This window comes from Balaenoptera acutorostrata, chromosome 2 (genome assembly GCF_949987535.1).
Source record: "Balaenoptera acutorostrata chromosome 2, mBalAcu1.1, whole genome shotgun sequence".
Taxonomy (NCBI): domain Eukaryota; kingdom Metazoa; phylum Chordata; class Mammalia; order Artiodactyla; family Balaenopteridae; genus Balaenoptera; species Balaenoptera acutorostrata.
The window spans coordinates 170,408,991-170,481,079 of record NC_080065.1 but is presented as its reverse complement, the minus strand read 5'-3'; the positions used below and the strand labels follow the sequence as shown (position 1 = coordinate 170,481,079).

At 41.7% G+C, this 72,089-nt stretch overlaps 1 long non-coding RNA gene across 1 annotated transcript; it reads left to right on the top strand.

Annotated features, from left to right (window-relative positions):
- Positions 1 to 32,652: 32,652 nt before the first annotated feature.
- Positions 32,653 to 56,283, top strand: LOC130707276 (uncharacterized). The gene is made up of 3 exons (XR_009007174.1): positions 32,653 to 32,805; positions 44,405 to 44,577; positions 55,092 to 56,283. It is a non-coding gene; the product is annotated as an uncharacterized LOC130707276 (long non-coding RNA).
- Positions 56,284 to 72,089: the final 15,806 nt, after the last annotated feature.

The following is a 72,089-nucleotide window of genomic DNA, read 5'->3' as shown; positions in this document are numbered from 1 at the left end:
AAACAACAGTGAGATGGACTTCTGGTTTAGAGACTCACTCGGACCTCCATGTGGAAAGCACTTGATTGGGTGCAGGGTGAATTGTAATCTATGTGTCCCACTTAAGTTGTAAAAGGTTGGACTGGATTTCGGAGATCCGAGAGGGAATGGGTGGGGCCTGGTGACCAGTTAGAAAAGGGAGGGCAGCAAGCGTGGGTGACAGTTTACAGCTGCATCTTTTTGTGAGATACAGAGCACAGTAGGAAGGGATTGGGGCTGGGGAGAGGATCTTACTTCATCTTCAGTGCTTTCGAGGGGCCTGGTAGACAGGTCTGGGCCCAAGGTACAGATCTGGGCTTTTTGGGAGGACAGGTGTTTGAAGGCATGGGAGAGACTTAGGTTATCCACAAGAAGATCCAAAGAGTCATAGGTCTGAGAGCTTTTTCAGTGGGTATATTGGGGATGCTTATAAGCTGAAAGAAAGTAGCCAGCAGAGGAAGGGTGTGAAGATCTAGGAGAGGAAATGATTGTTCATTTGTTTTCAAAAAGCTGAATACTTATTGTGTGCCTGGCCCTTTTCTAGGATCTGGGGTTCACACCGTGTGTTATCTCTTCTGCAAGGACAGTTCAACTCATCCCCTGGTGAAGAGAAGTCAGATTATTCTTTGCATCCTATTCAGGTGTACGAACTGTTCTGTAGCTCTGAAGGGACTTTACTTAACCAGAGTAATAAGTTAGAAATCAAAAGAAATTAGAGCTGGAAGGGACCTTAAAGGCCACTGTACTTAATGTTGCCTAATATTTTACCTTGATTGTAAGAAAAATTTATTGCAGAGCCCATTCTCTGCAGAGTTCCTTCACTGAACTTTCTTTGTGTTTTTCATCCAGTGGGTCTAGCTTGTAGATTTTGGCCTCCTCGTAAATTTGCTTCTTCATCCACATTACATTTTGCCCGGACTATGGCAGAAGCTCCTGGGTGGTTTCGCGGCCCCTGGACTCAGTTCCTCTAAGTTCATCTGCCTACTCGGGTTGAGTGATCTTCTAACATGAAAAGATACGCCTAAAATAATGCTGCTAATGACTTGCCCACACAGAGTTAGTGCGTACTAGCCGCCCAGCGTGTGCTCTGCCCAGAGGCGTATAGTCTGAACTGTGTTCGGCCAAGCCTCCTGGGGCTCTTTGGCCGTGAGGAAGGGGAGCTTTTTGGGATCACTCCCTTTATCTAATCGGTCCTTCAGCAGCGGGGCGCCTTTTTTCTAATCAGCGGAGGCACCCTTACTCAGCCAGTGGTAGCCCCAGGGCTCATCACCTGTGGGATACAAGCCATGCTCTCTCCCAGGCTTGCTTCGACCAACATCTCTATTTTCTGTCCCTTCTCACACTTGGACCCCTGGCCTTAAGTCATCCCCACCTGCAGTGTTTACAGTGCCCAGCAGGTGTCAGACTTGAGTGTCTTTGCGCAGATGCTCCCTCTGCAGTTACTGCACCTCCTCCTCCAACCCTGCAGACCCTCAGCTTTCTCGATTGTACTTCAGGGTTATCATGAAGCGGTCACTTAGATATAAGTTTTTGCCTCCATAGGAACCTCTGTGCATAAAGGTTATGGTTCTTTATCTCATGTGATTGAAATTTTGAGTTTATACATGTCCCTCCTTAATGAGGCTTTAAGGGCAGGAGTCGTTTCTAATCCTTAGCACAGAGCAGATGCTTTTTTTTCTTTTTAGATGCTTTTTAATGATGATAAAATGTACGGTTTAAATCACTCATTTTACAATAATTTTGCTTTAGGTTGTGACAGAAATAAAGTTTCCAGAAGTTGTGTTCCTGCAATAAGAAATAAAGATGTGACCTTCCAGTTGTGTAAAGCTCATGAATGCTGTGTAAGTGCGTCGGGTGCAATAAGGAACCTGGAGCTAAATGGGCTAGTTCTGAGAGAGGGAGACCTAACTACGTTAACAAAGGTAAGCTTTCATTGTGTGCTGCTAACATTTGATAGTTGCTTTTGGGGCAAACTAAACGGGTAAAATTTTAAACTGTTCCTCCCCATTAAAGGGATTGCATAAATAGGCCACTTTGGTGCACCTGTGTCTTGCGAATTGTCCAATTGGAGATGGAGGTTTAGAAAGTGAGTTTCAGTCTTGTTTAAGTCTCTTCCCATCAGACTGGTCTCGTGATTTCCTACACACCATGTTACTTCCTGTCTACCTTTTCTTGGTGTTGTTCATGCCTGGATTGTCTCCTGTACCTGCTCAAACCTTGGTCCATTCTCATTTGTACCATGGAAGTTTGTCATGCTGGATGCTGTCAGAACTAATTTTACTTAAGTTTGTGTTAAGCCGCAAAGCACACATTTTGTATATTTTCTGTTTTTTGCGTTTGTTTATATTTTTATGGTTTCTCTTCAAGAAATATTATGAGAAGGGAAATAGCAAGATGTAAAGAGCAAAAAAGTCATCATTCTCTTTAAATTGTTAGAACACCTATCTGCAATCACAATTATAATGCACTGTGGTATGTGTTAAAATAGGAAATGTATGTAATGTCCCGTAGGAGCAGCAAAGTCAGTGGTGTTAGTGGGGATGTGTCAGGGAAGTAATCACAAAGCAGGTGACTGTTGGTTGGGGTCCTGAAACATTAGTGTGTGTTCCCTGTGTCCAGTAGTGGTCTGGAGGGGTCAGGAAGCCTGCCTTTCAATTTGAGGGAACAGAGGGTTTGAGGTCCTCTCTCTTCTATTGCTCCAGTATACTGCATAGCACCTCATAACATACTGGGTTTATAGTTGACATTTAAATCACTGATTGATCATCAAGATTGGGATGTATCATTGGAAATGAAAATAGGAAGAGTCTTATGCTTTTTAGGTTTTTCTTTTTTTTCCTATGTCTCAGAAGGCTCTTTGACGGGAGACTTTTTATTCTCCCATACAATTCCATGAATACTTTTACCCTGGCACTTATTTTAATGGCATTTTCAATTTATAAATGTCTTTGAAACACATATTGTAAACTATTTGAGGGTAATGACCATGGCCATTGGTGGCTCATGTTAAATGTGCATCGTGTTAAGTTTTTTTTTTTAAATTTTATTTATTTATTTATTTATTTATGGCTGTGTTGGATCTTCCTTTCTCTGCGAGGGCTTTCTCTAGTTGTGGCAAGCGGGGGCCACATGTATACAATATATACACACAAATATATAGGCTTGTATGTATACTGTATATAGTACTTACACATATACTACAAACGCACGCACATATAAACATGTGTATACATATATATAATATCTATACACACATATACAAATTAATAGGCTTGTATATATTCAGTATTTTTGCATATATAGTTTTGTTTTAAGGAGTTGACTCATGTGACCATGAGGCAGGCAAGTCAGGGCAGGACTCTGGGCTGGAGACACAGGCAAGAGCTGATGTCCCAAGGCCATTGGAGGAACAGTTCCCTCTTTCTACAGAACCTCATTTTTCTCTCCAGTCCTTCAACTGATGGATGAGGCCCACCCACGCCGCGGCATTGACAATCTCCTTTACTCAAAGTGGACCAATTTCAGTGTTCATCTGTTCTGAAAAATACCTTCCTGGTCACATCTGGAATAATGTTTGTGGTTGCCGGGGCCCCACGCAGTGCACACGTGAGATTAACCATCCCCGTGGCGATGATGACACTTTATTTTCTCCCTTGACCATTGTCACTACTATTCCAATTAAAATGGCAGCGCCATGAGGGCAGGGCATTTCCTTTTTTGCCAGTACTGAGCGTCCAGGGTCTGGTGCCTAGCATAGGCTAAATACATGGCATTTTTGTGAACAGAAGCCGGGATTCCGGCTGTCATATTTAATGAGGAATTATAGTCTTATTATTGGGGGCGGGGGGGGAGGTGTCACGGTACATCAAGGGCGGGAGTCGAACCCGCCACCCCAGGCCCCGAGGTGTCTCCCCGGGTCCCCACTTCGGGCCGGTGGGGGTGGCCGGGGACAGCCGAAGACGTGCGTGCGTGCGTGGGAGGGGGCGTGTCCACGGGGTGGGCGGTGCTCGCCACGAGTGAGTGGTTCAGCCCGGCCCCGGCTCATTGTGCTCCCTTCACACCGGCCGGAGTTGGCAGCAGCGCTGGAGGCCCCGGACCGGTGACCACAAAGAGGGAGCCGGGGGCCGGACGGGAGCGCGGCGGCGGCGGCGGCGGCGCCGGCTGAGCCCAGGCCAGGCCCCTCCCCTCAGCCGCCCGCCCGCCTGCCCCGCCCCCGCCGGCGGCGCCCCGCCCCTCCCCTAACCGCCAGACTAGCCTGGTGGGGGGGGGCCGCGCGCGAAGACATGGGGGAGAAGTTGGAGCTGAGGCTGGAGTCGCCCGTGGGGGCCGAGCCCGCCGTCTACCCGTGGCCGCTGCCGGTCTACGTGAGTGCCGCCCGCCCCCTCTTCCCGGACCCCCGCCCCTCTTCCCCCACGGCGCGCGCTGAGCCCACCGAGAAACGGAGCGACTCGAGTCGCCAGACCCTCTTTGGAGCCCCCCTTCCCGCCCCGCCGTGGTTCTCCGCGGCCGTTCCAGCCCCCGCGCGCAGGGTGGGCAGAGGGGAGCCGGGGCCGGCCGGGGGTGCAGACTCGGCCGCGGGGACCCCGTGCTTCCGAGGGGCGCCCGAGCCGGGCTGCCGTTGGCTCTGTAGGGCTGGGGAACCCGGTCCTCCCGGGCCTGGACTGCCGGCGGGCTTGCCCTTCCGTACTTCATGATCTGACACGTCGGGTTTCTTTTTCCTGACCAGCTTTACCAGACTTTACCTGACCAGCTTTACCAGCGTCCCCTGATAATGTGTTAGATATTCAAGTTTTAGGGCCCGGTCCCAGCCCTATGGAATCAGCAACTCTGGTGGGGCTCAGTGATCTCTGTTATAACAGGCCCTCCAGATGATTTTTATTCACCTTAAAGTTTGAAAGTATCTGCATTGTCAGCTGGCCAAAACGTCCACCAGCAGTTGAAGGGGAGTGGCGCCTGGAAAAGATAGGGACTGGCCAAGGCAAGTACAGGAGCATTTGCCGTGGTAGTAATGGAGAATGCCTTTTCTCCACTGGTTGGCACAGACTAGTATCTGGGAGCAGTGGCAGCGTTATTTAGGATGCTTTACATTTCAGTGTAGAGTGACCGCTGTCCTGGTTTGCCAGGGACTTCCCCTGTGTGAGCACTTAAAATCTCATCCTGGCAAACCCCTTAGCCCTGGGTTTGAAAAATTTAGGGAATAACATGAAATTTAGGGGAAACATGATGTAGGTTTTGGGCAAGTCACAAGTGCTAATTAAAGCTAAGCAAGTATGGACAACATCTAGCCTTCTTTACCCCTTTACGGGGAGGTAAATCTGATTGGGTGAAAGGACTTCTTGTTAAGAGATCTTTGTAGAAACATCCCCTTCTGCTTAGTCCGCTGGTTCTCAGTTCTGGCTAGACATTGGCATCGTCTGAGGAGATTTAAAATGATTTTATTGGTCTAGGATGACCAACCGTCGGTGTGAGGGTTTTTAAAAAGTGCTTCAGATGATTCTAATGTGCAGCCAAATTTAGGTGCCACTGCTTAAGCTTTTGAACCGCTGCTACATATTTTCACCTCATCTTCCTATGAGAACATCCAACTGTAGTTGAGGTTTGTTATTTTTCTTTTTCTTTTTTTCACTGTCTTATTATAAGATTTACTGTCTTAAATAAGAATTGAATGTACAGAGAATCCTGCTAGTCCATCTGGTGTAGCTGGATACCCAGAATAATATCGTTAAGATATGTACCATTTAAGTATTGTGACTGGCCTTTTAAAAATTAACATATACATTAAATTAGTATTGATAGTATAGATCTCTTTCGAAGTTGTCATGTTGGGGAGCTATACCTCTAATCTGCTGCCATTGCTAAATATCTGGACACCTCTTTATTAGGAATTGCTTTTAAAACTCTTTAGGGATTAAAACCAAGATTGCTGTATTATTTGTACTGGGACCACAAAAACCTCACAAAGTTCCCCCGCTGTACCTTCTACCCCCATCTCTAACCCTTGGCAACTTCTAATCGGTTCTCCATCTCCACAGTTTTGTTGTTTTAAGAATAATATGTAAACATAATCATGAATTACTTCATCTTCGGAGATTGGCTTTTTAAAATTTTTCCCTCGGCATCATTCCCTTGAAGTTCATTTCAATTTTTGCATATGTTAATAATTTGTTCCTTGTTGTTGCTCGGTAGTATTCTATCATAAGATTTTATCACAGTTTGTTTCAACATTCACCCATTGAAAGACATTTGGGTAGTTGCCAGTTTTGGGCTATTATAAATAAAACTGCTATGAACATTTATGTGTAAGTTTCTGTGGGAACTTCATTAAGTTTTTGTTTCCTTTGGATAAATGCTCAAGAGTACAATTACTGCATTGTAGGGTGAATCTACTTTTAGGACTAAAAGAGACTGTCAAGCTGTTTCTCAGAGTGGCTAAACCATTTTATTTTCCCGCCAGTGATGTGATATAATTCTTCTACGTACTCGCCAGCATTTGATGCTGTCACTATACTTTAATTTTAGTTATTCTCTGATATCTCATTATGGTCTTAATTTGCATTTCCCTAATGGCTAACGATGTTGAACATCTTTTCATGTGCTTCTTTGCCATGTGTATATTCTCTTCCATGAAATGTCTGTTCCTGTCTTCTGCTTATTTTCTAGTTGGATTTTTTAAAGTTGTTTGGAGAGTTCTTTGTATATTATAGATACAAGTCATTTGTCTCATCTGGGATTTTCAAATATGTTTTCCCACTGTGTAATTTGAGTTTTCATCCACTTAAAAGGATCTTCTATGAAGCATTTTTAACTCGTTTTGATGAGATCCAATTTATCAGTTTTTGCTTTTATTGATCATACTTTCGGTGTCAAGTCTAAGAATTATCCACCTAGTTGTAGATGCCAATGATTTTCTCCTATTTTTTTTTTCCTAAAAATGTCCTGCTTTTACATTTAAGATTATGATCCACTTTGATTTAATTTTTGTGTAAGGTGTGTAAGGTTTAGGTTAAGGTTCATTTGTTGTTTGTTTGTTTTTGTCGAGGGATGTCCAACTGTTTCAGTACCATTTTTTGAAAAGTCTATTCTTCCTTGATAGCTTTTGCACTGCTGTCAAAAACAAGTTAAATGTATTTATGTCAGTCTCTTTCTGGGTTCTCTGTTCCATTCCATTGATCTATGTATCTAGCCTCCATCATTACTGCAAAATCTTGAAATTGGGTAGATTAATTCCTCCCATTTTAATCTTCCTTTACAAATTGTTTTAGCTATTCTTCAGCCTCTTCTTACCATATAAATCTTAGAAGAAGCTTGTCTATATCCACAAAAACCTTGAGGGCATTTTAAGAGTAATTGTGTTAAGCCTCTTAACTTGGGGAGAATTGACATCTTTATTACGTTGTGTTTACTGATCCATGAACAAGGTATGTCTCCCTATTTGTTCGGGACTTTTAAAATTTTCTTCATCAGCATTTTGTAATTTTCGGTATAGAGGTCCTATAAATGTCTTATTGGGCTTATATTTAAGTATTTATTTAGGTCAGTTGTAAATGGCGTCACATATTTTTATTTAAGCTTCTACACATTTGTTATATATAATTTGATAAAATTGTGTTGATCTTGTACTCTAAAACATTTACAAACTAATATTATTTCTCAAGCTTTTTGTGGATTCCTTGGTATTGTCTCCATTTAGATTATCATCTCATCTTCAGATGTAGACAGTTTTACTTTTCCCTATTCAATATAATAGGATATATTACTATTCAACATTCAGTAGGATATATTCCTTCCTATTCAACATAGTAGGAATAGTCCTTTTATCTTTTAAATAAACTTTTTAAAAACTTAAATTTTAAATTTATGTATTTCTTTATTTTTGCTTTATTTTCTTACTAGAACCTCCAGTAATATATTTAATAAAAGTGGTGAGAGCAGATATCGGTGCCTTGTTTCTGATCTTACAGAGAAAGCATTCAGTCTTTCACAGTTAGATATAATGTCGGTATAGGTTGTTTGTAGATCATCTTTATGAGTTTCAGTATGTTCCTTTTCTATTCCTAGTTTGCTTGGAGTTTTCTTTCTTCTTTTTTTAAAATCATGAATGGGATTGGATTTTGTCAAATGCTTTCTCTGCATTAATGGATAGGATTACATGACTTTTCCCCCTTAATCTATTGGATATGGTGGATTACATTGTTTGATTTTCAAATATTTAACCAACTTTGCATAACTGGAATAAAAACCACTTGGTCATGGTATATTATTCTTTTTATATATTTCTGGATTTAATTTGCTAATATTTGGCTGATGATTTTTACAGGCAATTTCATAAAAAATATTGGTCTGTAGTTTTCTTCTTTCTATACTATCCCTGTCTGGTTTTGGTATCAAGGTAATACTGGCTTCATAAAATTAATTAGGAACTGTTCCCTCTACTTCTATTTCTTACCAAGTCATGTAAAATTGGTGTTAATTCTTTAAGTCTTGGGTAAAAGTGAAACATCTAAGCCTGAATATTTCTTTTGGGAGTTTTTAAATGAAAAGTCAGTGTTTCTAATGGTTACAGGAAAATTGAGATTATCTATTTCATCTTGGCTGAGTTTTGGTAGTTTTGGGTGTAGAAGCATGGGTCCATTTCATCTACATTTTTGAATTTATAGTGTAGACTTGTTCGTAATAACTTGTCCCTTATTAACCTGCAGGATATGTCATGGTATCCCTGGTTGCATTTCTGATATCTGTGATTTGTGCCATCTCTCTTTTTATCTTGATCAGTCTTGCTATATCTTTATTGATTAGATTGTTTATTTCAAAGAACCAGCCTTTTGTTTCATTGATTTTTTTCCCCCCTATTTTCCTGTTTTCAGTTTCATGGATTTTTGTTTCATCTTTATTATTTCCTTCTTTCTGCTTGTTTATAGTGTTTTTTCCTCTTCCGTTTTTACTATTTTAATATAGAAAATTAGATTATTGCTTTGTAATATTTACTTTCCCAATTTAGTGCTATAAACTTCCTTTTCACTTCATTCCACAAACTTTGATCTGTTACAGCTCCATTTTCTTTTATTCTATGCATTTAAAATTTTTTCCTTGACTTTTTACTCATGAGTTATTTGGAATTGTGATGTTTAGTTTTCATGTGATTGAAGAATTTCCTGTTGTCTTTCTATTATTCATTTCTCGTCTGATTCCATTATGGCTGGAGAACATACTCTCTATGATTTTAATTCTTTTAAATCTGCTAATGTTTTTTTATCGCCCAGTATATGGTATATGAGTGAATGTTCCATGGACACTTGAATATGTATTCTGCTTTTATTGCGTGTGTTCTTTAAATGTCAGTTCTATGCTGTTGACTGATGATGTTTTCAGTTCTTCCATATCCTTGCTGATTTTTCTCTCTGGTAGTTCTATAAATTGCTGTGATGAAGTCTCAAATAATAATTGTGGATTTAAAAGTTTCTCCTTTTACCTTTTTCAGTGTTTGCTTCATGTGTTTTGAAGTTCTGTTGTTTGGTGCGCACACATTTAGTATCACTAGGTCATCTAGGTGGATTATTCCTGTTATCTTTATGTAATGACCCTCTTTGCCCCTAATAATTTCCTTTGCTCTGAAATCTACTTTATCTGGTATTAATATAGCCATTCCTGCTTTTTCTGATTAATGTTCATATGATATATCTTTTTCATCCTTTTACTTTGAACTACCTATATCATGATGTTTAAAGTAAGCTTCTTATAGACAGTATATAGTTGGATCATGCTTGTGATTTTTTCATCTACTCTTCCAATCTCGGTCTTTGACTTGGTTATTTAGATCATTTACAGTTAATGTAATTATTGCTATGTTAAAGATTAGATCTACCATTTTATTTTTTGTTTTGTCTTTTACCTTAGTTTCTCACTCCTGTGTTTCTCTTATTTTGTCTTCTTGTGGGTTACTTAAACATTTTTTAATAAGTCCATTTTAATCTAATTTACTTATAATCATTTGTGTATACTGTTTGTATAGTTTTCTTAGTGGTTGCTTTTGGCATTACACTATACATATGTAACTTATCATAGCCTACTGGAATCAGTGTTTTATTATTTCAAGTGAAGTTTCAAAATGTTACTTCCATTTAGGTCTCTTAGTATTCCCCAGTTTTAAAGTATGATTTTCTGTAGTATTTCCTTTAGATACATTGAGAACCACATCAGATGGTGTCATAATTTTTGCTTTGACCATCATATAGAATTTAAGAAACTCATGAGGCTAATGATAGTCTCTTATATTTACCCCATTTGTTTTCACCCATTCCATTGTTCCCCTTTTCTTTCTGAAGTTCCCAGTCTTCTGTTATTGTTTTTTTATGTTTTCATAACAGTAGGTGATATCTGGGCTTTCCAGTGCCATTGGATATGCGTTTCAGGAAACACTGAGCCTGGCTCACTTAATGCTGCTGAGTTGGAGGGTTTGTATATGTTGGGCCTGTTGGCACAGCAGATGCTAGCAGATTAGACTAATGTTGATGGGACTAGTGCCCCAGGAGGATGCATTCCCATTCAGGCTATGCTGCTGCTACAGTAGATCAAATCCCCCTCTACCCCAGGTGTGGGGCAGTGAGCTGCTGCTGTCACTGCTTCTTTATTAGGCTGCTTTTGCCTCAGGTGTGTGGTGGGATCCCTTGGAAGCTGCTGCTGCTGTCAATCACAAGGTTAAATTCATTTTAGAAATACTTAAGTATAAATATATAGCCTGGCTCTTGTAGAACCTCTGTATTTGTTTTTTATTGCTTTCATATGAATTACCACAAATTGAGTGACTCAAAACAACCGAAATTTATTACCTTACAAGTCTGACATTGGTCTCAATTGAGTCAAGTAAAAGTGTTGGCAGGATCGACAGGTGAATGGATAAAGATGTGGCACATATATACAATGGGATATTAGTCAGCCGGAAATGAAATTGAGTTATTTGTAGTGAGGTGGATTGACCTAGAGACTGTCATACAGAGTGAAGTAAGTCAGAAAGAGAAAAACAAATACCGTATGCTAGCACATATCTATGGAATCTAAAAAAAAAGAAAAAACGGTTATGAAGAACCTAGGGGCAGGACAGGAATAAAGACTCAGCCATAGAGAATGGACTTGAGGACACAGGGAGGGGGAAGGGTAATCTGGGATGAAGTGAGAGAGTGGCATGGACATATATACACTACCAAATGTAAAATAGATAGCTAGTGGGAAGCAGCCACAAAGCACAGGGAGATGAGCTCTGTGCTTTTTGTCCACCTAGAGGGGTGGGATAGGGAAGGAAGGGTGGTAGGGAGACGCAAGAGGGAGAAGATATGGGGATATATGAATATGTATAGCTGATTCACTTTGTTATGAAGCAGAAAGTAACACACCATTGTAAAGCAATTATACTCCAATAAAGATGGTTTAAATAAAAAAAAGTGTTGGCAGAGCTACATTCTTTTCTGGAGGCTCTTAGGGGTGTTTCTGCTCCCTGGACTTTATCAGCTTCCAGCGGTCACTTGTAGTCCTTGACTCAGAGTCCCCTTTCTCCACCTACAAAACCCAACATGTTGCATCTCTCTGATTCTGCTTCTATTAGGACATCTCTCTCTTTCTCTTTCTACAGTTGGGAATGGTTTTCTGCTTTTACGGACTCATGCAATTAGATTTGTTCCATGAGGTAATCCAGGATAATCTTTCTCTCTCAAGGTCTATAACTTCAGTCATATCTGCAAAGTCCTCTTTACCATGTAAGGTAACACATTAATAGGTTCTAGGGATTAGGGTGAGGGCATTTTTAGGAGCCATTATGCTGCCTACCACACCCTTAACAAGTGACCTTGAGAAAATTACTGAGATTTTTAAAGCCTTACTTTCCTCAAACATAAAACGGAAAGAAAGATATCTAGTTAATATCATGAAAGTGAAACAGTATATATGAAGTCAACTAATTCAGAAAGTAAGATTTCTTCTTTTTCTTTATGATTTACATGATTCTCAGAGTTCAGGTACTTGAAGAGTTACTTTTTTTTTTAAACAGAACTAAGGAATTTCAGGGTTCAGGTGCTGTAAGATTGTCTGAATTATCTGAGTAACAATTAGCTAAGCACAGGTGTAAAGCATTTGATTTACTCCCTGGTGTTCTTTATCTTCTCATCCCACTAAATCCATATCCCTTGTCTAGCTCCAGCCAGTAGAGTCAGAGCTTGTTTTACTGTTAAACTAAAGTTCAATTTAAATTCTCTCTACATCTCCAGATTCTCAGCCCTGGTTGCATATTACAATCCCCTGGGAAGATTTCAAAAACTACTGATGCCACATTTCTACCTATCATGGATATTTGAGGAGGGACCTGGCATGAAATGCTCTATCTTATGGTTTGTGGAGCCAAATCATAGTCTACACTGAGCCAAATCATTTGTGATATCACCTGTAAAAAGGAGTTTATCTGTGGTGACTAATGCTCTTCCTTTGTCAGTATGCTTGATTTGTCCCTCTTTGGGGGAAAAAAAGAGGGGGAAAAAAACCCCAGCAGTTTGGCTCCCTGAATTACAACCTGATGCTGTGGAATTAGTGTTGGCTCAGAGCGCACATCTTCGGATACCCATTCTCTCTCCTGCTCCCTTGCGTGAACTTATATCCTTGGGCAGTTTCTCATCCACCACCCTCTTTTGCTTCTAATCTTAGCAAGTAAAGTCTCCACTTAATGAAACAGCATTTCATGAGACTTGCTGGGAGCATAGGTCTGTTCCAGACCTATCATATGTTAGCTAAAGCAGATATAAGTGATGTGTTTTTGGCATTCATCCTTGTGGGTTGGAGAGAGAAGACAGCATTTTATCCTTTTAGGTGTCATCTGACTGGGCAAATGGGCTCTTTCCCTCTGCTGCCTACCATGTCAAAAACTGAGGGTGTTACCTCTAGAAGGTATCTTCTAGGTATCAAAATAGTTCAGATAAGTCAAATTTCTCAGTAAAAGATGGCAAAACTATGGCTTAGGTGGTTAATTTTACATGTCAATTTGTCTGGGCCACCATGCCCAGTTATTTGGTGAAATATTTTTTCTGGATATTTCTGTGATGGTGTTTTTGTGTTTTTAAAAATTTTGATTTTTATTTATTGATTTATGCTTTTGGCTGCGTTGGGTCTTTGTTGCTGCACGTGGGCTTTCTCTATTTGCAGCAAGCGAGGGCTACTCTTTGTTGCGGTGTGCGGGCTTCTCATTGCGGTGGCTTCTCTTGTTGCGGAGCATGGGCTCTAGGTGCACGGGCTCACTAGTTGTGGTGCACGGGCTTAGTTGCTCCACGGCATGTGGAATCTTCCCAGACCAGGGCTCGAACCCATGTCCCCTGTATTAGCAGGCAGACTCTCAACCTCTGCGCTACCAGGGAAGCCCAGGTTACTTTTGAACTGCAATCCCCACACTTGTAAAATGACATGAAAAACCACTCTTTCTGTGGGTTCTTAGAATTAATTAAGCAGGTTATGTGTGTAAAGTATCTTGGCACTTGAATGAGTTGTCAGAACCAAGGGCTGCTGGAGACGATGCTTATGCCCTAGGTCATCTCCCCTTCTACTGGGCGGCAAGTAAACACAAGCACAGTAGTCAGTGCTCTGGAAGAAGTGAGTTCTGGTGCTGCAGAGCACAGAATCTTTGTTTTTTTAATTTAATTTTTTTTTATATTGGAGTATACTTGATTTACAATATTGTGTTAGTTTTACGTGTACAGCACAGTTATTCAGTTATACATGTATCCATTCTTTTTCAGATTCTTTTCCCGTGCAGGTTATTGCAGGATATGGAGTAGAGTTCCCTGTGCTATGCATTAGGTCCTTGTTGATTACCTATTTTATATATAGTCGTGTGTATATGTTAATCCCAAACTCCTAATTTATCCCTCCCCCCCCCTTCCCCTTTGCAGAGCACAGAATCTTGGAAGGGAGAGTTCAGACTTCTTGGAGGAGGTGCTATCCTTTCTCAGGATATATAGAAGCTCCTGGGGGTGGCAGGAGGGAGCAGTGTGTGTCAAAGTTTGAGAAATATAAGAAAATATGGCAAAACTAAGGTACACGAGTGGAACTCAGGTTTTGGGAAAGAAATGAGAGTTGATACTGGAAACCTACTGGGGCCAAACAGAAAAGGGCCTTCTTTGTCCTGTCAGAAGTTTGGATGTTTATCCTGAAGGCTGTGGGAAACGCTAAACAACAGTGAGATGGACTTCTGGTTTAGAGACTCACTCGGACCTCCATGTGGAAAGCACTTGATTGGGTGCAGGGTGAATTGTAATCTATGTGTCCCACTTAAGTTGTAAAAGGTTGGACTGGATTTCGGAGATCCGAGAGGGAATGGGTGGGGCCTGGTGACCAGTTAGAAAAGGGAGGGCAGCAAGCGTGGGTGACAGTTTACAGCTGCATCTTTTTGTGAGATACAGAGCACAGTAGGAAGGGATTGGGGCTGGGGAGAGGATCTTACTTCATCTTCAGTGCTTTCGAGGGGCCTGGTAGACAGGTCTGGGCCCAAGGTACAGATCTGGGCTTTTTGGGAGGACAGGTGTTTGAAGGCATGGGAGAGACTTAGGTTATCCACAAGAAGATCCAAAGAGTCATAGGTCTGAGAGCTTTTTCAGTGGGTATATTGGGGATGCTTATAAGCTGAAAGAAAGTAGCCAGCAGAGGAAGGGTGTGAAGATCTAGGAGAGGAAATGATTGTTCATTTGTTTTCAAAAAGCTGAATACTTATTGTGTGCCTGGCCCTTTTCTAGGATCTGGGGTTCACACCGTGTGTTATCTCTTCTGCAAGGACAGTTCAACTCATCCCCTGGTGAAGAGAAGTCAGATTATTCTTTGCATCCTATTCAGGTGTACGAACTGTTCTGTAGCTCTGAAGGGACTTTACTTAACCAGAGTAATAAGTTAGAAATCAAAAGAAATTAGAGCTGGAAGGGACCTTAAAGGCCACTGTACTTAATGTTGCCTAATATTTTACCTTGATTGTAAGAAAAATTTATTGCAGAGCCCATTCTCTGCAGAGTTCCTTCACTGAACTTTCTTTGTGTTTTTCATCCAGTGGGTCTAGCTTGTAGATTTTGGCCTCCTCGTAAATTTGCTTCTTCATCCACATTACATTTTGCCCGGACTATGGCAGAAGCTCCTGGGTGGTTTCGCGGCCCCTGGACTCAGTTCCTCTAAGTTCATCTGCCTACTCGGGTTGAGTGATCTTCTAACATGAAAAGATACGCCTAAAATAATGCTGCTAATGACTTGCCCACACAGAGTTAGTGCGTACTAGCCGCCCAGCGTGTGCTCTGCCCAGAGGCGTATAGTCTGAACTGTGTTCGGCCAAGCCTCCTGGGGCTCTTTGGCCGTGAGGAAGGGGAGCTTTTTGGGATCACTCCCTTTATCTAATCGGTCCTTCAGCAGCGGGGCGCCTTTTTTCTAATCAGCGGAGGCACCCTTACTCAGCCAGTGGTAGCCCCAGGGCTCATCACCTGTGGGATACAAGCCATGCTCTCTCCCAGGCTTGCTTCGACCAACATCTCTATTTTCTGTCCCTTCTCACACTTGGACCCCTGGCCTTAAGTCATCCCCACCTGCAGTGTTTACAGTGCCCAGCAGGTGTCAGACTTGAGTGTCTTTGCGCAGATGCTCCCTCTGCAGTTACTGCACCTCCTCCTCCAACCCTGCAGACCCTCAGCTTTCTCGATTGTACTTCAGGGTTATCATGAAGCGGTCACTTAGATATAAGTTTTTGCCTCCATAGGAACCTCTGTGCATAAAGGTTATGGTTCTTTATCTCATGTGATTGAAATTTTGAGTTTATACATGTCCCTCCTTAATGAGGCTTTAAGGGCAGGAGTCGTTTCTAATCCTTAGCACAGAGCAGATGCTTTTTTTTCTTTTTAGATGCTTTTTAATGATGATAAAATGTACGGTTTAAATCACTCATTTTACAATAATTTTGCTTTAGGTTGTGACAGAAATAAAGTTTCCAGAAGTTGTGTTCCTGCAATAAGAAATAAAGATGTGACCTTCCAGTTGTGTAAAGCTCATGAATGCTGTGTAAGTGCGTCGGGTGCAATAAGGAACCTGGAGCTAAATGGGCTAGTTCTGAGAGAGGGAGACCTAACTACGTTAACAAAGGTAAGCTTTCATTGTGTGCTGCTAACATTTGATAGTTGCTTTTGGGGCAAACTAAACGGGTAAAATTTTAAACTGTTCCTCCCCATTAAAGGGATTGCATAAATAGGCCACTTTGGTGCACCTGTGTCTTGCGAATTGTCCAATTGGAGATGGAGGTTTAGAAAGTGAGTTTCAGTCTTGTTTAAGTCTCTTCCCATCAGACTGGTCTCGTGATTTCCTACACACCATGTTACTTCCTGTCTACCTTTTCTTGGTGTTGTTCATGCCTGGATTGTCTCCTGTACCTGCTCAAACCTTGGTCCATTCTCATTTGTACCATGGAAGTTTGTCATGCTGGATGCTGTCAGAACTAATTTTACTTAAGTTTGTGTTAAGCCGCAAAGCACACATTTTGTATATTTTCTGTTTTTTGCGTTTGTTTATATTTTTATGGTTTCTCTTCAAGAAATATTATGAGAAGGGAAATAGCAAGATGTAAAGAGCAAAAAAGTCATCATTCTCTTTAAATTGTTAGAACACCTATCTGCAATCACAATTATAATGCACTGTGGTATGTGTTAAAATAGGAAATGTATGTAATGTCCCGTAGGAGCAGCAAAGTCAGTGGTGTTAGTGGGGATGTGTCAGGGAAGTAATCACAAAGCAGGTGACTGTTGGTTGGGGTCCTGAAACATTAGTGTGTGTTCCCTGTGTCCAGTAGTGGTCTGGAGGGGTCAGGAAGCCTGCCTTTCAATTTGAGGGAACAGAGGGTTTGAGGTCCTCTCTCTTCTATTGCTCCAGTATACTGCATAGCACCTCATAACATACTGGGTTTATAGTTGACATTTAAATCACTGATTGATCATCAAGATTGGGATGTATCATTGGAAATGAAAATAGGAAGAGTCTTATGCTTTTTAGGTTTTTCTTTTTTTTCCTATGTCTCAGAAGGCTCTTTGACGGGAGACTTTTTATTCTCCCATACAATTCCATGAATACTTTTACCCTGGCACTTATTTTAATGGCATTTTCAATTTATAAATGTCTTTGAAACACATATTGTAAACTATTTGAGGGTAATGACCATGGCCATTGGTGGCTCATGTTAAATGTGCATCGTGTTAAGTTTTTTTTTTTAAATTTTATTTATTTATTTATTTATTTATGGCTGTGTTGGATCTTCCTTTCTCTGCGAGGGCTTTCTCTAGTTGTGGCAAGCGGGGGCCACATGTATACAATATATACACACAAATATATAGGCTTGTATGTATACTGTATATAGTACTTACACATATACTACAAACGCACGCACATATAAACATGTGTATACATATATATAATATCTATACACACATATACAAATTAATAGGCTTGTATATATTCAGTATTTTTGCATATATAGTTTTGTTTTAAGGAGTTGACTCATGTGACCATGAGGCAGGCAAGTCAGGGCAGGACTCTGGGCTGGAGACACAGGCAAGAGCTGATGTCCCAAGGCCATTGGAGGAACAGTTCCCTCTTTCTACAGAACCTCATTTTTCTCTCCAGTCCTTCAACTGATGGATGAGGCCCACCCACGCCGCGGCATTGACAATCTCCTTTACTCAAAGTGGACCAATTTCAGTGTTCATCTGTTCTGAAAAATACCTTCCTGGTCACATCTGGAATAATGTTTGTGGTTGCCGGGGCCCCACGCAGTGCACACGTGAGATTAACCATCCCCGTGGCGATGATGACACTTTATTTTCTCCCTTGACCATTGTCACTACTATTCCAATTAAAATGGCAGCGCCATGAGGGCAGGGCATTTCCTTTTTTGCCAGTACTGAGCGTCCAGGGTCTGGTGCCTAGCATAGGCTAAATACATGGCATTTTTGTGAACAGAAGCCGGGATTCCGGCTGTCATATTTAATGAGGAATTATAGTCTTATTATTGGGGGGGGGGGTGTCACGGTACGTCAAGGGCGGGAGTCGAACCCGCCACCCCAGGCCCCGAGGTGTCTCCCCGGGTCCCCACTTCGGGCCGGTGGGGGTGGCCGGGGACAGCCGAAGACGTGCGTGCGTGCGTGGGAGGGGGCGTGTCCACGGGGTGGGCGGTGCTCGCCACGAGTGAGTGGTTCAGCCCGGCCCCGGCTCATTGTGCTCCCTTCACACCGGCCGGAGTTGGCAGCAGCGCTGGAGGCCCCGGACCGGTGACCACAAAGAGGGAGCCGGGGGCCGGACGGGAGCGCGGCGGCGGCGGCGGCGGCGCCGGCTGAGCCCAGGCCAGGCCCCTCCCCTCAGCCGCCCGCCCGCCTGCCCCGCCCCCGCCGGCGGCGCCCCGCCCCTCCCCTAACCGCCAGACTAGCCTGGTGGGGGGGGGGCCGCGCGCGAAGACATGGGGGAGAAGTTGGAGCTGAGGCTGGAGTCGCCCGTGGGGGCCGAGCCCGCCGTCTACCCGTGGCCGCTGCCGGTCTACGTGAGTGCCGCCCGCCCCCTCTTCCCGGACCCCCGCCCCTCTTCCCCCACGGCGCGCGCTGAGCCCACCGAGAAACGGAGCGACTCGAGTCGCCAGACCCTCTTTGGAGCCCCCCTTCCCGCCCCGCCGTGGTTCTCCGCGGCCGTTCCAGCCCCCGCGCGCAGGGTGGGCAGAGGGGAGCCGGGGCCGGCCGGGGGTGCAGACTCGGCCGCGGGGACCCCGTGCTTCCGAGGGGCGCCCGAGCCGGGCTGCCGTTGGCTCTGTAGGGCTGGGGAACCCGGTCCTCCCGGGCCTGGACTGCCGGCGGGCTTGCCCTTCCGTACTTCATGATCTGACACGTCGGGTTTCTTTTTCCTGACCAGCTTTACCAGACTTTACCTGACCAGCTTTACCAGCGTCCCCTGATAATGTGTTAGATATTCAAGTTTTAGGGCCCGGTCCCAGCCCTATGGAATCAGCAACTCTGGTGGGGCTCAGTGATCTCTGTTATAACAGGCCCTCCAGATGATTTTTATTCACCTTAAAGTTTGAAAGTATCTGCATTGTCAGCTGGCCAAAACGTCCACCAGCAGTTGAAGGGGAGTGGCGCCTGGAAAAGATAGGGACTGGCCAAGGCAAGTACAGGAGCATTTGCCGTGGTAGTAATGGAGAATGCCTTTTCTCCACTGGTTGGCACAGACTAGTATCTGGGAGCAGTGGCAGCGTTATTTAGGATGCTTTACATTTCAGTGTAGAGTGACCGCTGTCCTGGTTTGCCAGGGACTTCCCCTGTGTGAGCACTTAAAATCTCATCCTGGCAAACCCCTTAGCCCTGGGTTTGAAAAATTTAGGGAATAACATGAAATTTAGGGGAAACATGATGTAGGTTTTGGGCAAGTCACAAGTGCTAATTAAAGCTAAGCAAGTATGGACAACATCTAGCCTTCTTTACCCCTTTACGGGGAGGTAAATCTGATTGGGTGAAAGGACTTCTTGTTAAGAGATCTTTGTAGAAACATCCCCTTCTGCTTAGTCCGCTGGTTCTCAGTTCTGGCTAGACATTGGCATCGTCTGAGGAGATTTAAAATGATTTTATTGGTCTAGGATGACCAACCGTCGGTGTGAGGGTTTTTAAAAAGTGCTTCAGATGATTCTAATGTGCAGCCAAATTTAGGTGCCACTGCTTAAGCTTTTGAACCGCTGCTACATATTTTCACCTCATCTTCCTATGAGAACATCCAACTGTAGTTGAGGTTTGTTATTTTTCTTTTTCTTTTTTTCACTGTCTTATTATAAGATTTACTGTCTTAAATAAGAATTGAATGTACAGAGAATCCTGCTAGTCCATCTGGTGTAGCTGGATACCCAGAATAATATCGTTAAGATATGTACCATTTAAGTATTGTGACTGGCCTTTTAAAAATTAACATATACATTAAATTAGTATTGATAGTATAGATCTCTTTCGAAGTTGTCATGTTGGGGAGCTATACCTCTAATCTGCTGCCATTGCTAAATATCTGGACACCTCTTTATTAGGAATTGCTTTTAAAACTCTTTAGGGATTAAAACCAAGATTGCTGTATTATTTGTACTGGGACCACAAAAACCTCACAAAGTTCCCCCGCTGTACCTTCTACCCCCATCTCTAACCCTTGGCAACTTCTAATCGGTTCTCCATCTCCACAGTTTTGTTGTTTTAAGAATAATATGTAAACATAATCATGAATTACTTCATCTTCGGAGATTGGCTTTTTAAAATTTTTCCCTCGGCATCATTCCCTTGAAGTTCATTTCAATTTTTGCATATGTTAATAATTTGTTCCTTGTTGTTGCTCGGTAGTATTCTATCATAAGATTTTATCACAGTTTGTTTCAACATTCACCCATTGAAAGACATTTGGGTAGTTGCCAGTTTTGGGCTATTATAAATAAAACTGCTATGAACATTTATGTGTAAGTTTCTGTGGGAACTTCATTAAGTTTTTGTTTCCTTTGGATAAATGCTCAAGAGTACAATTACTGCATTGTAGGGTGAATCTACTTTTAGGACTAAAAGAGACTGTCAAGCTGTTTCTCAGAGTGGCTAAACCATTTTATTTTCCCGCCAGTGATGTGATATAATTCTTCTACGTACTCGCCAGCATTTGATGCTGTCACTATACTTTAATTTTAGTTATTCTCTGATATCTCATTATGGTCTTAATTTGCATTTCCCTAATGGCTAACGATGTTGAACATCTTTTCATGTGCTTCTTTGCCATGTGTATATTCTCTTCCATGAAATGTCTGTTCCTGTCTTCTGCTTATTTTCTAGTTGGATTTTTTAAAGTTGTTTGGAGAGTTCTTTGTATATTATAGATACAAGTCATTTGTCTCATCTGGGATTTTCAAATATGTTTTCCCACTGTGTAATTTGAGTTTTCATCCACTTAAAAGGATCTTCTATGAAGCATTTTTAACTCGTTTTGATGAGATCCAATTTATCAGTTTTTGCTTTTATTGATCATACTTTCGGTGTCAAGTCTAAGAATTATCCACCTAGTTGTAGATGCCAATGATTTTCTCCTATTTTTTTTTTCCTAAAAATGTCCTGCTTTTACATTTAAGATTATGATCCACTTTGATTTAATTTTTGTGTAAGGTGTGTAAGGTTTAGGTTAAGGTTCATTTGTTGTTTGTTTGTTTTTGTCGAGGGATGTCCAACTGTTTCAGTACCATTTTTTGAAAAGTCTATTCTTCCTTGATAGCTTTTGCACTGCTGTCAAAAACAAGTTAAATGTATTTATGTCAGTCTCTTTCTGGGTTCTCTGTTCCATTCCATTGATCTATGTATCTAGCCTCCATCATTACTGCAAAATCTTGAAATTGGGTAGATTAATTCCTCCCATTTTAATCTTCCTTTACAAATTGTTTTAGCTATTCTTCAGCCTCTTCTTACCATATAAATCTTAGAAGAAGCTTGTCTATATCCACAAAAACCTTGAGGGCATTTTAAGAGTAATTGTGTTAAGCCTCTTAACTTGGGGAGAATTGACATCTTTATTACGTTGTGTTTACTGATCCATGAACAAGGTATGTCTCCCTATTTGTTCGGGACTTTTAAAATTTTCTTCATCAGCATTTTGTAATTTTCGGTATAGAGGTCCTATAAATGTCTTATTGGGCTTATATTTAAGTATTTATTTAGGTCAGTTGTAAATGGCGTCACATATTTTTATTTAAGCTTCTACACATTTGTTATATATAATTTGATAAAATTGTGTTGATCTTGTACTCTAAAACATTTACAAACTAATATTATTTCTCAAGCTTTTTGTGGATTCCTTGGTATTGTCTCCATTTAGATTATCATCTCATCTTCAGATGTAGACAGTTTTACTTTTCCCTATTCAATATAATAGGATATATTACTATTCAACATTCAGTAGGATATATTCCTTCCTATTCAACATAGTAGGAATAGTCCTTTTATCTTTTAAATAAACTTTTTAAAAACTTAAATTTTAAATTTATGTATTTCTTTATTTTTGCTTTATTTTCTTACTAGAACCTCCAGTAATATATTTAATAAAAGTGGTGAGAGCAGATATCGGTGCCTTGTTTCTGATCTTACAGAGAAAGCATTCAGTCTTTCACAGTTAGATATAATGTCGGTATAGGTTGTTTGTAGATCATCTTTATGAGTTTCAGTATGTTCCTTTTCTATTCCTAGTTTGCTTGGAGTTTTCTTTCTTCTTTTTTTAAAATCATGAATGGGATTGGATTTTGTCAAATGCTTTCTCTGCATTAATGGATAGGATTACATGACTTTTCCCCCTTAATCTATTGGATATGGTGGATTACATTGTTTGATTTTCAAATATTTAACCAACTTTGCATAACTGGAATAAAAACCACTTGGTCATGGTATATTATTCTTTTTATATATTTCTGGATTTAATTTGCTAATATTTGGCTGATGATTTTTACAGGCAATTTCATAAAAAATATTGGTCTGTAGTTTTCTTCTTTCTATACTATCCCTGTCTGGTTTTGGTATCAAGGTAATACTGGCTTCATAAAATTAATTAGGAACTGTTCCCTCTACTTCTATTTCTTACCAAGTCATGTAAAATTGGTGTTAATTCTTTAAGTCTTGGGTAAAAGTGAAACATCTAAGCCTGAATATTTCTTTTGGGAGTTTTTAAATGAAAAGTCAGTGTTTCTAATGGTTACAGGAAAATTGAGATTATCTATTTCATCTTGGCTGAGTTTTGGTAGTTTTGGGTGTAGAAGCATGGGTCCATTTCATCTACATTTTTGAATTTATAGTGTAGACTTGTTCGTAATAACTTGTCCCTTATTAACCTGCAGGATATGTCATGGTATCCCTGGTTGCATTTCTGATATCTGTGATTTGTGCCATCTCTCTTTTTATCTTGATCAGTCTTGCTATATCTTTATTGATTAGATTGTTTATTTCAAAGAACCAGCCTTTTGTTTCATTGATTTTTTTCCCCCCTATTTTCCTGTTTTCAGTTTCATGGATTTTTGTTTCATCTTTATTATTTCCTTCTTTCTGCTTGTTTATAGTGTTTTTTCCTCTTCCGTTTTTACTATTTTAATATAGAAAATTAGATTATTGCTTTGTAATATTTACTTTCCCAATTTAGTGCTATAAACTTCCTTTTCACTTCATTCCACAAACTTTGATCTGTTACAGCTCCATTTTCTTTTATTCTATGCATTTAAAATTTTTTCCTTGACTTTTTACTCATGAGTTATTTGGAATTGTGATGTTTAGTTTTCATGTGATTGAAGAATTTCCTGTTGTCTTTCTATTATTCATTTCTCGTCTGATTCCATTATGGCTGGAGAACATACTCTCTATGATTTTAATTCTTTTAAATCTGCTAATGTTTTTTTATCGCCCAGTATATGGTATATGAGTGAATGTTCCATGGACACTTGAATATGTATTCTGCTTTTATTGCGTGTGTTCTTTAAATGTCAGTTCTATGCTGTTGACTGATGATGTTTTCAGTTCTTCCATATCCTTGCTGATTTTTCTCTCTGGTAGTTCTATAAATTGCTGTGATGAAGTCTCAAATAATAATTGTGGATTTAAAAGTTTCTCCTTTTACCTTTTTCAGTGTTTGCTTCATGTGTTTTGAAGTTCTGTTGTTTGGTGCGCACACATTTAGTATCACTAGGTCATCTAGGTGGATTATTCCTGTTATCTTTATGTAATGACCCTCTTTGCCCCTAATAATTTCCTTTGCTCTGAAATCTACTTTATCTGGTATTAATATAGCCATTCCTGCTTTTTCTGATTAATGTTCATATGATATATCTTTTTCATCCTTTTACTTTGAACTACCTATATCATGATGTTTAAAGTAAGCTTCTTATAGACAGTATATAGTTGGATCATGCTTGTGATTTTTTCATCTACTCTTCCAATCTCGGTCTTTGACTTGGTTATTTAGATCATTTACAGTTAATGTAATTATTGCTATGTTAAAGATTAGATCTACCATTTTATTTTTTGTTTTGTCTTTTACCTTAGTTTCTCACTCCTGTGTTTCTCTTATTTTGTCTTCTTGTGGGTTACTTAAACATTTTTTAATAAGTCCATTTTAATCTAATTTACTTATAATCATTTGTGTATACTGTTTGTATAGTTTTCTTAGTGGTTGCTTTTGGCATTACACTATACATATGTAACTTATCATAGCCTACTGGAATCAGTGTTTTATTATTTCAAGTGAAGTTTCAAAATGTTACTTCCATTTAGGTCTCTTAGTATTCCCCAGTTTTAAAGTATGATTTTCTGTAGTATTTCCTTTAGATACATTGAGAACCACATCAGATGGTGTCATAATTTTTGCTTTGACCATCATATAGAATTTAAGAAACTCATGAGGCTAATGATAGTCTCTTATATTTACCCCATTTGTTTTCACCCATTCCATTGTTCCCCTTTTCTTTCTGAAGTTCCCAGTCTTCTGTTATTGTTTTTTTATGTTTTCATAACAGTAGGTGATATCTGGGCTTTCCAGTGCCATTGGATATGCGTTTCAGGAAACACTGAGCCTGGCTCACTTAATGCTGCTGAGTTGGAGGGTTTGTATATGTTGGGCCTGTTGGCACAGCAGATGCTAGCAGATTAGACTAATGTTGATGGGACTAGTGCCCCAGGAGGATGCATTCCCATTCAGGCTATGCTGCTGCTACAGTAGATCAAATCCCCCTCTACCCCAGGTGTGGGGCAGTGAGCTGCTGCTGTCACTGCTTCTTTATTAGGCTGCTTTTGCCTCAGGTGTGTGGTGGGATCCCTTGGAAGCTGCTGCTGCTGTCAATCACAAGGTTAAATTCATTTTAGAAATACTTAAGTATAAATATATAGCCTGGCTCTTGTAGAACCTCTGTATTTGTTTTTTATTGCTTTCATATGAATTACCACAAATTGAGTGACTCAAAACAACCGAAATTTATTACCTTACAAGTCTGACATTGGTCTCAATTGAGTCAAGTAAAAGTGTTGGCAGGATCGACAGATGAATGGATAAAGATGTGGCACATATATACAATGGGATATTAGTCAGCCGGAAATGAAATTGAGTTATTTGTAGTGAGGTGGATTGACCTAGAGACTGTCATACAGAGTGAAGTAAGTCAGAAAGAGAAAAACAAATACCGTATGCTAGCACATATCTATGGAATCTAAAAAAAAAGAAAAAACGGTTATGAAGAACCTAGGGGCAGGACAGGAATAAAGACTCAGCCATAGAGAATGGACTTGAGGACACAGGGAGGGGGAAGGGTAATCTGGGATGAAGTGAGAGAGTGGCATGGACATATATACACTACCAAATGTAAAATAGATAGCTAGTGGGAAGCAGCCACAAAGCACAGGGAGATGAGCTCTGTGCTTTTTGTCCACCTAGAGGGGTGGGATAGGGAAGGAAGGGTGGTAGGGAGACGCAAGAGGGAGAAGATATGGGGATATATGAATATGTATAGCTGATTCACTTTGTTATGAAGCAGAAAGTAACACACCATTGTAAAGCAATTATACTCCAATAAAGATGGTTTAAATAAAAAAAAGTGTTGGCAGAGCTACATTCTTTTCTGGAGGCTCTTAGGGGTGTTTCTGCTCCCTGGACTTTATCAGCTTCCAGCGGTCACTTGTAGTCCTTGACTCAGAGTCCCCTTTCTCCACCTACAAAACCCAACATGTTGCATCTCTCTGATTCTGCTTCTATTAGGACATCTCTCTCTTTCTCTTTCTACAGTTGGAATGGTTTTCTGCTTTTACGGACTCATGCAATTAGATTTGTTCCATGAGGTAATCCAGGATAATCTTTCTCTCTCAAGGTCTATAACTTCAGTCATATCTGCAAAGTCCTCTTTACCATGTAAGGTAACACATTAATAGGTTCTAGGGATTAGGGTGAGGGCATTTTTAGGAGCCATTATGCTGCCTACCACACCCTTAACAAGTGACCTTGAGAAAATTACTGAGATTTTTAAAGCCTTACTTTCCTCAAACATAAAATGGAAAGAAAGATATCTAGTTAATATCATGAAAGTGAAACAGTATATATGAAGTCAACTAATTCAGAAAGTAAGATTTCTTCTTTTTCTTTATGATTTACATGATTCTCAGAGTTCAGGTACTTGAAGAGTTACTTTTTTTTTTAAACAGAACTAAGGAATTTCAGGGTTCAGGTGCTGTAAGATTGTCTGAATTATCTGAGTAACAATTAGCTAAGCACAGGTGTAAAGCATTTGATTTACTCCCTGGTGTTCTTTATCTTCTCATCCCACTAAATCCATATCCCTTGTCTAGCTCCAGCCAGTAGAGTCAGAGCTTGTTTTACTGTTAAACTAAAGTTCAATTTAAATTCTCTCTACATCTCCAGATTCTCAGCCCTGGTTGCATATTACAATCCCCTGGGAAGATTTCAAAAACTACTGATGCCACATTTCTACCTATCATGGATATTTGAGGAGGGACCTGGCATGAAATGCTCTATCTTATGGTTTGTGGAGCCAAATCATAGTCTACACTGAGCCAAATCATTTGTGATATCACCTGTAAAAAGGAGTTTATCTGTGGTGACTAATGCTCTTCCTTTGTCAGTATGCTTGATTTGTCCCTCTTTGGGGGAAAAAAAGAGGGGGAAAAAAACCCCAGCAGTTTGGCTCCCTGAATTACAACCTGATGCTGTGGAATTAGTGTTGGCTCAGAGCGCACATCTTCGGATACCCATTCTCTCTCCTGCTCCCTTGCGTGAACTTATATCCTTGGGCAGTTTCTCATCCACCACCCTCTTTTGCTTCTAATCTTAGCAAGTAAAGTCTCCACTTAATGAAACAGCATTTCATGAGACTTGCTGGGAGCATAGGTCTGTTCCAGACCTATCATATGTTAGCTAAAGCAGATATAAGTGATGTGTTTTTGGCATTCATCCTTGTGGGTTGGAGAGAGAAGACAGCATTTTATCCTTTTAGGTGTCATCTGACTGGGCAAATGGGCTCTTTCCCTCTGCTGCCTACCATGTCAAAAACTGAGGGTGTTACCTCTAGAAGGTATCTTCTAGGTATCAAAATAGTTCAGATAAGTCAAATTTCTCAGTAAAAGATGGCAAAACTATGGCTTAGGTGGTTAATTTTACATGTCAATTTGTCTGGGCCACCATGCCCAGTTATTTGGTGAAATATTTTTCTGGATATTTCTGTGATGGTGTTTTTGTGTTTTTAAAAATTTTGATTTTTATTTATTGATTTATGCTTTTGGCTGCGTTGGGTCTTTGTTGCTGCACGTGGGCTTTCTCTATTTGCAGCAAGCGAGGGCTACTCTTTGTTGCGGTGTGCGGGCTTCTCATTGCGGTGGCTTCTCTTGTTGCGGAGCATGGGCTCTAGGTGCACGGGCTCACTAGTTGTGGTGCACGGGCTTAGTTGCTCCACGGCATGTGGAATCTTCCCAGACCAGGGCTCGAACCCATGTCCCCTGTATTAGCAGGCAGACTCTCAACCACTGCGCTACCAGGGAAGCCCAGGTTACTTTTGAACTGCAATCCCCACACTTGTAAAATGACATGAAAAACCACTCTTTCTGTGGGTTCTTAGAATTAATTAAGCAGGTTATGTGTGTAAAGTATCTTGGCACTTGAATGAGTTGTCAGAACCAAGGGCTGCTGGAGACGATGCTTATGCCCTAGGTCATCTCCCCTTCTACTGGGCGGCAAGTAAACACAAGCACAGTAGTCAGTGCTCTGGAAGAAGTGAGTTCTGGTGCTGCAGAGCACAGAATCTTTGTTTTTTTAATTTAATTTTTTTTTATATTGGAGTATACTTGATTTACAATATTGTGTTAGTTTTACGTGTACAGCACAGTTATTCAGTTATACATGTATCCATTCTTTTTCAGATTCTTTTCCCGTGCAGGTTATTGCAGGATATGGAGTAGAGTTCCCTGTGCTATGCATTAGGTCCTTGTTGATTACCTATTTTATATATAGTCGTGTGTATATGTTAATCCCAAACTCCTAATTTATCCCTCCCCCCCCCTTCCCCTTTGCAGAGCACAGAATCTTGGAAGGGAGAGTTCAGACTTCTTGGAGGAGGTGCTATCCTTTCTCAGGATATATAGAAGCTCCTGGGGGTGGCAGGAGGGAGCAGTGTGTGTCAAAGTTTGAGAAATATAAGAAAATATGGCAAAACTAAGGTACACGAGTGGAACTCAGGTTTTGGGAAAGAAATGAGAGTTGATACTGGAAACCTACTGGGGCCAAACAGAAAAGGGCCTTCTTTGTCCTGTCAGAAGTTTGGATGTTTATCCTGAAGGCTGTGGGAAACGCTAAACAACAGTGAGATGGACTTCTGGTTTAGAGACTCACTCGGACCTCCATGTGGAAAGCACTTGATTGGGTGCAGGGTGAATTGTAATCTATGTGTCCCACTTAAGTTGTAAAAGGTTGGACTGGATTTCGGAGATCCGAGAGGGAATGGGTGGGGCCTGGTGACCAGTTAGAAAAGGGAGGGCAGCAAGCGTGGGTGACAGTTTACAGCTGCATCTTTTTGTGAGATACAGAGCACAGTAGGAAGGGATTGGGGCTGGGGAGAGGATCTTACTTCATCTTCAGTGCTTTCGAGGGGCCTGGTAGACAGGTCTGGGCCCAAGGTACAGATCTGGGCTTTTTGGGAGGACAGGTGTTTGAAGGCATGGGAGAGACTTAGGTTATCCACAAGAAGATCCAAAGAGTCATAGGTCTGAGAGCTTTTTCAGTGGGTATATTGGGGATGCTTATAAGCTGAAAGAAAGTAGCCAGCAGAGGAAGGGTGTGAAGATCTAGGAGAGGAAATGATTGTTCATTTGTTTTCAAAAAGCTGAATACTTATTGTGTGCCTGGCCCTTTTCTAGGATCTGGGGTTCACACCGTGTGTTATCTCTTCTGCAAGGACAGTTCAACTCATCCCCTGGTGAAGAGAAGTCAGATTATTCTTTGCATCCTATTCAGGTGTACGAACTGTTCTGTAGCTCTGAAGGGACTTTACTTAACCAGAGTAATAAGTTAGAAATCAAAAGAAATTAGAGCTGGAAGGGACCTTAAAGGCCACTGTACTTAATGTTGCCTAATATTTTACCTTGATTGTAAGAAAAATTTATTGCAGAGCCCATTCTCTGCAGAGTTCCTTCACTGAACTTTCTTTGTGTTTTTCATCCAGTGGGTCTAGCTTGTAGATTTTGGCCTCCTCGTAAATTTGCTTCTTCATCCACATTACATTTTGCCCGGACTATGGCAGAAGCTCCTGGGTGGTTTCGCGGCCCCTGGACTCAGTTCCTCTAAGTTCATCTGCCTACTCGGGTTGAGTGATCTTCTAACATGAAAAGATACGCCTAAAATAATGCTGCTAATGACTTGCCCACACAGAGTTAGTGCGTACTAGCCGCCCAGCGTGTGCTCTGCCCAGAGGCGTATAGTCTGAACTGTGTTCGGCCAAGCCTCCTGGGGCTCTTTGGCCGTGAGGAAGGGGAGCTTTTTGGGATCACTCCCTTTATCTAATCGGTCCTTCAGCAGCGGGGCGCCTTTTTTCTAATCAGCGGAGGCACCCTTACTCAGCCAGTGGTAGCCCCAGGGCTCATCACCTGTGGGATACAAGCCATGCTCTCTCCCAGGCTTGCTTCGACCAACATCTCTATTTTCTGTCCCTTCTCACACTTGGACCCCTGGCCTTAAGTCATCCCCACCTGCAGTGTTTACAGTGCCCAGCAGGTGTCAGACTTGAGTGTCTTTGCGCAGATGCTCCCTCTGCAGTTACTGCACCTCCTCCTCCAACCCTGCAGACCCTCAGCTTTCTCGATTGTACTTCAGGGTTATCATGAAGCGGTCACTTAGATATAAGTTTTTGCCTCCATAGGAACCTCTGTGCATAAAGGTTATGGTTCTTTATCTCATGTGATTGAAATTTTGAGTTTATACATGTCCCTCCTTAATGAGGCTTTAAGGGCAGGAGTCGTTTCTAATCCTTAGCACAGAGCAGATGCTTTTTTTTCTTTTTAGATGCTTTTTAATGATGATAAAATGTACGGTTTAAATCACTCATTTTACAATAATTTTGCTTTAGGTTGTGACAGAAATAAAGTTTCCAGAAGTTGTGTTCCTGCAATAAGAAATAAAGATGTGACCTTCCAGTTGTGTAAAGCTCATGAATGCTGTGTAAGTGCGTCGGGTGCAATAAGGAACCTGGAGCTAAATGGGCTAGTTCTGAGAGAGGGAGACCTAACTACGTTAACAAAGGTAAGCTTTCATTGTGTGCTGCTAACATTTGATAGTTGCTTTTGGGGCAAACTAAACGGGTAAAATTTTAAACTGTTCCTCCCCATTAAAGGGATTGCATAAATAGGCCACTTTGGTGCACCTGTGTCTTGCGAATTGTCCAATTGGAGATGGAGGTTTAGAAAGTGAGTTTCAGTCTTGTTTAAGTCTCTTCCCATCAGACTGGTCTCGTGATTTCCTACACACCATGTTACTTCCTGTCTACCTTTTCTTGGTGTTGTTCATGCCTGGATTGTCTCCTGTACCTGCTCAAACCTTGGTCCATTCTCATTTGTACCATGGAAGTTTGTCATGCTGGATGCTGTCAGAACTAATTTTACTTAAGTTTGTGTTAAGCCGCAAAGCACACATTTTGTATATTTTCTGTTTTTTGCGTTTGTTTATATTTTTATGGTTTCTCTTCAAGAAATATTATGAGAAGGGAAATAGCAAGATGTAAAGAGCAAAAAAGTCATCATTCTCTTTAAATTGTTAGAACACCTATCTGCAATCACAATTATAATGCACTGTGGTATGTGTTAAAATAGGAAATGTATGTAATGTCCCGTAGGAGCAGCAAAGTCAGTGGTGTTAGTGGGGATGTGTCAGGGAAGTAATCACAAAGCAGGTGACTGTTGGTTGGGGTCCTGAAACATTAGTGTGTGTTCCCTGTGTCCAGTAGTGGTCTGGAGGGGTCAGGAAGCCTGCCTTTCAATTTGAGGGAACAGAGGGTTTGAGGTCCTCTCTCTTCTATTGCTCCAGTATACTGCATAGCACCTCATAACATACTGGGTTTATAGTTGACATTTAAATCACTGATTGATCATCAAGATTGGGATGTATCATTGGAAATGAAAATAGGAAGAGTCTTATGCTTTTTAGGTTTTTCTTTTTTTTCCTATGTCTCAGAAGGCTCTTTGACGGGAGACTTTTTATTCTCCCATACAATTCCATGAATACTTTTACCCTGGCACTTATTTTAATGGCATTTTCAATTTATAAATGTCTTTGAAACACATATTGTAAACTATTTGAGGGTAATGACCATGGCCATTGGTGGCTCATGTTAAATGTGCATCGTGTTAAGTTTTTTTTTTTAAATTTTATTTATTTATTTATTTATTTATGGCTGTGTTGGATCTTCCTTTCTCTGCGAGGGCTTTCTCTAGTTGTGGCAAGCGGGGGCCACATGTATACAATATATACACACAAATATATAGGCTTGTATGTATACTGTATATAGTACTTACACATATACTACAAACGCACGCACATATAAACATGTGTATACATATATATAATATCTATACACACATATACAAATTAATAGGCTTGTATATATTCAGTATTTTTGCATATATAGTTTTGTTTTAAGGAGTTGACTCATGTGACCATGAGGCAGGCAAGTCAGGGCAGGACTCTGGGCTGGAGACACAGGCAAGAGCTGATGTCCCAAGGCCATTGGAGGAACAGTTCCCTCTTTCTACAGAACCTCATTTTTCTCTCCAGTCCTTCAACTGATGGATGAGGCCCACCCACGCCGCGGCATTGACAATCTCCTTTACTCAAAGTGGACCAATTTCAGTGTTCATCTGTTCTGAAAAATACCTTCCTGGTCACATCTGGAATAATGTTTGTGGTTGCCGGGGCCCCACGCAGTGCACACGTGAGATTAACCATCCCCGTGGCGATGATGACACTTTATTTTCTCCCTTGACCATTGTCACTACTATTCCAATTAAAATGGCAGCGCCATGAGGGCAGGGCATTTCCTTTTTTGCCAGTACTGAGCGTCCAGGGTCTGGTGCCTAGCATAGGCTAAATACATGGCATTTTTGTGAACAGAAGCCGGGATTCCGGCTGTCATATTTAATGAGGAATTATAGTCTTATTATTGGGGGCGGGGGGGGAGGTGTCACGGTACATCAAGGGCGGGAGTCGAACCCGCCACCCCAGGCCCCGAGGTGTCTCCCCGGGTCCCCACTTCGGGCCGGTGGGGGTGGCCGGGGACAGCCGAAGACGTGCGTGCGTGCGTGGGAGGGGGCGTGTCCACGGGGTGGGCGGTGCTCGCCACGAGTGAGTGGTTCAGCCCGGCCCCGGCTCATTGTGCTCCCTTCACACCGGCCGGAGTTGGCAGCAGCGCTGGAGGCCCCGGACCGGTGACCACAAAGAGGGAGCCGGGGGCCGGACGGGAGCGCGGCGGCGGCGGCGGCGGCGCCGGCTGAGCCCAGGCCAGGCCCCTCCCCTCAGCCGCCCGCCCGCCTGCCCCGCCCCCGCCGGCGGCGCCCCGCCCCTCCCCTAACCGCCAGACTAGCCTGGTGGGGGGGGGCCGCGCGCGAAGACATGGGGGAGAAGTTGGAGCTGAGGCTGGAGTCGCCCGTGGGGGCCGAGCCCGCCGTCTACCCGTGGCCGCTGCCGGTCTACGTGAGTGCCGCCCGCCCCCTCTTCCCGGACCCCCGCCCCTCTTCCCCCACGGCGCGCGCTGAGCCCACCGAGAAACGGAGCGACTCGAGTCGCCAGACCCTCTTTGGAGCCCCCCTTCCCGCCCCGCCGTGGTTCTCCGCGGCCGTTCCAGCCCCCGCGCGCAGGGTGGGCAGAGGGGAGCCGGGGCCGGCCGGGGGTGCAGACTCGGCCGCGGGGACCCCGTGCTTCCGAGGGGCGCCCGAGCCGGGCTGCCGTTGGCTCTGTAGGGCTGGGGAACCCGGTCCTCCCGGGCCTGGACTGCCGGCGGGCTTGCCCTTCCGTACTTCATGATCTGACACGTCGGGTTTCTTTTTCCTGACCAGCTTTACCAGACTTTACCTGACCAGCTTTACCAGCGTCCCCTGATAATGTGTTAGATATTCAAGTTTTAGGGCCCGGTCCCAGCCCTATGGAATCAGCAACTCTGGTGGGGCTCAGTGATCTCTGTTATAACAGGCCCTCCAGATGATTTTTATTCACCTTAAAGTTTGAAAGTATCTGCATTGTCAGCTGGCCAAAACGTCCACCAGCAGTTGAAGGGGAGTGGCGCCTGGAAAAGATAGGGACTGGCCAAGGCAAGTACAGGAGCATTTGCCGTGGTAGTAATGGAGAATGCCTTTTCTCCACTGGTTGGCACAGACTAGTATCTGGGAGCAGTGGCAGCGTTATTTAGGATGCTTTACATTTCAGTGTAGAGTGACCGCTGTCCTGGTTTGCCAGGGACTTCCCCTGTGTGAGCACTTAAAATCTCATCCTGGCAAACCCCTTAGCCCTGGGTTTGAAAAATTTAGGGAATAACATGAAATTTAGGGGAAACATGATGTAGGTTTTGGGCAAGTCACAAGTGCTAATTAAAGCTAAGCAAGTATGGACAACATCTAGCCTTCTTTACCCCTTTACGGGGAGGTAAATCTGATTGGGTGAAAGGACTTCTTGTTAAGAGATCTTTGTAGAAACATCCCCTTCTGCTTAGTCCGCTGGTTCTCAGTTCTGGCTAGACATTGGCATCGTCTGAGGAGATTTAAAATGATTTTATTGGTCTAGGATGACCAACCGTCGGTGTGAGGGTTTTTAAAAAGTGCTTCAGATGATTCTAATGTGCAGCCAAATTTAGGTGCCACTGCTTAAGCTTTTGAACCGCTGCTACATATTTTCACCTCATCTTCCTATGAGAACATCCAACTGTAGTTGAGGTTTGTTATTTTTCTTTTTCTTTTTTTCACTGTCTTATTATAAGATTTACTGTCTTAAATAAGAATTGAATGTACAGAGAATCCTGCTAGTCCATCTGGTGTAGCTGGATACCCAGAATAATATCGTTAAGATATGTACCATTTAAGTATTGTGACTGGCCTTTTAAAAATTAACATATACATTAAATTAGTATTGATAGTATAGATCTCTTTCGAAGTTGTCATGTTGGGGAGCTATACCTCTAATCTGCTGCCATTGCTAAATATCTGGACACCTCTTTATTAGGAATTGCTTTTAAAACTCTTTAGGGATTAAAACCAAGATTGCTGTATTATTTGTACTGGGACCACAAAAACCTCACAAAGTTCCCCCGCTGTACCTTCTACCCCCATCTCTAACCCTTGGCAACTTCTAATCGGTTCTCCATCTCCACAGTTTTGTTGTTTTAAGAATAATATGTAAACATAATCATGAATTACTTCATCTTCGGAGATTGGCTTTTTAAAATTTTTCCCTCGGCATCATTCCCTTGAAGTTCATTTCAATTTTTGCATATGTTAATAATTTGTTCCTTGTTGTTGCTCGGTAGTATTCTATCATAAGATTTTATCACAGTTTGTTTCAACATTCACCCATTGAAAGACATTTGGGTAGTTGCCAGTTTTGGGCTATTATAAATAAAACTGCTATGAACATTTATGTGTAAGTTTCTGTGGGAACTTCATTAAGTTTTTGTTTCCTTTGGATAAATGCTCAAGAGTACAATTACTGCATTGTAGGGTGAATCTACTTTTAGGACTAAAAGAGACTGTCAAGCTGTTTCTCAGAGTGGCTAAACCATTTTATTTTCCCGCCAGTGATGTGATATAATTCTTCTACGTACTCGCCAGCATTTGATGCTGTCACTATACTTTAATTTTAGTTATTCTCTGATATCTCATTATGGTCTTAATTTGCATTTCCCTAATGGCTAACGATGTTGAACATCTTTTCATGTGCTTCTTTGCCATGTGTATATTCTCTTCCATGAAATGTCTGTTCCTGTCTTCTGCTTATTTTCTAGTTGGATTTTTTAAAGTTGTTTGGAGAGTTCTTTGTATATTATAGATACAAGTCATTTGTCTCATCTGGGATTTTCAAATATGTTTTCCCACTGTGTAATTTGAGTTTTCATCCACTTAAAAGGATCTTCTATGAAGCATTTTTAACTCGTTTTGATGAGATCCAATTTATCAGTTTTTGCTTTTATTGATCATACTTTCGGTGTCAAGTCTAAGAATTATCCACCTAGTTGTAGATGCCAATGATTTTCTCCTATTTTTTTTTTCCTAAAAATGTCCTGCTTTTACATTTAAGATTATGATCCACTTTGATTTAATTTTTGTGTAAGGTGTGTAAGGTTTAGGTTAAGGTTCATTTGTTGTTTGTTTGTTTTTGTCGAGGGATGTCCAACTGTTTCAGTACCATTTTTTGAAAAGTCTATTCTTCCTTGATAGCTTTTGCACTGCTGTCAAAAACAAGTTAAATGTATTTATGTCAGTCTCTTTCTGGGTTCTCTGTTCCATTCCATTGATCTATGTATCTAGCCTCCATCATTACTGCAAAATCTTGAAATTGGGTAGATTAATTCCTCCCATTTTAATCTTCCTTTACAAATTGTTTTAGCTATTCTTCAGCCTCTTCTTACCATATAAATCTTAGAAGAAGCTTGTCTATATCCACAAAAACCTTGAGGGCATTTTAAGAGTAATTGTGTTAAGCCTCTTAACTTGGGGAGAATTGACATCTTTATTACGTTGTGTTTACTGATCCATGAACAAGGTATGTCTCCCTATTTGTTCGGGACTTTTAAAATTTTCTTCATCAGCATTTTGTAATTTTCGGTATAGAGGTCCTATAAATGTCTTATTGGGCTTATATTTAAGTATTTATTTAGGTCAGTTGTAAATGGCGTCACATATTTTTATTTAAGCTTCTACACATTTGTTATATATAATTTGATAAAATTGTGTTGATCTTGTACTCTAAAACATTTACAAACTAATATTATTTCTCAAGCTTTTTGTGGATTCCTTGGTATTGTCTCCATTTAGATTATCATCTCATCTTCAGATGTAGACAGTTTTACTTTTCCCTATTCAATATAATAGGATATATTACTATTCAACATTCAGTAGGATATATTCCTTCCTATTCAACATAGTAGGAATAGTCCTTTTATCTTTTAAATAAACTTTTTAAAAACTTAAATTTTAAATTTATGTATTTCTTTATTTTTGCTTTATTTTCTTACTAGAACCTCCAGTAATATATTTAATAAAAGTGGTGAGAGCAGATATCGGTGCCTTGTTTCTGATCTTACAGAGAAAGCATTCAGTCTTTCACAGTTAGATATAATGTCGGTATAGGTTGTTTGTAGATCATCTTTATGAGTTTCAGTATGTTCCTTTTCTATTCCTAGTTTGCTTGGAGTTTTCTTTCTTCTTTTTTTAAAATCATGAATGGGATTGGATTTTGTCAAATGCTTTCTCTGCATTAATGGATAGGATTACATGACTTTTCCCCCTTAATCTATTGGATATGGTGGATTACATTGTTTGATTTTCAAATATTTAACCAACTTTGCATAACTGGAATAAAAACCACTTGGTCATGGTATATTATTCTTTTTATATATTTCTGGATTTAATTTGCTAATATTTGGCTGATGATTTTTACAGGCAATTTCATAAAAAATATTGGTCTGTAGTTTTCTTCTTTCTATACTATCCCTGTCTGGTTTTGGTATCAAGGTAATACTGGCTTCATAAAATTAATTAGGAACTGTTCCCTCTACTTCTATTTCTTACCAAGTCATGTAAAATTGGTGTTAATTCTTTAAGTCTTGGGTAAAAGTGAAACATCTAAGCCTGAATATTTCTTTTGGGAGTTTTTAAATGAAAAGTCAGTGTTTCTAATGGTTACAGGAAAATTGAGATTATCTATTTCATCTTGGCTGAGTTTTGGTAGTTTTGGGTGTAGAAGCATGGGTCCATTTCATCTACATTTTTGAATTTATAGTGTAGACTTGTTCGTAATAACTTGTCCCTTATTAACCTGCAGGATATGTCATGGTATCCCTGGTTGCATTTCTGATATCTGTGATTTGTGCCATCTCTCTTTTTATCTTGATCAGTCTTGCTATATCTTTATTGATTAGATTGTTTATTTCAAAGAACCAGCCTTTTGTTTCATTGATTTTTTTCCCCCCTATTTTCCTGTTTTCAGTTTCATGGATTTTTGTTTCATCTTTATTATTTCCTTCTTTCTGCTTGTTTATAGTGTTTTTTCCTCTTCCGTTTTTACTATTTTAATATAGAAAATTAGATTATTGCTTTGTAATATTTACTTTCCCAATTTAGTGCTATAAACTTCCTTTTCACTTCATTCCACAAACTTTGATCTGTTACAGCTCCATTTTCTTTTATTCTATGCATTTAAAATTTTTTCCTTGACTTTTTACTCATGAGTTATTTGGAATTGTGATGTTTAGTTTTCATGTGATTGAAGAATTTCCTGTTGTCTTTCTATTATTCATTTCTCGTCTGATTCCATTATGGCTGGAGAACATACTCTCTATGATTTTAATTCTTTTAAATCTGCTAATGTTTTTTTATCGCCCAGTATATGGTATATGAGTGAATGTTCCATGGACACTTGAATATGTATTCTGCTTTTATTGCGTGTGTTCTTTAAATGTCAGTTCTATGCTGTTGACTGATGATGTTTTCAGTTCTTCCATATCCTTGCTGATTTTTCTCTCTGGTAGTTCTATAAATTGCTGTGATGAAGTCTCAAATAATAATTGTGGATTTAAAAGTTTCTCCTTTTACCTTTTTCAGTGTTTGCTTCATGTGTTTTGAAGTTCTGTTGTTTGGTGCGCACACATTTAGTATCACTAGGTCATCTAGGTGGATTATTCCTGTTATCTTTATGTAATGACCCTCTTTGCCCCTAATAATTTCCTTTGCTCTGAAATCTACTTTATCTGGTATTAATATAGCCATTCCTGCTTTTTCTGATTAATGTTCATATGATATATCTTTTTCATCCTTTTACTTTGAACTACCTATATCATGATGTTTAAAGTAAGCTTCTTATAGACAGTATATAGTTGGATCATGCTTGTGATTTTTTCATCTACTCTTCCAATCTCGGTCTTTGACTTGGTTATTTAGATCATTTACAGTTAATGTAATTATTGCTATGTTAAAGATTAGATCTACCATTTTATTTTTTGTTTTGTCTTTTACCTTAGTTTCTCACTCCTGTGTTTCTCTTATTTTGTCTTCTTGTGGGTTACTTAAACATTTTTTAATAAGTCCATTTTAATCTAATTTACTTATAATCATTTGTGTATACTGTTTGTATAGTTTTCTTAGTGGTTGCTTTTGGCATTACACTATACATATGTAACTTATCATAGCCTACTGGAATCAGTGTTTTATTATTTCAAGTGAAGTTTCAAAATGTTACTTCCATTTAGGTCTCTTAGTATTCCCCAGTTTTAAAGTATGATTTTCTGTAGTATTTCCTTTAGATACATTGAGAACCACATCAGATGGTGTCATAATTTTTGCTTTGACCATCATATAGAATTTAAGAAACTCATGAGGCTAATGATAGTCTCTTATATTTACCCCATTTGTTTTCACCCATTCCATTGTTCCCCTTTTCTTTCTGAAGTTCCCAGTCTTCTGTTATTGTTTTTTTATGTTTTCATAACAGTAGGTGATATCTGGGCTTTCCAGTGCCATTGGATATGCGTTTCAGGAAACACTGAGCCTGGCTCACTTAATGCTGCTGAGTTGGAGGGTTTGTATATGTTGGGCCTGTTGGCACAGCAGATGCTAGCAGATTAGACTAATGTTGATGGGACTAGTGCCCCAGGAGGATGCATTCCCATTCAGGCTATGCTGCTGCTACAGTAGATCAAATCCCCCTCTACCCCAGGTGTGGGGCAGTGAGCTGCTGCTGTCACTGCTTCTTTATTAGGCTGCTTTTGCCTCAGGTGTGTGGTGGGATCCCTTGGAAGCTGCTGCTGCTGTCAATCACAAGGTTAAATTCATTTTAGAAATACTTAAGTATAAATATATAGCCTGGCTCTTGTAGAACCTCTGTATTTGTTTTTTATTGCTTTCATATGAATTACCACAAATTGAGTGACTCAAAACAACCGAAATTTATTACCTTACAAGTCTGACATTGGTCTCAATTGAGTCAAGTAAAAGTGTTGGCAGGATCGACAGGTGAATGGATAAAGATGTGGCACATATATACAATGGGATATTAGTCAGCCGGAAATGAAATTGAGTTATTTGTAGTGAGGTGGATTGACCTAGAGACTGTCATACAGAGTGAAGTAAGTCAGAAAGAGAAAAACAAATACCGTATGCTAGCACATATCTATGGAATCTAAAAAAAAAGAAAAAACGGTTATGAAGAACCTAGGGGCAGGACAGGAATAAAGACTCAGCCATAGAGAATGGACTTGAGGACACAGGGAGGGGGAAGGGTAATCTGGGATGAAGTGAGAGAGTGGCATGGACATATATACACTACCAAATGTAAAATAGATAGCTAGTGGGAAGCAGCCACAAAGCACAGGGAGATGAGCTCTGTGCTTTTTGTCCACCTAGAGGGGTGGGATAGGGAAGGAAGGGTGGTAGGGAGACGCAAGAGGGAGAAGATATGGGGATATATGAATATGTATAGCTGATTCACTTTGTTATGAAGCAGAAAGTAACACACCATTGTAAAGCAATTATACTCCAATAAAGATGGTTTAAATAAAAAAAAGTGTTGGCAGAGCTACATTCTTTTCTGGAGGCTCTTAGGGGTGTTTCTGCTCCCTGGACTTTATCAGCTTCCAGCGGTCACTTGTAGTCCTTGACTCAGAGTCCCCTTTCTCCACCTACAAAACCCAACATGTTGCATCTCTCTGATTCTGCTTCTATTAGGACATCTCTCTCTTTCTCTTTCTACAGTTGGGAATGGTTTTCTGCTTTTACGGACTCATGCAATTAGATTTGTTCCATGAGGTAATCCAGGATAATCTTTCTCTCTCAAGGTCTATAACTTCAGTCATATCTGCAAAGTCCTCTTTACCATGTAAGGTAACACATTAATAGGTTCTAGGGATTAGGGTGAGGGCATTTTTAGGAGCCATTATGCTGCCTACCACACCCTTAACAAGTGACCTTGAGAAAATTACTGAGATTTTTAAAGCCTTACTTTCCTCAAACATAAAACGGAAAGAAAGATATCTAGTTAATATCATGAAAGTGAAACAGTATATATGAAGTCAACTAATTCAGAAAGTAAGATTTCTTCTTTTTCTTTATGATTTACATGATTCTCAGAGTTCAGGTACTTGAAGAGTTACTTTTTTTTTTAAACAGAACTAAGGAATTTCAGGGTTCAGGTGCTGTAAGATTGTCTGAATTATCTGAGTAACAATTAGCTAAGCACAGGTGTAAAGCATTTGATTTACTCCCTGGTGTTCTTTATCTTCTCATCCCACTAAATCCATATCCCTTGTCTAGCTCCAGCCAGTAGAGTCAGAGCTTGTTTTACTGTTAAACTAAAGTTCAATTTAAATTCTCTCTACATCTCCAGATTCTCAGCCCTGGTTGCATATTACAATCCCCTGGGAAGATTTCAAAAACTACTGATGCCACATTTCTACCTATCATGGATATTTGAGGAGGGACCTGGCATGAAATGCTCTATCTTATGGTTTGTGGAGCCAAATCATAGTCTACACTGAGCCAAATCATTTGTGATATCACCTGTAAAAAGGAGTTTATCTGTGGTGACTAATGCTCTTCCTTTGTCAGTATGCTTGATTTGTCCCTCTTTGGGGGAAAAAAAGAGGGGGAAAAAAACCCCAGCAGTTTGGCTCCCTGAATTACAACCTGATGCTGTGGAATTAGTGTTGGCTCAGAGCGCACATCTTCGGATACCCATTCTCTCTCCTGCTCCCTTGCGTGAACTTATATCCTTGGGCAGTTTCTCATCCACCACCCTCTTTTGCTTCTAATCTTAGCAAGTAAAGTCTCCACTTAATGAAACAGCATTTCATGAGACTTGCTGGGAGCATAGGTCTGTTCCAGACCTATCATATGTTAGCTAAAGCAGATATAAGTGATGTGTTTTTGGCATTCATCCTTGTGGGTTGGAGAGAGAAGACAGCATTTTATCCTTTTAGGTGTCATCTGACTGGGCAAATGGGCTCTTTCCCTCTGCTGCCTACCATGTCAAAAACTGAGGGTGTTACCTCTAGAAGGTATCTTCTAGGTATCAAAATAGTTCAGATAAGTCAAATTTCTCAGTAAAAGATGGCAAAACTATGGCTTAGGTGGTTAATTTTACATGTCAATTTGTCTGGGCCACCATGCCCAGTTATTTGGTGAAATATTTTTCTGGATATTTCTGTGATGGTGTTTTTGTGTTTTTAAAAATTTTGATTTTTATTTATTGATTTATGCTTTTGGCTGCGTTGGGTCTTTGTTGCTGCACGTGGGCTTTCTCTATTTGCAGCAAGCGAGGGCTACTCTTTGTTGCGGTGTGCGGGCTTCTCATTGCGGTGGCTTCTCTTGTTGCGGAGCATGGGCTCTAGGTGCACGGGCTCACTAGTTGTGGTGCACGGGCTTAGTTGCTCCACGGCATGTGGAATCTTCCCAGACCAGGGCTCGAACCCATGTCCCCTGTATTAGCAGGCAGACTCTCAACCACTGCGCTACCAGGGAAGCCCAGGTTACTTTTGAACTGCAATCCCCACACTTGTAAAATGACATGAAAAACCACTCTTTCTGTGGGTTCTTAGAATTAATTAAGCAGGTTATGTGTGTAAAGTATCTTGGCACTTGAATGAGTTGTCAGAACCAAGGGCTGCTGGAGACGATGCTTATGCCCTAGGTCATCTCCCCTTCTACTGGGCGGCAAGTAAACACAAGCACAGTAGTCAGTGCTCTGGAAGAAGTGAGTTCTGGTGCTGCAGAGCACAGAATCTTTGTTTTTTTAATTTAATTTTTTTTTATATTGGAGTATACTTGATTTACAATATTGTGTTAGTTTTACGTGTACAGCACAGTTATTCAGTTATACATGTATCCATTCTTTTTCAGATTCTTTTCCCGTGCAGGTTATTGCAGGATATGGAGTAGAGTTCCCTGTGCTATGCATTAGGTCCTTGTTGATTACCTATTTTATATATAGTCGTGTGTATATGTTAATCCCAAACTCCTAATTTATCCCTCCCCCCCCCTTCCCCTTTGCAGAGCACAGAATCTTGGAAGGGAGAGTTCAGACTTCTTGGAGGAGGTGCTATCCTTTCTCAGGATATATAGAAGCTCCTGGGGGTGGCAGGAGGGAGCAGTGTGTGTCAAAGTTTGAGAAATATAAGAAAATATGGCAAAACTAAGGTACACGAGTGGAACTCAGGTTTTGGGAAAGAAATGAGAGTTGATACTGGAAACCTACTGGGGCCAAACAGAAAAGGGCCTTCTTTGTCCTGTCAGAAGTTTGGATGTTTATCCTGAAGGCTGTGGGAAACGCTAAACAACAGTGAGATGGACTTCTGGTTTAGAGACTCACTCGGACCTCCATGTGGAAAGCACTTGATTGGGTGCAGGGTGAATTGTAATCTATGTGTCCCACTTAAGTTGTAAAAGGTTGGACTGGATTTCGGAGATCCGAGAGGGAATGGGTGGGGCCTGGTGACCAGTTAGAAAAGGGAGGGCAGCAAGCGTGGGTGACAGTTTACAGCTGCATCTTTTTGTGAGATACAGAGCACAGTAGGAAGGGATTGGGGCTGGGGAGAGGATCTTACTTCATCTTCAGTGCTTTCGAGGGGCCTGGTAGACAGGTCTGGGCCCAAGGTACAGATCTGGGCTTTTTGGGAGGACAGGTGTTTGAAGGCATGGGAGAGACTTAGGTTATCCACAAGAAGATCCAAAGAGTCATAGGTCTGAGAGCTTTTTCAGTGGGTATATTGGGGATGCTTATAAGCTGAAAGAAAGTAGCCAGCAGAGGAAGGGTGTGAAGATCTAGGAGAGGAAATGATTGTTCATTTGTTTTCAAAAAGCTGAATACTTATTGTGTGCCTGGCCCTTTTCTAGGATCTGGGGTTCACACCGTGTGTTATCTCTTCTGCAAGGACAGTTCAACTCATCCCCTGGTGAAGAGAAGTCAGATTATTCTTTGCATCCTATTCAGGTGTACGAACTGTTCTGTAGCTCTGAAGGGACTTTACTTAACCAGAGTAATAAGTTAGAAATCAAAAGAAATTAGAGCTGGAAGGGACCTTAAAGGCCACTGTACTTAATGTTGCCTAATATTTTACCTTGATTGTAAGAAAAATTTATTGCAGAGCCCATTCTCTGCAGAGTTCCTTCACTGAACTTTCTTTGTGTTTTTCATCCAGTGGGTCTAGCTTGTAGATTTTGGCCTCCTCGTAAATTTGCTTCTTCATCCACATTACATTTTGCCCGGACTATGGCAGAAGCTCCTGGGTGGTTTCGCGGCCCCTGGACTCAGTTCCTCTAAGTTCATCTGCCTACTCGGGTTGAGTGATCTTCTAACATGAAAAGATACGCCTAAAATAATGCTGCTAATGACTTGCCCACACAGAGTTAGTGCGTACTAGCCGCCCAGCGTGTGCTCTGCCCAGAGGCGTATAGTCTGAACTGTGTTCGGCCAAGCCTCCTGGGGCTCTTTGGCCGTGAGGAAGGGGAGCTTTTTGGGATCACTCCCTTTATCTAATCGGTCCTTCAGCAGCGGGGCGCCTTTTTTCTAATCAGCGGAGGCACCCTTACTCAGCCAGTGGTAGCCCCAGGGCTCATCACCTGTGGGATACAAGCCATGCTCTCTCCCAGGCTTGCTTCGACCAACATCTCTATTTTCTGTCCCTTCTCACACTTGGACCCCTGGCCTTAAGTCATCCCCACCTGCAGTGTTTACAGTGCCCAGCAGGTGTCAGACTTGAGTGTCTTTGCGCAGATGCTCCCTCTGCAGTTACTGCACCTCCTCCTCCAACCCTGCAGACCCTCAGCTTTCTCGATTGTACTTCAGGGTTATCATGAAGCGGTCACTTAGATATAAGTTTTTGCCTCCATAGGAACCTCTGTGCATAAAGGTTATGGTTCTTTATCTCATGTGATTGAAATTTTGAGTTTATACATGTCCCTCCTTAATGAGGCTTTAAGGGCAGGAGTCGTTTCTAATCCTTAGCACAGAGCAGATGCTTTTTTTTCTTTTTAGATGCTTTTTAATGATGATAAAATGTACGGTTTAAATCACTCATTTTACAATAATTTTGCTTTAGGTTGTGACAGAAATAAAGTTTCCAGAAGTTGTGTTCCTGCAATAAGAAATAAAGATGTGACCTTCCAGTTGTGTAAAGCTCATGAATGCTGTGTAAGTGCGTCGGGTGCAATAAGGAACCTGGAGCTAAATGGGCTAGTTCTGAGAGAGGGAGACCTAACTACGTTAACAAAGGTAAGCTTTCATTGTGTGCTGCTAACATTTGATAGTTGCTTTTGGGGCAAACTAAACGGGTAAAATTTTAAACTGTTCCTCCCCATTAAAGGGATTGCATAAATAGGCCACTTTGGTGCACCTGTGTCTTGCGAATTGTCCAATTGGAGATGGAGGTTTAGAAAGTGAGTTTCAGTCTTGTTTAAGTCTCTTCCCATCAGACTGGTCTCGTGATTTCCTACACACCATGTTACTTCCTGTCTACCTTTTCTTGGTGTTGTTCATGCCTGGATTGTCTCCTGTACCTGCTCAAACCTTGGTCCATTCTCATTTGTACCATGGAAGTTTGTCATGCTGGATGCTGTCAGAACTAATTTTACTTAAGTTTGTGTTAAGCCGCAAAGCACACATTTTGTATATTTTCTGTTTTTTGCGTTTGTTTATATTTTTATGGTTTCTCTTCAAGAAATATTATGAGAAGGGAAATAGCAAGATGTAAAGAGCAAAAAAGTCATCATTCTCTTTAAATTGTTAGAACACCTATCTGCAATCACAATTATAATGCACTGTGGTATGTGTTAAAATAGGAAATGTATGTAATGTCCCGTAGGAGCAGCAAAGTCAGTGGTGTTAGTGGGGATGTGTCAGGGAAGTAATCACAAAGCAGGTGACTGTTGGTTGGGGTCCTGAAACATTAGTGTGTGTTCCCTGTGTCCAGTAGTGGTCTGGAGGGGTCAGGAAGCCTGCCTTTCAATTTGAGGGAACAGAGGGTTTGAGGTCCTCTCTCTTCTATTGCTCCAGTATACTGCATAGCACCTCATAACATACTGGGTTTATAGTTGACATTTAAATCACTGATTGATCATCAAGATTGGGATGTATCATTGGAAATGAAAATAGGAAGAGTCTTATGCTTTTTAGGTTTTTCTTTTTTTTCCTATGTCTCAGAAGGCTCTTTGACGGGAGACTTTTTATTCTCCCATACAATTCCATGAATACTTTTACCCTGGCACTTATTTTAATGGCATTTTCAATTTATAAATGTCTTTGAAACACATATTGTAAACTATTTGAGGGTAATGACCATGGCCATTGGTGGCTCATGTTAAATGTGCATCGTGTTAAGTTTTTTTTTTTTTAATTTTATTTATTTATTTATTTATTTATGGCTGTGTTGGATCTTCCTTTCTCTGCGAGGGCTTTCTCTAGTTGTGGCAAGCGGGGGCCACTGTTCATCGCGGTGCGCGCGCCTCTCACTATCGCGGCCTCTCTTGTTGCGGAGCACAGGCTCCAGACGCGCAGGCTCAGTAATTGTGGCTCACGGGCCCATTTGCTCCGCGGCATGTGGGATCTTCCCGGACCAGGGCTTGAACCCGTGTCCCCTGCATTGGCAGGGAGATTCTCAACCACTGCGCCACCAGGGAAGCTCCATCGTGTTAAGTTTTGAGTGTCATGTGGTCTACCATCAGTGCTTCCCTCTTTCACCCAGTTTTCTTCCTCATTTCCTTCTCCAAATTTGTCTCATTTTTCTACTTTCCCTTTTGCTTCTCTATTCTTGCTTTCTCTTTCCCATTGCATCTGTCATTCTTCTTCTCCTTCTGACTTCATTATGGCCAACCGAAGCCTTTTCTAGTTTGTTCTCTATCTTCCTTGCCTCTTTATTGCCATCCACAAACTCTTACAGAATATTCTTGGTTGACTCCTTTACTTCCTAGCATACCCATGTACTTCATGATCACTTTAGAACGTTGGAAAGGGTTGGAATTTTTAAAAATAGGTAATTCTAATCAGTCTTCTTTCACCTCTGGTATAAGACTCTTCTTCCTCAATCTGACCATTCTCAAATCTAGAAGTACTCCAGCTCATTGGTCCTCCTTACCCCCATGTTTAGGCCAAAGAACTTGTGAAACCTTAGCCCTGTTTAATACTTGAATTTATCAAAACATAAGAGAGCTACTTCTGTCTAAGGGCACCAAAGAAGAATAAAGATGCCACAGATAAACGTTTAGTCCAGATTTATAATGGACTCTAAGTGCCTAGTTGAGTGCTGACCATTAACTCACTTGAACAACAGGGAGCTCATGACAGAAACGAACATGTTAATTGTATAGACACTTCACCATTCCTCAATGTAGCTGATAAACTGCATCCAGTTAGCTTAAATAACATGAATGATGAATTTCCCTGTGTATATAAATTGGGAGTTTGTAAAGTTATCTTTTTCCCTTTGTACAACTACTGACTACCACCTCGCTTCATCACGGCAATAGAAAATGATGACTAAGAAACACATTGTCTCTGGGCTTCCCTGCTTCTGCCTGCTAATGCAGGGGACAAGGGTTCAAGCCCTGGTGTGGGAAGATCCCACATGCCGCGGAGCAACTGGGCCTGTGAGCCACAACTGCTGAGCCTGCGCGTCTGGAGCCTGTGCTCCGCAGCGAGAGAGGCCGCGATAGTGAGAGGCCCGCGCACCGCGATGAAGAGTGGTCCCCGCGTGCCACACTAGAGAAAGCCCTCGCACAGAAACGAAGACCCTACGCAGCCAAAAATAAATAAATTAATTAATAAAACAAACAAACAAAAAAACACATTGTCTCAGTATCAGTGGACATAGTGTCTTAGTATTCTACAAAAATCTCTAAATTCTTACTCTAAAAGATATATCTGCCAATATCTTCTATCCTTATCCTTTGTTAATATAAACATCCAATCTATGAACGTCTCAGTTTCCTTACTTAGAATATGAGGTGGATAGATTTGCTAATATCTAGGGACCTTTCCAATTTTAACATTCCCTGGTTATAAGGGTTGAGCCAAATAGCGTGGCTCCTGAATCATTAACCTCGCTCATGATGAAAGTCATCAGCAAGATCTACATGTAAGAGATCAAATATTCATATCCATATATATTGTAGCACATTGACTTTTATAGAACTCAAAGTAACACAACATAGTTACATTCATAGACTTAAGGTCACTGTGGTATACTTTACAATTTTTCTTTTCCCTAGGAAGGAAATGTAGATCCCTGGGAAGGGATTTCTTTCTCTGCTTTTTAGTAATGTAAGCCTTTATTATCTCTTGGATCCTAAAAATGGGTAGGGTTTTGGCAGGTGGAGCTTAGGAGAGACCCATCAGGTGGCAGGGACAACATGAGAAAGGGCAGAAGGAAGAATGAATTTTGAGAAGGACCTGATATCTTACATGATGAGAGCAGCGTTTCACAATGTCTGTCCTGCAGAACACTGGTTTTAGATGATGTTGATGTAGTTACAAGACAGAAGCATTTGGGAAGAGCCGTACTCTACATCCCGACATGAAATTCAAGTTTCACTTTGTTACATTACATACTCTGAAAAGTTTTGGAGGAAGGAATTGATTTCATTTTTTAAATTCAGTCTTACAGTTACTTGAGAAACCTATATTCAGCTGATGGGACTGTATTTTGTGAAATGCCAATCGGAGAAATGCTGAGATGGAGCTTAAGATATTTCTGTGTGGGGACAGGCATGTGATTATTTTTCTTATAATTCTTTACTGTTTGTCCTAACAATTGTTACTTTGCAGGATTGTTTTTTTTTTTTTACATCTTTATTGGAGTATAATTGCTTTACAGTGTTGTGTTAGTTTCTGCTGTATAACAAAGTGTATCAGCTGTATGTATACATATATCCCCAGGTTTCAGTTTTAAGCCTTCTGTTTTTACCTGAGTCATTGGGCCTCTTAGAAAGCTCAACAATTCTGCGGTCTTCATCTCTTATGTAGTTTCCAGAAGCTCCTGGCACTTACCAGTATTTCCTCTTGATTGTTTTCCTCCGACTTCAACCTTCTTACGATTATGAGCTGATTGTTTTCTCAGCCTCTAGTGTCAAAACCAGCCACCTCGCTCATCTTCATTGTCTCAGTTACAAGGTGCAATATTTCCCACGTTTATGTGTGTCAAAATATAAGTCAGGGATTGATACATAGCATATGCTCAATAACAATTGTATTTCCTTTTTTTCTTTGTTCAAAAGTATCCAAACACTGGCCAAGTTCTTAAATTGAAAGTAGAGTGATCTAATTTATTCAGCTCATCCAACCATCAATATTGAACATTTGTCTTTTTTCTTACACATATTTCTTGTATTCCAGTCGTGACGTTCTAGAGCACAGTGAGCACATGTATAACTTATTACTGCATTACTACCTTGGCTATTCCTTGACCAAAATTTACTTCATACAACTGACAGCCTAATTAACCTACTAGAGTTTTTTTTTAATGTATTGCATACAAACCATAAACACCAGTTGCATTGCTAATAACTGAATTTTTACATCTCTATGCACCCATGTATCCAACACCAGGTCAAGGTATTATAAAATATTTGTAACACCCTACAAGGTTCTCTGTTACTTCTTTCTGTTCCATACTCCCCCAGGGCAACACCCAAGCTGACCTCTTTCACCATATATGACATACAGGGAATCACACAGTGTGTATTCTTTGGTATCTGGCCTTTGGTTACATATCATTATATCAGTAGTTTATTCTTTTATTGTGTTTTCTTGATTTTTTAAACCTAGACATTCATACAGTGTCAAAGTACCACTGATTTCTTAATATTATTATGCTGACCTCCATCTTCAGAGGCTTTCCACAGTCTTCCGTCTGTCTTTCCACCTACTTTCTCTTCCGTCTAATGATGTTTCATTTAACCAACCTCAGTCAGCCTTTCCCCCATATTCCCCAACACGTAGCACTCCTGTGTTCAGCCAGTTTTGCTCCCTATTCCATAAGCCCTTTGCGCCATTGCTGACACTGTGCCTGTGCCCTGCCCGGAAGGCCTGTTCCCCACCCTCTATATACTTGCTCAAGACTCAGTTTAAATGCTGCCTGTTCTAAGAAGTCTTCTCAGAAGAAGCCAGTGCTTTTTGGAATCCTTCTTTAATGAAATCCCATAGCAAGTGTCATCTGTCCTCCCTGATCTGGTAATTAATTATCCATTGTTCCTATCATATAGTGTTTGTTTTTCTTATGTGCTGTTATTATTTATTGAAGCAGATTATAGTGACTTGAACCAGGAACTGGGTCATTTTCCTCTTCATTTTAGTGCAAGTTTCTGTGATATGAAGTTAAACTCCTTTTCCCTCACTTCCCATTCACCCTCAGCACTTGTTAAACACGAAGTACAAGTGAAACTTATCGGTTTTTGTGGTCCTTGGTTCTGGTCCCTAGGTCTAAGCTGCACTTCTGTAGTGCTAATTTGACTGATTTCTTATTGTCACATAACTCAGGAATTAACTAAATCATTACGAATTGAGATACATATAAGATATTATAAGAAAACCAGTGGATGTCACAAGTTTAGGCCTGGGGGAGAGTGTTGTATGAGTCCTAGTTTGGTGGGGCTCACACTGCATGATCGCGCCTTCCAGTATTCCATTGTAAGTAAGAAAGAGGTATGCAAATATATGCTTAACATTTCACAGTGTTGATAAAAAAGAGAGGAGAGAAAGGGATGACAGGTACTTTGAAGGCTTTTTGGAATTCATGAACAATTATGATTGGATGGGGAAAAAGAAAAACCAAGGGCTAACCTCCCGCAAGTGAGCTCAGGAAAGAGAGAAGGGCTCATCTGGTATGCAGGTAGAGAGGTTTGATCTACAGAATCTTAGAAAACCTCCACAATCTGAGCAGTGATGGCAAGAGGCAAACTAAAGGGATAACAAAAGTCTGCAAAAGTCTCGCACCAAGAGCTTTGGAATGGTGTTCATCATCTAGCTAATCCTAACATGCAGACATTTATGAGAGTAAAGTCAGGTCTTTGCCAGAGTGGGTTCCTTATTTGGGCAACTGGGTCAAATGAAGAAAGGCAAATGTAGGCTGCCAGAGTAAATAAGGAGAGGAAAAACAAAACGAACGAGGCCTATCATTCATCAGTGGTTTCCCCCCAATATTCTTAGCCTCCACCTTATCTCCATCTTACTGGTAACACAGGAACTAGACTGAACAATCAGGTAAAAGGTCTCTACAGAAACTGAGGTAATATAGAAAATAAGAAAATAAAACATAAAATTGTAGATTTTCTTCCTAGGGGTAAATGAGATGATAGTTGAACAATAACATAAGATCAGGTGAAGTCTAAAGACATTTTAGAAAAGGTGGATAAAGTAAGAAAACATCTGTTCACTGGCATCTGAATGTTAGAGAGACACCAAGACATGTGGGCCAAGTTTTGGAGAGAAGGGAAACAGAGACGCAAGCCTGACATTTGGTGCAGCTTTTCTCCTTGGGGCATTTGCTGATTCAAATCTTACAGCCTAGGAGCTGAAAAGCCAAGGAGTTCAAAAGACTCTAACCACAGAAGCCAAACGGCAAAAGCTCAAGCTAAAGGCAACAACTAATGGAATGACAAGCTAAGTGTATCTTTAGTCTCACAGGGCTGCGGAAACCATTACATTTAAAGCCTAACAAATACATGGGTAGTTGGGAATAGGGAGAATCCAAACGCTTATATGGTAATCCCAAAGGGCAACACCCATAGAGGAAGGACAAGACAGAAAGAGAGCAACCTTCACACAGACTGAAAAACAGCTTTGAATGAGCTCAAACTGAGAATGGACTAAGGTTTCCAGTCCCTACAGTAACTGTCTGCCATGGGCAAAAGGAAATCTTTTCAAGAGAACGATAACAACATCCAGAATGTGGAGGTATCTTTATAGTTTCCTAAAATAAGTTAAGCCCAATTTTAATATAAAAAATAATTGGGGGGGGCTTCCCAGGTGGCACAGTGGTTGAGAATCTGCCTGCTAATGCAGGGGGCACGGGTTCGAGCCCTGGTCTGGGAAGATCCCACATGCCGCGGAGCAACTAGGCCCGTGAGCCACAACTACTGAGCCTGCGCGTCTGGAGCCTGTGCTCTGCAACAAGAAAGGCCACGATAGTGAGAGGCCCGCGCACCGCGATGAAGAGTGGCCCCCGCTTGCCGCAACTAGAGAAAGCCCTCACAGAAACGAAGACCCAACACAGCCAAAAATAAATAAATTAATTAATTAAATTAAAAAAAAAACAACTTAAAAAAAAAAAAGCACTAGGCTTCGACTTTAAAAAAAAAAAAAAAAATTGGACATACCAGGAAAAAGACTAAATGATCAAAAGCTCAAAAAAAAAAAAAAAAAAAAAGAACAAGAAAGAAAGAAAGAAGACAATATAAATAGACACAGGAGGACAAGAGTTACCAGGCGTTGGTTAAAAAATAACAAAACAACTATGATCAAACAAAGAAAATAGACACATGGCAAATAAGCGTATGAAAAGATGCTACACATTCCATGTCATCAGGGAATTTTAAATTAGAACAATAATGAGATACCACTACACACCTATTCAAATGGCTAAAATCCAAATACTGAAATACCAAAGTTGTTGGGGATGCAGAACAACTGGAATTCTCATTTGTTGCTAGCAGGATACTTGGCAGTTTCCTACAAAACTAAACATACTTTTACCATACAGTGATCTAGTAATCATGCTCTTTGGTATTTACCCATAGGAACAGAAAAGTTATGTCCACATGAAAACCTGCACATGGATGTTTATAACAGTTTCTTTCATAATTGCCAAAACTTGAAATCAACCAAGATGTTTTTCAATAGGTGAATGCATAAACAAACTATTGTATCTCTGTACAAAGGAATAGCATTCAGCAATAAAAAGAAAAGGCTCTGAAGCCATGGAAAGACATGGAAGAAGCTTAAATGCATATTGCTAAGTGAAAAAAAAGCCAATCTGCAAAGGCTACATGCATATTATATGATTGCAGCTATATGAAATTTAGGAAAAGGCGAAAGTGTGGAGACAATCAAAAGATCAGTGGCTGCCAGAGGTTGTGGGGAGGGAGAAAAGGATGGGTGAAGCCCGGAATTGTAAAGGCAGAGAAACTCCTGTGTATGGTTCTGTAATGGTGGATACAGGTTATTGCACATTTGTCAAAAATCATACAATGTACAAAACAAAGAGTGAAGTGTAAAGTAAAGCATGGACATTAGTTAGTAATAATGTATCAATATTGGTTCATTAACTATAACAAATATATTATGCTAATGTAAGATGTTAATAATAGGGGAAACTGGGTTGAGAGGTAAGGAAGTATGAGAACTCTGTCCTTTCTGCTTAATTTTTCTGTAAACCAGAAACAGCTCCAAAATAGTCTATTAATTTAAAAAACAAATCTAGACCTGCATACAAAACTTGCACGTAAATCCAGCCACAGCAGCATTATTCATAAGAGCCCCAAAGTGGAAATAACCCAAATGACCATTTACTGTGAATGATCAATGAAACACAGTAATATCCACACCATGGAATATTATTCAGCCATAAAAAGAAATCAAGTACTGATACATACTACAACATAGATGAACCTTGAAAACATGCTAAGTAATTGTATGATTCCACTTGTATGCAATGTCCAGACTAGGCAAATCTGTAGAGACAAAGTATATTAGTGGCTGCCTAGGGTTTGGAGAAGTGGGGGAGTGAGTGACTTATAGTAGATTATTTTGGGGGGGGTGGTGGATGAAAGTTTTACAGTTGATTGTGGTGGTAGATGCATAACACATTAAATTGTACACTTTAAATAATATGGAAGTAAATTATATCTCAATGAAACTATTATTTAAAATTATGATTTTACAGAAATTCAGTCCTTAACTCTATTATCTATCTATCGATCTGTCTGTCTGTCTGTCTATCTATCTATCTATCTATGTATCTATCTCTATCTGTCTATCTATCCATCTGTCTATCTATCTATCCATCTATCTATCTGTTTATCTATCTCTCTATCTATCTACCTGTCTGTCTATCTCTATCTGTGTATCTGTCTCTCTATCTATCTATCTATCTCTCTGTCTATCTCTATCTATCTATCTCTCTCTCTCTCTCTTCTCTATCTATCTCCCTATCTATCTCTCTCTCTCTATCTGTCTCTCTATCTCCCTATCTGTCTATCTCTACCTATCTATCTCTCTGTTTATCTATCTCTATCTATGTATCTATCTGTCTGTCTGTCTATCTCTATCACTCTATCTATCATCTATCTATCTATCATCTCTCCATCTATGTATCTATCTATCTATGTATCTATCTATATCTACCTGTCTACCCATCTATCCTTATGTATAGAACAGTAACAATGGCTTATAAGTCACTTCCCTACATTATTTTATCCTTCCAAAACTCTTGAGAGGTCAATAGGCCATAGGAAAAGCACTGAGTTCACTGAAACACTTGAAGGTTGAATTAACTGTTTGTGATCACTCAATCAGGAAATGGTGATGCAGGGAATTCCACACACATCTTCTCTGTCCTCCCTTCCTCCTTCCCTCCCTCCTACTTGCTGACTCTATTCCAGCCACATTATTTACTAATTCTTCCCTGAGGACACTGGCATCCTTCCTCTGGGCCTTGCAGAGGTTATTCCCATGATCTGGAATGCTTTTCCCTCAGACGTCTGACTCATCTGCCTCCCTCTAGACTGTTCAAATTCCACCTTCCCAGGAAGACTTATCCTGTTTACCGTTTAAGTTGAAAGCCTTGCTCCTCTCTGCCCACAATCTCACCTCACCATATACTGCTTAATCTCCATAACATTTATTCCTGGCGAACCTACCAGATAATGTACATGGGTTTCTGTTCTCCCCTCCAACTGGAAGATAGGCTGCACAGACTCAGGAATCTTGCCGTTATTAAACCTAGTGGAGGCCCAGCAGAGCTCTAGGGTCAGCCAGAACTGGGCACAATTAGAACTCTCGTGATTTGATATTTTAGTGGGTTAGCTCAGAGCCAAGCCAGTTATTAAAGAGGATCTTTTCTGCTATTTGAAGCAGCATGGTACGTTTGAGGTCAACTTAAATTTTCAATAATTGCAGAGCAGGTATGAACTCTTCCTTTGTTTCTCCAGACACATGAACCTGGATGCCAAATCCATCCTCTCTGGGTGTAGTGGGAATGTATGAAGATGACTGGCCTAAGTCTCAGTTGAATAAAAAGATGCCCCAAAAGACATTTCAACATTTTCGAAAAGTTCAATCATAAAGTGTGGTTCCTTATCACACATCAGGGATTATCTAGCCTCCAGTGTGGTTTTTGTTTTTTGCAGTAAAAATGTGTCATTTTATATTTTAAATTTGCATTATGAAAATAAGTCTGTACACGAAGTAATACATATTTAATGAATATGAATCATGTAAATTTGGTCATGGTATTTAAAGTTGGCTTTGGCTTTGAAGTATTTTTAAATTCATAGAAAATATTGAACTTCTAATAAAATAAATAAAACATTGTAATAATTGATATTAATAATCAACTTCAAAATTTCTTTGTCTGCATTTTCTGTTCAATTTTAAAAGAGAAGTCACTTTCAGTAGTGTTCCAAAGTGAGTGATTGCACCTTGTATGATGTGAAAAAAGATCCGATTGCCATTAGCTGTTCTTAAGTGCTGAACATAACTGAGAGAAATTGTAACAAGACACTCTCTGTCACTGGCAGGAAATCCATCTCCGTCCTTTGCGAGGGCAGTCCCGAGCTCATGTTTTAACGGACGTGAATGCAAAGCGTGGTTCTCACGTGACTTTCTGAAGAGCCCCCGCAGCAGGCCCAGGTACCTTGAGTGGACTAAGTCTCACTTTATGGCAGTGGCATCAGATGGTGGCTACAGAAGGTTGCCGACGTCCCTGTGTGCTCTGACAGGCTCTGCAGACCGGGGGACGAAAGGACCAAGGAACTCTGACCGCCCTCGGGAATCCCAAGTGACTGGAGGGACACCGCGTCAGGGCCCCAGGCAGTGTCGCCCACTGTTCCAGAGGCGGGCGGAGGCCCGCAGCCTCATTTCGTCCCGTCCCTTCCAGTATCTAAAATTGTTGTCAAGATGCTGGGTTAACTCAGGCAGGTCTACAAAGGCGTCCCAAGCAGCAAACATGTCTGTGATGAAATAGCCAATGAAAGAGATTTGGGATTTGGGGATGCTGCAGGTATTTCTGTCAAAAACTGCCATCACCACAGGCAAGTCCTGTCGCTTCTCTTCATCAGTCTGAGAAAAACATTCGTCTGAGATACGTGCGGCCCACTCAATGCACTGCTCCAGGGGTCGGCAGGGACTGGACACATCAGCACACTTAATCAGTCAGGGTGTCACCCCAACTCTCCCTCCTCTGGACCTTAGTTCCTCCTGATTGTCACTCGTTACACTGAAAACAGATTTCAGGAGTCAGCACATGCAGCCATAATGTGTGCCTAATTCCACATCCCAGTCACTGGGACACAAAATTTTGGTGTCTTAAGTCTGGCTCCCACATCACCACTCACATATGTCAGTTCTTCCTCTACAGCTGAGTCAGTGAGTAAAGACACATAAACAGAAGTAGATTAATACGAACAAGGTTTTATTGACATATATATATATGTACATAAAGCTGGGAAAGAGAAAGGCCCATTGAGGCAAATGCATAGGGGGAGAGGAAGCATCTGAAAACAGCAGTGGGCATCCTGCCAGTTCCAAGTCTAGGGAAAACTTGGGTCCGCCAAGTTAACAGTCAAGCCAGGGATGGCACAGAGGATGATACAGGCAGCTGTCTTCCATTCTCCTAACTGGAGCTTCTCAAGTCTGGTGTAGTGCTGAAGTGGGCTCATATGCTCCTCACCCTCCAGCACACACACACACACACACACGCACGCACACACAAACACACACAGGCACACACACACTTGCACACCCCTGAGGTGTGGTCCTCCGGCTTGCTGTAGGAAGAGAGGAGGTGAAGTTTCACTTCAAGGGGCTGAGCCACTTTCCAGTGAGGCAAGGTCCATTCATGGTGACACACAGTTTGCAGAATAAGATCTGCTCTTCATTTGTTGAGTTTCTTCATAGAAGAAAGGAATTCGCTGGTGGCTCCTATGAAGCCCTGGGCAGGTTATGAGGCTGCCAGACTCCTATGAGCACAGGCACAGCTGCCCTGACCAGGGGCCTGCAAACACAATGCTGGCTCGTCTAAGTCAGAGGGGTGTCCTGATTCGGGGACCCCAGTGTTCTTACTGAGAGTGGAGCTTCCTCTCTAAGTATGGATGCTGCTATCCCCCATGGTACCACCTGGGTTTTGACCAGGGGGTGCCTCAGGTGCTTTGTATGAATGTGGCACCAGAAGTGTATCCAGTCACAGCAGGTGTGGTGCTGTCCCCCATGCCCCCCCCCCCGGTTCTCTGCACAGATGGGTTCCAAGTCTGATGGCAGTTATTGACACAGGGCCTCCCAGCACCGGTGAGATGTTGTGCCCTCCATCCGCACCACCTGTGTGTTGGCCAGGTGGGTCCCAGTTGTAAGCGGGAATAGCAGGTCCTCCAATCATGGGCATGATGTTGTTCCCTCCTAGATGACCACCACCTAGATTGTGGGCAGGTGGGCCCCTTGTGCTTGGAAATAAGGTAGAACTAGAAGTGTGTTGAAACCCACGGGTGATAACCACACTTGCAACTGCAACAGATGTGGTGTGCTCTGTTAGAAGGTGGAAAGTGACATGTCTCTTGACACAGATTTCTTCTCCTTGGTGATGGAACTTTGAAATGTAGATTTTCTACGTCCAGATGGGCCCTGTGTGCAGTGACGGAAAGTGGAAACTCTAGGGCCTCCCATCGTGGGGATGGTGTTGTCCCCTGCCATCACCGTACCACCTGTATTCAGCCCAGGTGGGCCCCAGGTATTTGGATTTAAGGTGGAATCAGGTATGTTCCCAAATGCTGGGATGGTGCCTGCCCCTCCTAGTGCAGCAGCCTTGCCGTGGTCAGGTAGATGGCAGGTTGTCTGGCCCGAAGTAGGAACAGAAGCGGTGCGGGGTGCCCCACTTAGTCCTGCCCCGAAGTTAAGTGGTCTGGAAGCCTGTGAGTGAGTGAGGCCTGGGGCTGACACACCGACCCCAAGGCTCCCACCGGCCGTAGGGGCTGCAGGTCCCATGAACAGTGGGCCCGGTGTGGTGTTGGCAAAGAGCAAGCTACTGTCCCCAGTACTGGGCATCCTGGTGGCAAGTCCGAAGCCAGTAGCAATGGACACAGCCCTGGGGAGAATGCCTGGGTTGTCGCCAAAGGCCGGCTGCGTGTTGCTGGTGGTGGCGAATAGGGAAGCTGGCGAAGCTGCCGGCATGATGCTGACTCGCGGTGGCTAGGCTGCAGGGGCGACTAGGACTTTATCTTGTGCTGAGGCTGCTGGGTTTCCCAATAGAAAATTATCGTTAGGCCTCTGCCCATCGTTGGCCCCCAATGTGGCCTGAGACGGGAGACCTAGGTCCAAGGAAGCTTGAAGTGTTAGTCTATCTGTTGGCCGGCGTTGCAGGTAAATGAGTCGAGTCATGGGCTGAGGCATTGCTACTACTGGGAGGTTTGTTCCCAGAACTAGGAACAGCCCTGTGAAATGCCTATTGGTTCTGCCTGGAGACAGGGGCAGACTGGAAAATGACAGCCTGCGAAGGAGGTGTGGTGTCCATAGGTACAGTGCCAGAGCTGCTGCCTGCTGAAGCATTGGTGACGGCCGAAGCCGTAACTGGGGGGCTGGGGAAAACAGGAGCCGAATGGAAAATGACAGCCTGGGAAGGAGGTGTGGTGTCCATAGGTACAGTGCCAGAGCTGCTGCCTGCTGAAGCATTGGTGACGGCCGAAGCCGTAACTGGGGGGCTGGGGAAAACAGGAGCCGAATGGAAAATGACAGCCTGGGAAGGAGGTGTGGTGTCCATAGGTCCAGTGCCAGAGCTGCTGCCTGCTGAAGCATTGGTGACGGCCGAAGCCGTAACTGGGGGGCTGGGGAAAACAGGAGCCGAATGGAAAATGACAGCCTGAGAAGGAGGTGTGGTGTCCATAGGTACAGTGTCAGAGCTGCTGCCTGCTGAAGCACCGGTGACGGCCGAAGTCGTAAATGGGGGGCTGGGGAAAGCAGGAGACGAGTGGAAAATGACAGCCTGGGAAGGAGGTGTGGTGTCCATAGGTACAGTTTCAGAGGTGCTGCCTGCTGAAGCACCGATGCTGGCCGAAGCCGTAAATGGGGAACTGGGGAAAGCAGGAGCCGAATGGAAAATGACAGCCTGGGAAGGAGGTGTGGTGTTCATAGGTACAGTGTCAGAGGTGCTGCCTGCTGAAGCACCAATGCCGGCCGAAGCTGTAAGTGGGGGGCTGGGGAAAACAGGGGCCGAATGGAAAATGACAGATTGGGAAGGGGCAGCAGTGTCCATGTAGACGCTAGGCTGCAAGGTGAAACTTCCAGATGCCGTGACCATGCTGGTGGAAGGGATTGCCACAGAAGTCCTGGGCTGCCCAGTTACAATAGGGGGATGGATGGTAGGGGCTGGAAGAGGGGTAGGTGAGTATAAAGGAGGGGTAGGATCTACACAGATGGGTGTTGGGGGTTCTTTTTCATGGGACGGTGGCTGGACCTTCCTTATATTCTTGGGGATCTTTTTCCAGCGACACTGAATGTTCTTCTCCAAGGTGCCTGGGTTTTTGGCAGCAGCTATGCACGGAAGCTTAGGAGGAGGGGGCAGCTCACCTCGATCCCATGTCAGTGCCTCGTTCCCCAACGGGGGTGACCTCAGCCTTGGCAGCGGCAGAAAAAGCGGCAGGGGAATCTTCCGCTTCCAGGGCCTACTGCTGGTAGATAGCAGGGAAGAGGAGCTTCTTGTTGGGATGCGTGAAGACTCTTCACGCTGCAGCTCCTTCCCAGACATCGGTGAGCCTGGTGATTTGGGCCGGTGGTCTTCACCTAGCACTTTTTTTGTTGGCCTCTGCAGCAGCAGGGAGCAGCATGCGGTTGGGGCAGAGGACAGCACGGCATGGGATGGGGCCTTCACCTCCCTCTTCTCACCTCCTTCCGGGGCTGTCATTTTCCATTGTGCCCCTGTTTTCCCCAGCCCCCGTGTCCTCAGTGGGAGGTGACTGGATGGTAGCGGCTTCCTGACGTTGACTCCCTGCTCAGGGCAGAAGGCCGGCGCTGGAGCAGCAGGGTGGTCCCGGTCAGATGTGGCAGCCTTCCAGGAGGGCAAAACCAGCGGGTGACAGCCCACCGGGGCCCCACGGCGGGGCGGGCGGCGGGGCCGGTGGGGCCGGCGGCGGTGGCGGAGCCAGGTACGAAATTTACACAGTAAATTGCCCATGTAGGACCGGTTGTGCGCCAAGCGATCCGAGAACAGAGTGTGAAACTGGGAGAGCTTCTCCTTCGTTTCACCTCCTCTCAAGGTCTAGCACGCACTGGACACTGGATGGCTCAGCCTGGCGCTTGTGACATGTCCATTGTACTCGTCACAGAGAAAGGGTGGGCGGGGCAGGGTGTGGGGCGGGGGTCGCATGCAAGCCCAGCCCGTGGAGAAACCCCCGCCCAAGGGCAAAGGGCGGGGCCCCAGAGCCCGACCCCTTCTGGACTTTCTAGTGGCTGGGACTTCTCGCTGTGGGTGGCAGGTGTTTGGCACCGGATGGGCCACCATGCGGAGACTGTTGGGGACTCTGGAAGCCTTCTCCTGCAGAGCTCGCCCTGCCTGGGCACCGGCTCTGCAGGCCCCTCAGCCCTGCGTATGTATCGGCCAGCCCTTGCCCCCCAAGGGGCCCAGGGGCCGGAGCCTGTTCAGAGCTGAGTGCAGGAGGCACCCAGAGCTTGCCAGGCTGTGGCCCGCCTCCTCCAGGGACCTCCCCAGCTTCTCTGCGAGGCCTGATGACGGGAGCACCTTCTCCAGGGCTGCTCAGCTGCCAGCATCACCATGAGCCAGGTGGCGAAGGTTTCTGAGCAGGGGATGCAGAGCCCTGACCCGACTGGGTGCTGCACCCCACGATGTCCCTTCCTGGCAGATAGGTTCTTTTTTCACTTCCTTTTCAAAATTTGGTAAAACAACATTTAAACCTTCGACTGCTCTTCAGGGTGTACAGATGGTAGTGGCTTAGCCGGGATTCGAAGCAAGGCTGTGTGATTCCAGAGCTCGTGCTCTGGACTGTGGCGCCTTCTTATCATATATGCTTCATGTGTTACTTTTGTTTTTTTTTTCTTGTGGCCCTTATGGTACTTAGCCCTAAGTGCCATACGTGTGAGGAACACGTACACTGCCCTGTAGGAGGTCTTCTTTTGTTCAACGCATGAATTGCTCATCCACCACACGGGGTTCTAGTCTCAGAAGATACAGGTCAGGGAGCACCAGCTGTCAGCATAGCAGCGTCCCACATTTCTAACTGAGGCTTGCAGCCCAGATTTTCCCTTTGGTCTAGTGTGAAGGATCCAGATATGTAAAGCTTATATTCTAGACAAATCATGGGCTATCCGGAAAGAAATTCACCAGTAAATTATTCCAGTTTCTCTGGCCTTCCTGGAGTATATCCAGTAAGGCATCTCATTCGTGTCTGGAAAGCAAATATATCATTTATTGCAGCTTCATCGTGGAGTGAGGTATTGGTTTAAAGTACGATCAACACAATTTGGTCATTGTGAGTATGGCAGCTGGGTCCACTGTTTACTACACATATGTAACTCTAGCGATTCTTATGCCCAAGAGAGGAGACATACTCTTGGGTGTCTAGGGCAAGGGAAACGTGTTGTTATTCAGGAGCTGGAAGCTTCAGCATGACAGGAAAGAATTGAAAAATCCTGGTCTACACATGACTTTACCTTGTTTGAAACTTGTTTCTTTGGCTTGCTTCATTGGAGTGTTTTCTCTCTCCTGGGGCTGACATTGTGTGTTCTGTATCACGCATGTGACATGTAGAAGTTTCAGAACCCAGAGTCATATAGATGAGTAAACATTTATTTATATATTTTAGTTTAAAATCTATTGAAAATAACACTGGGCATAATTCATATATTGCAAAATTGGTTTGACCCTCTGCCCATGAGATTCTTTTTATGATATGTGACAGCTAATTTGGACTTCCATCCCCAATAAACTTTGAGGTTTGAGGACACAAAAGGTTTTGCTCAGACCTAAATTCTGTCTGAAAAAAAGGGGTAAATATTATAAGCCCTTTCTAACCTCTCCAGGAGCGGAAATGATTTACAGCTGTGCCATTGAACCATAATTCCTTGATCTCATTTGAGAAGAGTTCTGTAAGAAACGATGTCTTGATTTTTGTTTGTTTTGTTTGTTCCCTGTTTTCTTGTCTTGCTTACCAACAATCGATTGTAATTCATGAGTTAGTATGGCAGCAGGCTGAGTGTTCCCTGGAGCTCATTAAATGAACTTTTGTTCCTAAAATGATGTTTGTCTCCTTGTTTTCAGCCCCTCTTCTTTCCTCTGCCCTTGACTATAACCAGAGCTCAGCAAAAGCTGACTGGCTTTGTGCAGACCCTACTTAAGGTAGTCTTTTCTTAATTATTTTATTCATGGTTCCTCCATTTCATTGTTTACCTTCTCAAAATGTGTTGAAATCTTTCTGTGGTTGATGACTTCCACAATGTCTTGGCTTTTATTGGTTGCTTAATTTTGGTATTTCTACAGTTTTATTTAAATACGGTTTCAGGAGGAACAGAAAGTAAATGTTTCCTAGTCTGCCATCTTGCGCTGAAAATTCCTGTTGATTTTAGCATCCAGTGTTCCCATGGGAAAACACCCAACCCTGGCATTAATAGATGTAACACTCAAGATTTCAGCTTTTCTTGAGCAATCACTAAGGATTTAATATGTGGTCATTTCTAATGGGAAAATAATAACTGTCTCATGGAGTTGATTTGAGTATTAAATTAGATAATGAACATGAAAATGCTTTGTAAGGTTTAAAAATCTATAAAAATGTTTTGTGTTATTATTTGATTGTTTATGTCCTGTTCTGTTCATTCCACAGAATCATCTTGAGAACACATACTGTTTTTTATGTACCTGGTATATATCTCAATTAGTTTGAAGAATTTCCCAGATACCTGTTAATATGTAGTTCTCCAATTCCAATCTTGCCACGTCCTGTACCAGTGACACAGCACATAGGAATTTGATTTCTCTTTCTTTCTCTGGGTTGTTCAGAACCCAACGAAAGAACAATGGAATGGCATCAAAGAGATCAGGGTTCTTGACCCAGATTTACCATAAAATAATTGTGTCCTCTTGGCAAAATTATAGTTATTCTAGGCCCCTTTCCTTTTCTTTACTTTGACGGAGCTGCACTAGATGACCCCAAATAACATTGCACTCTTTCACTCGTAGCTTAGATGTGATTGGTTTTCTGAAACAAATGAAGACAATGACACACGAAGCTGTGCAACATCTCTGTAACTATGTTTTCTTAGAGTTGCCTCCATTGTACAGATGATAAGATGGCTGAGCACAGAAGCAGATGTTTTGACCAGAGGTTCCGGAGTAAATGGAGCTAAACCACAAATTTCCTTCTTTCCTGACGCTCACTTAGCCACAACATAGGCTTCTGAATATTAAGCTGTAAAGCATATTATCAGCATAGTTTAAAAGAAGCTGTTCTTCTAGGATTTCCAATTAATAGCAGGAGGTTTTGAAATCCTTAAAAGATCATCTAATTTTGTGAGATTTACGGCTCTATTTTCCTGTCAAGCAAGTTGTATTAGTGCCAGACAATCATCTGAGCTTCTGGATGCTTCTCTGAACCTCTTGAATTTTTCTTCTTGCTATCTGAAATTCATGCCAGATAAGCCTTTTTGTAGAGAGTATGTAGAGACTTGTCTATTTTCATGTAAGAAAGCGATGCAGTGAGTCAGGATGGGGGTTAAGCCCTCATTCTCAGAGTGGTATTGAGCTCCTGGTGAAATATAATCATCATTTCCTCAGAATAGAAAAGCAGTTATCTCAAGTTTTTAATGCCATTAACTATTTATACATTTATGTATAATACATATATTTATTGTACCTACGAGGTGAGTTCTCTTCGGGAAGTACAAAGCTATTTGAGACATAGGTTGTTCATTTTTTTGTTTTCCCACAAATACTGTGACCCTTTGAGCAGGAAGGTCTATATTTTACTAACATCTAGAACAAGCAGCTAACACGGTGTCTAAGATGTAGTCAATAAATATGAAATAGATAAATGAACACATTTTAAAGGAAGGGCCAGGACATGAACAAATAGAAAATTTTCCTGTTCAGTCACAAAACCACAACAGACATAAAAATGATACAGACAACAAGTGCTACGGTCATTCAAAGAAGGCATAGAATAGATACAACGAGGATCTCCTCTATGGCACAGGGAACTCTACTCAATATTTTGCGATAACTTCTAAGGGAAAAGAATCTGAAAACGGAATCACTGTGCTCTACACCTGAAACTGACACGACATTGTAAATCAACTATACTTCAATTAAAAAACAAACAGACAATGACAACAACAAAAAACCAAAGAGGTCGTAGAAGTTCTTATGAGATTCCATAAGAGAAGAGAAGCCAAATGAGGACAGGAGAGAAGGCTTTTGAATCAGTTCAGAGGAGAAGTCACAGAGGAACAAGTCTTTGACCTGAACTTGAGATTAAGATTAAGATGAATTAATCTTAATTAATTAAGATTGCAACACAGGGATATTACAGATGAAGGTAATCACATAAACTTACTATACTGAAACTTGCAGAGGTTATGAGTGTTGTTCAAGATCCCAACGCAAGTGCATTGTGGAATCAGAATTTTAAGTGAGGCCTAATGAACTGAAAACAAACACAAAAACAAGCCCTTCCTGTGATAACCACGTTGCCTTTGAAGTCGTTTTTTTTGGTGGGTTGGTAGAAACTGGTTCCAGTGTTTTGCACAACTGTACAGTGTTTCTTGCAGGAATGACTAGTTCTGTCCCCCCGCGACCCCCAACCCCCGAGTTGATCCTCAAAGTTTCCTTTAGAATGGACTTGCTAAAACGCAGACATGTAAGTATTCATGACGCCTGTGTCCAATCATTTCTCCTGCCATTGCCTACTTCACTTCTGGATTATATGAACAATTCACTGTCTTCATTTATGCTTTTCCCTCCTCCAAGAATTCCTTTCTCCCTATGGGGCACCTGGGAAACCCACTTCATTTTTCAAAACTCAATTTACATATTATGTCTTTTGTGCACTCTTCTTTTTAGTGTTGTGATCACACGCTCCTTTTTGCTACCCTTGCACTTCTGCATGCCTGATTGTTGCACTCCTACACTGTATTGTGACTGTATTTTTTACATATCTCTGTGTTCTCCTGGGCAACATTCCTTGGGGCCAAGGACTACCTTTTTTCATCTATTGATGCTGCCTTAGCATGTTACTTGTTGTGAAGTAGTTAGTTATAAAAATGAGATTTGAATAAATTAAAAGTTGTTATGTGCATATTACTTATTATCACTTTACAGATATAACAGGAAAAAATATTAATGTTGGTGCTGAAAGTTCACTTCTAGTAAATGGTGGTGCTACTTGACTCTACTTATAATATTTTCCCCACTATTTTATATCTTTCTACCTGATAGCTCTTCTTTATTTCCATGTATGTTTCTTTATTGCTAAACCAAGAAAAACAGGTATGAGGGTAGGGCTAGGCCATACTTGGCTGGAATAGTAAAGAAATTGTGTGGGGTTTTGGTGAGAAAATCCTGAAGCATACAGGTCTGCATCTTCCCTTTGAGGCATGTGGAGGGGTCTGCTTCTAAAGAGTTTTATTAGCAACTAGTCAACATGCTTTTGCACAAGGCTCCTGATTAGCTGTTGGTATACTAAGAGTGAATCAGAGTTAGCGTAGTTTCTGATTTCTTTTACATTGTTAATGTGGATGATCATTTTTTACTGCTGGGGGTGGTGGTGGTGGGGAGTGAGGGAATGTTCCTTTCCTGCTCCTGGTGTCTCAGTCCCGTCAAGAGAGCTCTTAGGGTCATTTCAACCCTGCTTCTTTACTGACTCTGCCCCAGGGTGATCAAGTGACTTATATAGAAAGCTTGAAAAGAATTAAGTGAGCATGCTTGCCTTGACTAATTCTGTTCTCTCCCTTGAGAGTGTGAGTGAGTGTCTTCTGTTTCTCTCATTCTGTGTATTACGAGTTAGTAAATCTGCCCAATTCTGGGGTTCTGTTATGTGATCATTGCGTTCAAACTGGATTCTCAAGCCAAGGTTATCAACAGTAACAGGAATATTCGGCCCTCCATCTTTTCTCTTTTCTCTTATTTCCTAATTTATTCCAAACCAAATGGAATTAAGGCATTGTACTTGCTGGAAGGTAATGAAAAGACCCTAACATTTGGCGCATTACCTGGGAACACTGAGAAATAAAAAGAAAGGAGCAGGCATTTTGGAGAGGAAAATGTCCATGTGGAAAATATTTTGGTACTGCCAAGGAAGGTAGTCTAGTGCCTTGGTCTTTAATGTATGGTGGGAAGTTGAGACCTTTGACTGTTTGAAAATATTTAGGTTTGTGCAGTAAACTGCTGAAGCCTAGAAAAGGTTTAATGCATGCTGTAAAAGTGTCCTCCGTGCTTGCTGGGAGACTAATAAACTTGGAGGCTTAACACAATAGAAATTTACTATCTCACAGTTGTAGAGGCCGGAAGTGTGACATCAAGGCGTCAGCAAGGCTGCTCTCCCTACAGATGCTCTAGGGGAGATTCTATCCCTGCCTCTTTCAGCTTCTGCTGGCGGCCAGCTTCCTTGGCTTGAGGCCACATCACTCAGCTTTTGTCTCTGTCTTCACATCACCCCCTTTCTGTGTCTGTATCTTCTCTTTTGTCTGTCTCAAATGTCCCTCTGCCCTTCTTGTATAATAAGGACAATTATCATTCTATTTAGGACCCATCCAGATAATATAGGATGGAAATCCCATCTCAAGATCCTTAATGACATTTTGCAAAACCTTTTTTTTATCAAACGAGGTAACAGTCAAGGATTAGGACATGGGTATATCCTTTTGGGGGCCACCATCCAACCCACTATACCAGCCGTAAGATACTTTGATTTTGGCTGATGGCTGCAGCTTATGGCGTGGGAGAGTGGCTGTTTCTTTAGAGCCACTTAAGTAAAAGTCTGACATAAAGAAAAGGGGTGTTAGGGAGTTGCAGGTGACTGAGCAATACCTGGAGCGGAATGAATAAGGCACCCACCTGGAGGATCTTTAGTATACAGAGACCTTTACCTGGCACTTGACTTGAGAGTGTGCAGGAGTTTACAGGGCAGGAAAGTCTCAGGCAGCCGTCCACCTTGCCTTACTCTTCAGGTACAGTTTTTCCCAAGCAGGCTTGACCGAGAAAAAGACTCAATTGTAAGGAAACCCTGTTTTGTAGAACTTGTCGGCATTGACACATATGGTCTACCGTAGGCTCAAGTGACTCCCTTTACATGTGGACGCAAGCTGACACTGGATTTGTCAATTATGTTGGAGAAAGAAGTGTTCTCTTAAAGGCAGCTGCCTTTGGTCTATGCAGTTCCATAGCAGGAGGCAGTGAAAATGGCCATGGCGGCATAGGACTGTCAAATCTACGCATCAGAACTGGAGGTGTAATGTCACTCGACAGAAGCCATAATCAGTTCAGTACTGCACTGTGAACCACAAGGTCATCAATGAGGAACGATAACTCAAGAGTCCACGTGTGACAGATGCTCAGGGCTGTGCACTGCACATGGCAAATTCATAGTGACAAATCAACGTCAGGCTAATAGATTCCTCCTGGTTCGAAGTTGGCAGGTCAGAAATTTCAAATAAATGGCATAGACTAATGGACATCCTAGTGAGGCTAAAACGAAAGAGACTTTATCTTTCTCTCAAATGCCATTGAGTTTCTGCTATGTTCTTTGGTCGAATTCTGTACTGGATTCTGGGAACAAAAATGTGCCTAGTTTCACTCTTCTAGGAGTCGGGGATTGGCTTGCTTTTGAGGTTGTTTTTAAATTTTGGGGATAGTGCTGTAAAATCAAATTGTATCTTAGGAACTCTTTAGACTCTTTAAAAGCATGGTTCATGAGAGACTTGATAAACTGATAAAACAGCCAAGGCCCTAAGAGACCCACACCCGTGTCAGTGACAGAAGTCCAAGCTACAGATACTGAAGGAGCCCTCAGTCCCATTCAGGCAGTTAAAGCCCTGTCACTGAGAATGAACCAAATGTACATTTGGGAGGATTGTTTATGGACATTTAGGACTTTGGATTTTTAACCCACAGTAACAAGGACACTTGATTTCAAAATTGGGCTTTAATACTTTGGGACCTTAATTCATAAGAGCGTTTAATATGTGCCCTTTTAATTTCTCTGTGAAGAATTTGATACTGGCAATGGTGTACTTTCAAATTTGCAACATTTCTATGATTTCTGAATTGTATTACTGGATGCTTTTATGTATTTAACCTTAGTGTGTCACTTAACCTCATCAACTTTCTGTGGTTAGCTGTGCTGTGGATGGCTGGTCGAACAAAAAGTTGTTTCTGATCATTGGTTATGAGTAGCCCTGGAGTTAATTTAAATTAATGCAATTTCTCACCCATATCAGAGACTTCTGGGATGAAACTCTAAGTCGTCCACCAGCAGTTCCCGGAGGCCACTCAAATGAGTAGCCCCATAAAAGTGTGAGCAGGACTGTCCTGATAAAGGTCTATTCTTTTTCCTGAAGGGAGAGCGATATTCCGTTAATTACAGGCTTACAGTCATAGTTGAGTGGGTTAAGAGATTGAAAAAACCAGGGAAGCATTAGTGACAATTTCCCTTCTCGTTCCTAATGGTACCTCCATGTGAAGGGAATTTGATTAGTATAACTTTTAACTTCCCTGCTCTTCTATTCACTGACACTGGCTGGGTGAGGTGACCTACTTGACTGGCAAAGTTAGGAAGAATAACTGGCCATGCTTTGCTAAGCTCTTCTTTCCTTCATCTTGGGAGTGAGTCTGGTGATAGAGAGACAAAAGTTCTCTGCTCCACTGTGGACACGCCCCTTTCACATGGGTTTGCCTGGAACCAACTTGCTGCAACAAAGTGTGTAAGTCTGGATAATTCTAGAATTCAGTTGACAGACTCACTTGGCTGTCTCATGAAGCCCCTTTTCCCCACATGGGCTCTAACAGTAAAAAGTGACATAATGTGTGGGCTCCAGTGCAAAATGAAACTATAGTGCCTCTTGTTCAAACTGCAAAGAAAAAGTGTTGTTGAAAGTATTTGCACTGGGGTGCATAGTGTCCTTCCCAAATTCATGTTCACCTGGAACCTGTGAATGTGCCCAAGTAAATTCTTTTTTCAGATAGAATCGAGATAAGATGACATCATACTGGATTAGGGTGAGCCCTAAATGGGTTCTATGGGTTGTTCTCTCTTCTCTTTTTCAGCCGAAGCGTTTGGCTAATATTGGGAAGTAACACGAGTAAGAAAGGATATGATAAGATTCCTTGGACATTCTTGTTTCTTACAAAACAACTGCTTTCTTTCTGTGTTAGAAGTAAGTTCAGATTCAGATGGAAAGCGTGGCCTCCCGGAGCTGTTAACACCTTCACTTAGTCTTGGATGTGACCAGTAGCACAGAATTCTGGTGGAACTCAGTAAGACTCCAAATGGGTACGAAATAAGCATGTCATGGAAAGCACACCATAAGCAGGGTGAAAACTAGATGGGAATGGGGCAGCAGGAATGATGGCAGACACACATATTGCACATGTCTCCTCTGCTCATGCGTATATTTTATTGTCCCATAAATTTTACTTACAAAACGTAAGTTCAAAGATAAAATCATTAAGAATTTCAAGACAGCAATAGCAGAGCATGAAAGCAAGCAAGGCGTGGGGCCCTTCTGAGCATGGTTCATGCGGGACTTGACCAACTGGTAAAAGAGTCAAGGCTCTGAGATGCCCACACCATGTCAGTGACAGAAGTCCAAGCTAGAGATATTGAAGGAGCCCTCAATGCCACTCAGGCACTGAAAGCCCTGTCACTGAGAATGAACCAAAGTGTAAATTTAGGAGGATAATTTATGGACATTTAGGACTTTTAACCCACAGGAACAAGAAAACTTCATTTCAAAAGAAAGTGTGAGGTCTTCAAGTTTGCTTTGGTTATTGAGGGTCCTTTGTGGTTCCATATCAATTTTGGAGCCGCTTCTTCTATTTCTGCAAAAATAGGGGATTGTGACAGGCATTGCATTAAATCTGCAGATAGCTTCGTGTAATATGGACATTTTAACAATAGTTCATGAACATGAGATGTCTTTCCATTTATTTATGTCTTCCTTAATTTCTTTCAGTAACACTGTAGTTTTCAGTGTACAAGTCTTTCATGTCTTTGGTTAAACTTATTCCTAAGTATTTTATTCTTTTTGATGCTATTGTAAATGGAATTGTTCTCCTAATTTCTTTTTCGGATTGTTCATTGCTAATGTGCAGAAATGCAAGTGATGCGTATATGTTGATTTCATATTCTGCAAACAAACTTTGCTAAGTTGTTTTATTAGTTCTAATAAATTTTTTGTGAAATAGTTAGCATTTTCTACATCTTTTCCAATCGTTTCCCTTTCAGCCTAAGTGTATCCTTCAATCTAGGGGACCTTTTGACCTCCATCTTAGGCTTTCATCTTAATTTTCAACTTATTCAGAGTCTTAGTTGGTTAGTGTTCTCCTTATTGTTTGCCACTTTGGAGAATCCAACAACATGTTCTACTCAAGGTGAGACCTCTTTTCTCTTCCACCTCTGAAGCTGAATATCACTTATTACTTACTTCATTCTCTTAGAACTTAGCATTCGAAGTTTCAATGGTGATCTTTCTTAAAGGAGGTCAATATGCTCACTGAATTCAAGACCTCTGGTGAGTTGTGTCAAGTGTGTAGGAATCATATTAACTTGTTGGCTGTTAGCACCCCTGGAAACATTTCTCAAGTGGCGTTTGAGCCTGATATTCAGGTTTATTGGACACCGCATTGAAGAGTTTACCAGAATAAGAGTAGGCTGGTCTTTCCTAAAGCAGAGTTTATCCAAGGGTGACCTTGTAGCCACCTGCATCAGGCTCATCCCCGTTGAGTCATTGAGTGCCCTCAACCCCCCTAAACTGTAAACTCCTTATAGACAAGAGTTATGTTTTATAGCTCTTGTTCCCCTTCCCTCTACCTAAACATGCCTGGAATAGAAGGTGCCTCTATGAACAGGTGTTGCTTTATTTTAAACTACATTAAGTACATGTATATGTTCATTTCCCTGTGGGAAAGGAGGCTACATTCCACAGGATTCAAATATCAAGCCTTTAAAGTTCCTTAAACCCATAGATATATAAATAGTTGCATAACTATCCTCCCTCTATACAACTCTAAGATGATCATATCAAAGTATGGTCATGAACTGTTTTTCATTGCAAACAGATAATAAGCAAAGTGAAAGGAACTTCTTCCACCAAAGTAAAGGCCAAAGTTCAAAAAGTCAAATGAATATGGCATTTGTTACTATTCTAAATAGTAAAGAACACTGACAAGAAATATCACAGTGCTGGTTGCTATTATCATCTTTTCATTTTCCATTCCAGTTGTTGATATTATCTTCATGGGATTTCACTGAAGTTATCAAGGTTTTTTAATAGTCAAATTAAAAAACGAAATCCGGGTTTCCCTGGTGGTGCAGTGGTTGGGAGTCTGCCTGCCAATGCGGGGGGCGCGGGTTCGGGCCCTGGTCTGGGAGGATCCCGCGTGCCGCGGAGCGGCTAGGCCTGTGAGCCACAGTTGCTGGGCCTGCGCGTCTGGAGCCTGTGCTCCGCCGCGAGAGAGGCCGTGATGGTGAGAGGCCCGCACACCGCAGTGAGGAGTGGCCCCCACTTGCCGCAACTGGAGAGGGCCCTCGCACAGAGACGGGGACCCAGCACAGCCATAAATAAATAAATAAAAATAAATAATTAAAAAAACAAAAAAACCAAAAACAAACAAACAAACAAAAAAAACAAAACCGAAATCCCTTGAAATGCCAATACAAAGAAAAATGAGTCAGAACATGAAAAAATGTTTTAGACAAGTTGACAACATATATTCTTTGCTCATTTCTCTTTTTGAGACAAGTTCCATCTTATTCACACCCACATGTACAATAGACTGAATAAAATACAACCGCATCACTCGATGGTGATAAAAAAAGGAAAGACAAGCTGGTTCCAGAAAATTCCTCTGTTTATTCCTAGTGTCTTGTTGCATCTGGCAAAAAAGAGCATTTTGAAATAGTCTCTAAAGTTTTGTATTGTATTTTATAATAATTTGCTTATTTATCTCAATGTAAATATTAAAAACGCATGAGAAATATTTTAACATTTGGCATTTGACTATTCCTATCTACTTCCTTAATGTTTCCTTTGCCTCGTATGATGATCTTTTGGGATAGACAGCACATACCACTCTCATACTCCCCAGACTCTACAGCCCCATACACATGCAAAATAGCTCGTGCGGATGTGTTAACATACACTTGGTTGAGGCAGGAAGGCTGTAGGATACATAGTTCTTACACCTCTTACACTTACAAAAGTGTTTTTGGAAAGTAACCCTAGTTTGGGTGCAAGATCCATCGATTTATCAAATGCATTTCAGGTATACCTAGGTATGTCCAGTCAAATGGTAAGGCTATATTACTGGG